Source organism: Amblyomma mixtum, chromosome 3 (assembly GCF_055824585.1).
Source record: "Amblyomma mixtum isolate Tamu chromosome 3, ASM5582458v1, whole genome shotgun sequence".
Lineage (NCBI taxonomy): Eukaryota > Metazoa > Arthropoda > Arachnida > Ixodida > Ixodidae > Amblyomma > Amblyomma mixtum.
Window position 1 is genome coordinate 286,817,468 of NC_143014.1, and position 72,089 is coordinate 286,889,556.

Consider the following 72,089-nt stretch of genomic DNA (forward strand, 5'->3'; position numbering starts at 1 on the left):
AATCAGCAATGGTCGCAGAGGCGAAGGTTGCACAGTCTTTCAGTGCAAAAGCGCTACTTCAAGGGGTCAAACCCAACCAAGAATCTTGTGGCGTCTCTGACCTTGAGGGCGCTGAAATGAAACAAACATTGCCACGATTGGGTTTCGAACCCGCGGCGGTGCGAACACATCAGCTTCGCTGGGCACTGCACGAGAGCACAATGCTATCACTGCAGCCGATCACGACTCAAGTTAAACTGCAACACACTGTTGCGTTGTGCATTCCACATTGTCGTCTTCATCAACTTCCATCTGCGGCGCGAACAGATCAGATCAGCTTAATCTCGATCAGAGCTTAACCTCAGTCTAAGGTCTTTGCCAGACGTGCCGACGACCCAGCAAAACAAAACCATGAGCCAGCTAGGCTAAACACATGCTTTCGCACGGCTACTCGTTTTAACTACGTTAAAACTCTAACTTTTTTCTTTTCAGTTTCGTCCCCTTTTGTTCATTGTTGACCTGGAGGCTTAGACCTAGGCCAATTCATTTATATTTACTTTTGATGCATAAAATGTATCTTTGGAGCAAAAGCTCTCCTTACAAAGTAAACGAAGCACATGACCCTCAGCAGTAAGAGGATGAAGAATGGCGCCTGCAAGGACTACCGATCAAAGGTAAAGTAGAGCTAAGGCAGAGAACTGAACTTGTTGGCGCGACATGTGCTGATGAATGCAGCGAAAAAAAAAGGAAACGAGACAAGACGAAGGACGCACAGATGTGCGCGTTGCGTCCCGCCATCCTGTTTCTTTTTTTTTTTGCCCGCTGTGTATCAGAGTGAGAGGACTAGTAATCATTTTACATATACCTTGCTCTTGTCATCCGTGCGGCGCATATATCAAGCGCTAGGAGGTAAGCGAATTCCGCAGATCATATACCCAGCAATGGACAAATAATTTTTTCCAACGGGAAGCTTTTATGAACGCAGTTTTTTCACACCCTAAGATTACTCCATAACAATCAATATATCCGCAGATACTCTCTCGGGGTGCTAGATAGCTTTCTGGTAGTTACACCTCGCATTCGGGAGGCGCCAAATTCGAACCCCAGTGCCGCCACGTTTTGTAATGGGCTTCTAATGGGTACAATGTTTCCCCTGCCTGGTGCTCGGCTCTTCTGTGGTGAGAGATGCTTGGGAAAAGGGTCTTGGACCAAACCGTTACTGTCGAAACGCACCCTATTGGTTTTCTATGGCAGTTTCGACTACTCGGTGCGAGCGCAGGACAAACTTTAAAAGGAAGATTTTGCTAGCATCTCAAGACTGGACCATTTTCATCAGTATGTTCGTAACAGTATCTTACAATATTCCACACTTGCCTGAATATTAAAAGTGTTGTCCAAGAAAGCTGGACTTAGAGCTGGAGCTTAGAGCACATTCACTCAGAAGCGGCTATCTCCGGAATCCCTCTAGCATTTATTTACTTACCACATCTCTTTCTCACTATAAAAAGCATGTATAGGCGAATGAAATTAATTTAGACCGGCCCAGAATTCCGCCACACACAGCGAAGTTAGAATCGACGAAGTGCGTTTCTGTGGCTCATCCTCAGTGCGCTTTTGCGTTCCGTCTGGGTAGCACTGTGTCCTTCGCACCAGGACATCGAACAAGCTATCTCTTGGTCAATATCGGCGTGCCATATCCATGAGCCATCGTGTGGTGCAGTCACACAGTCAATTTAAGACCGCACTACGAGAATCTCCTGCCTTTTATTTTACTGTCTAGTTTGAAAGCCTACCCTTTACACGATTTGTAAAGAGAATGTTTAACACTTTATTACCATTTTTACAGGTAGGCGTTGATGTGATGAACTCGAAAGTCACAAGCACTTGACTTCACACACGCGATCCGCACATCGTTTGTGCACCGCTGTCACCATGCCGTAAACTTTCTTGCCCTTCTCCACCACCGCGTATCCACGTTCTTACTGTACAAGCACCTGTAGCCTTGAGCTGGCCTCCTCTTCTGATCAATTTTTCTTAATCTCTCCTCAAAAAATATTTTCCCTTGTACATCCCGTACTTGAAAGTACAATCAACCAGTATCCCACTGTAAGCCTTCGTTTACTGCCTTTCCATGAGCACCTACAGCCAATCTGACAACCGTTCTTTAGTCAATATCTGTCCTTATACCACATCTTAAGTACAGTATCACGTTCGAAATGTGGGTTCCGGAACAACTGCATGCCTCCACAGTCCTCGTATTACTTCATACCAATTTTATCTACATAGTGATGCTTCATATGGCCACGTTTCCCCTTTCGTTTCTTCTTGAGCTGTCCTCCATAGATTTGTAAATATCCTCTCCCTTCATTATTCCACATTCCCAGATTTTGGTACTTCTCTACGCGCGGAATTTCGCGTCCGTGGCTTGATGTTTTTTCCAGACCCGCGATCACGCCTTATTTCTGAACACTGAACATGGTCCAATGCTTCCTGCTTCCTTCCCGCACATTACTGCGGGAGGTTGCAGCTCTCTTTGGCTATCCGCGAAAAGTACCTAATTATCCGTGTAAGCTAAACCCGGAAGTCGTTGGGCTGTTGTTAGTCCGCGAAACTGCACGCTAAATTAAACCCAGCTCTACTCTCCTGTAGCATGGATTCCATCCTTGGTACATAAACTATGAACAACAGTGGCGACATGGGGCACCCCTGTCGGAAACGTCTTTCTATGTTCACCTCCTCCGCACTATTTAGCCCTTCCCAATAAATTTGTACTTAAGTATCGCTGTATATTGCCCTTAGTAAGTCTATTCTGCCCGGACCTAACCGTGCTTCCGTCAGGATGTTTCATAGTAAATCCTGGTTAAGATTGTCGCATGCGCCTTTTATGTCAAGGAAATCCAGCCATAGCGGTCTATTTTGCGTCAAAAATATTTGAGTACACTGCGTTGCTACAAACGGGTTGTCTTGCAAACACCTGCCCTGTCCAGAACAGTTCTGCAGTCCTCCGAGTATTTAATTTTTCTTTATTCATGCTTGGGGCTCTGATTTGATAGGCTGCATTGCAAGCCTAATACTGTGTAACCGACGTTGCCGTGATTAGTCAGTCTGATCTGATCCTGGCTTTGCTCCTTTACCTCTGCATTTTAAATTTATTCTACTGTGCAGCCAATCTGCAGGTAACTGTTTACACTGAAGACTTGCTCTACAGCTTTAAAGCAATGCTTTCACACTTTTTGGCATCAGCTGAGTAAACTACCTTATCGTAGTCTTATCGAGTCCGGCTGCTAAATTAATCTGAATCCTTTGCAGCGCTTTCTTGCCTTTTAGATTTTCCATTCATAAGTTTTCTTATGCCATTTGCAGGGCTGCAGCATCTGTTAGCTTAGAAACCGCCCTTCCATTTGCTGTCAGTTCCTCGCTATTACTGCATCGATGTACTGCTAGGCTGCGCTCTCCTGTATATAATCACCTGCTCCATACTGCACGAAATCTTGTATGATTTTGGTCTTCCAACCTAAGCAACTGATGTGATTCCAAAATTTTCTCTGGCCGTCCATTTTCTTTTTTCTAGCCTCCGTCATCCAGCGATCGCCTCCGCTTCTAATTTTCGCGCCAAAGAGCTCCTGGACATGCAACTGGTGTTCTCTTCCTGCTCCGACCCGGCACCCCTTTTGGCCGCTCTGTGCTGCATAGATAAATAGAGAGATAATTATTAGCCTCTCCTTTGTATCGGGAGGGTGACAAGTGACCCCTAGCATTAATTCCTAGCGTCCTCAATATCTTCGGATTAACTGCCAATTATCTTCCCATTTGTAAACTACTCTCTAGACAATCTACACCAATCCTCTAGTCATCTCTTGCTCCTACTTTTCGAAAGCTGAGCATGCCCTGGCTATTCCTCAACCCTAATGCTTCACAGATTCCTGCGGTGGCATCGTGCACTGAGGGTTCGAGGGTCTCACACTGCATAAGAATATTTTCTGTCGTTTCCCTGTCTAGCATGTAGCAGCATCAACCGTCATCCGTGGTGCCAAATTTTTGCCGGTAATACTTCGTCCTCAAGTACCCAGTCCTAGCATAGAAAAGTAAACCACTCCATTTGGAAATGTCAACAATTTTTCCCCTTTTAATCTTAAACGTCCTATAGAGCTCCAACATCTACTTATCCAGCATTTTCTTTTGCCGTTGAGTGTTGTCTTACTAAGTATTCTTACTTTCAGTTTCTTCTATTTGGAATTTGTAGTTCTAGACAAGCCATCTAGTTATTTTCCTCTACGCAGTATCGACACTGCATCGGTATAAGTACCTGAAATTTTTTGCCGCCCATTGCTTATCATCCATATGCCTCAACCATTCTTCATACTGCGCATTTCTTTTTGCCTCACGCGCCTCGAATGTTGGCCACCACATGTCACCTTGAACTGCTTCTTTAATAGTGTTATAGTGCCTAGAATATACTGGCTAGTGTGCGCAGCGCGCGCGTTTCGTACGGGAGGGCGAGGCCCCCGCCGCGATGCCCGCGCGGAGAGGCCGCAAGGGGCGCTGCCGGTCGGGAGAGTGCGCGAAAGCCGCCGGACTCCTGTCGTCTGCTGTCGCGCCGATACGGCAGCCTCGCGCGATTGCTCGTGTGAAATCAATGTTTGACAGACATCATCTCTTGGATTGTGAAGCTGGAAGACGCTAAACGTGAGCAAAAACACCCTGAAATGTTAAAGGCTAAGCGGCAATGCAAAGAGAGGACGTGTTTTGTTCCGTTGTGTCGAAGCGGTTATCCGTGAAGAAAAGGTATCTTTGTTCACTGCACAGGCGAACCCAGCACGGCATGCTGAATGGGAAAATAAGATGAAAACATTTCGAGAACGAATGCATCGAAAGATCTTTTCAAGATTACGGTGAACGGCGTCGTGAATGAACTCACGCCTGAAGCCCGATGCTGTCCCTAAAGTATTCGAAAATTATCCATATCATCTTGTGCCTAAAAAGACGGTGAAAAAGAAGGTGCGAAACATTTGCGACCAAGAACCGGCACCTAAATAACGGAAGCGAAATGTTGAGCTGGTGGATCCCGAGTTTTGCTTTGCAGTCGATGGTGATGATACGCGGATTGACCCTCATTGCGTTGCTCGTGGAGGCGCATCAGAGGAACTCCAGAGACGTTCCGATTCCGAGCAGACAGACATTGCTACAGGACCGGTGTGTGATAGCGAAGCGATACTGCAGTGTCCGTGCCCAAGTGATGTTCGGCACCCGTTCGATGGAATTCTGATTCCGGTGACATGGATGAAGTTGCCTGCTGCGTCAAATGGCGCTTTAACTTATGTCTGTTGCGAGACCGAAACTGGTGACTTCTCGAAACAATTCATCGAAAGAATGGTGACTTTTGTAAAAACTTTGCGTGAGCATGGTTCTGTAATTGCCACAATTTACTTCCGAGGAAGAGAAAAGGAAAAGCGCGTGCTTATATCCCGCCATGAGGCAGATTAATCTAAGAAATGGCTCTGCATGGCCTTTGTAATGGATGCGGCATGATTCCTGTTGCAGGCTAGCACACTTCATACAGAAGTATGCACTTTGCAGAGAAATGCTTGCTGACCACCGATAGAAAAGGAGAGTCTTGCATGGGCGTCCGGAGGGGGGGGCAAGGGGGGGCGGTTGCACCCCCCTGGAAAATCACTCACTCGAACCGTGAGTGATGGCCGCACGCCGGGGGCGGTGGTGCGCTCAGTCAAAAGGGTAAAAGCAGCCCCGCATGGTCACATCTGCGAAATGCCGCGTCCGGGCGTGCGTCGTTCCGCCGTTTTCAAACCACGCCATCGTTAGCTCTACTGAAGGGCGACCTGTTCCAGACATACAGCGGCACCGGCGAGCATGTGTTTCGAGCCGCCTTGAGATGGGTGTCTGTTTCTTTGATCTCTAGAGAGATAGCGACACGGAGGCAGACAGTGCACGGGGCATCTTGTTTTCGCCTATCGTTACGCCAGTCACCGATGAATTCTTAAGGAGGGAAGGACAAATCAGCCGTGTCCACCCCCGCTTTGTCGGGCTGCTCAGGGGCAAGCGGGCGATGAGTTGGCGCCGCCGCCGCTCGCTGTCTCCTCCGATCCACGGGTAGCACAGTTCGGTAGAAGCGCCGCTTTCAGAATCTCCGGCAAAGGGGATTAGCTGCTTTTGTTCACGGCGACGCACTCCCAAGGCGCCCCCACACCAGCGTTCTTTGCGTCTTCTGCGAAAACCAGCGCCTTTGGTCAACGCAGCCCGATGGCGCCTGCCTGGCTCGCCTGTCACCTCTAGCTGGGCCTCAAATCACAACAGCGCCCATGTACTGTGCGTGTCAGTGCATGGTAAAGAGACCCAGGTGGTCGACATTACCCGGAACTCTGTACTACTCCATCCCTCATAGCCTGAGTCGTTTTGGGGCTCTGAACCCCATAAAAACACAAAAACAAATTTTCCGACCGGAGTGGCGAGTGTCCCTTCCCCTCGGAAGTTGCGCGGCGTTCCTTTCACCCCCAAAGTGCGCATTCGGGGATACTGCGGCAAGTAAGCCCTCGCACGTGTGCGCGCCTCTGTGTTTGTGCTTGGGTGTTTTTAGTGGCCGGTTGTCAGCGAAGCTGAGAACAACCAAGACAGCGGACGAGAAAACGACGAGCGGCGAGCAGTGTGTGTGGGGTTGCTCGACTGTGCGGATGCGCAAGCAAGATGGAGCGAGGTGTATGAAGCTGCGAGCGTGCATTTATCTTGTAAATAAGTTTTCGTTGTATATATAGTCATCTTTTGTTTTCAACGTACGCGTTCAACAGTTTTTCCAATCAATGTGTATGATGAGTGTGCACCGAGAGCGTGTAATGAAGCACAGAAGTGAATTTATCACACGTGTAATTACGCAATTCGCCCAGAAAAATCCGAGGCGCCTACAGTTGCTGTTCAAGGAAGACTGACTGAGTGACTGTAGTTGCGTGTTTGCGAACATATTGTGCTGTGTGCTGGTCATCAATCCGGGTGAGTCGAGAACCTGTATGCAGGAAGACTAAGCACTCTTCTCCACGAAGTGATATAGCATCTTTTTGCATTTTTTATTAATTTTGGTTGTTTCTTCGTTGATAAACTCCAATGTACCTCTCCTAGCCGCGCTTTAATTTGCTGTTTGTAATTTTTCTTTCATGTGTGCATTTTGTTTAATTTTTATTTATATATAAATAAATAAATTTACTCCACAAATAGCGCCTTTTTGCTACGAACATACCCCCCCCCCCCCCCGGGGCACCAACGGGGCCCCCCCCTGCAAAAAATTCTGCGGACGCCCTTGGAGTCTTGCTTGCAGTGCAAATATTTACGGCAGCTCTCGCAGAACAACATGTACAAAAGAAAAAAGACGAAAGATCCTTGCAGTGACAAAAAAAATTCAAGAATTTTTCTCGTGCTTTGAGAAAGACAAAGAAAAGCGTGGCCAATGCTCAGCAACATGTGACTCAAATGAAGGAGCAAACAATGCACTGAGGGAAGAAACACTCGAGCCAAAAATGCAGTCACTCCCGAAGAAGCAGCGCTTAGCTGTGATAGCTTGTTTCCTGGCCGTAAGACGAAAGTCTCTGAGAGGCATGCCTTATGATGATGCCTGGATTGTGGAATGTTTGCTAATGAGGAGCCCAAAGCTCTGCGAGCACCTTCGGAAGCAGAGCATTATGATTTTGCCTGGGCGAAAATACTTGCAAAAAAACATGAAGGTTTTTTAGGCTTTAAGCGAAAAGACCAAAAGCATGGACACGTTCAGCCGTAATCGTAACAAGTTCTCTTTACTTGGAACTTTTAAAATTTATATAAATTATAGGCTGCAATGGATTCATAATAGCGTAGTGTTTTATCTGTTTCCGTACTAATATACTCAAAAGCTGTAAGTTTGATATCCTGCCGCTTTGGCAAGTATAAAATGTGCTACTCTATCACACTCAAAGTTAATTTGTGTAGGTGAAGCCTACACAGTGTCTATATGTTGCTTGCTGTCTGTGACAGTGCCTATCTGTTGCCACTGGAATTGAATACGCACTTTATCGTACTTTCTGTTGGCCAAAAAGCCTTACCCCCACTCGCACTTCCCCTTTGATTAAACATACTGCATTCATTCTATTAAACCGAATTGTGCGTTTTGTGAAACGTGTTTTTTTTTTTAGCTTGAATCCCATCAACCGCTTACGCTCCCGTGTGCTTACACTTGGTTTGGTTAGCCCTTTCCAACCCTCAGAGGCGCGACGCGTGCGACAAACCGGCTCGCCCCGACGTGCGCGCTCACCTGCCCTACACCCTCCCGCACCACAGCGCCGCTACGCGGCCGCCGCGGCAGGCATCACCGCGGGTGCCAGCGCGCCGCCCGCGCTCAGCACACTAGCCAGTATATTCTAGGCACTATAATAGTGTTTCCATGTGCCCTCAAGGCAAGCCTGCTGAATGTACTCTGCTTTATTTCAAACGCAAAATTTGCGGCAGATCTCAAGCACAGCACAGCGTTTGCGAACGTCAAGCGGCTCAAGCCTGGCACTGTCGATACCATTGCACCTTTTCGATGTAAAGCCCATTGATATTGCAAGTAGCGACACTCTCCTCCAATGCAGCGCTGTCCTCCTCGGTTTTCATCGCGCTCCGGCTGTGCGCGCTGCGCACGGCACGCTTCGAAGGCCATCGCACGCTCGCCGGCCCAATGTGTTTGCTGGCACACGTGAGCGTGCCTAAGCTTGCGCTTTTTTCACGCTCTGTTATTCAACATAAGCACTAGAAAGTAATTCGACAATCGTGATTACACCACCAGCCACATTCATCACCTCGTTCGAGAAATGAAAGCACTAAACGTGACCGCTTGCGGTATGGACAATCAAAGCGCACTCAGTCCTACTCAATATGGCAGAGCTTTTATGAGCCTAAGATTTACGTAACTGTTTTATATTCTTCAATATTTTTCGGCATACTGACGCTCCACTATATGTATATTTGACCTAGCGCTGCATTTTCACGGGAATACTGTTTGTGACGGTGTTCTTTTGCAATCGAGCATGTTAACGATTTCGGTAATTTAGGTAAAGATGTTTCACGAGTGAAGTTTTAGAAGCATGATAGTGGCTGCGAAAATGCTGGGAATTTTTTTTTAATTCGCGTTATGCGTTGTTTTAGTAAGTTTCAGACCAATAATTTTAAGCGTAGCTCGTCGGAGTAATGCACACACCCCGGCTTTATTGCCTCGTCAATACAATTTTCATGGCTGCTAGAAAAAAAAAGAATTTCATTTCCTAGTTTTTTCGCTAACCTTATTCACTACTACAGATGTGAGCATGGGCAAGGGTTTGGCTTAAAATTTTGTGGGGATTGCTGGTGCCAACAGAAGACTTGATTAAGTGGCGGAAAGATAATATTCTCTTGATGACTCACCTGTGCTAATCCCTCGAATGCATTTGAGGAGGGCTTCAGGTGCCTGTGCTATTCAATATTCAGCGCTGTAAAGCGCGATCAGAAATGATGTAGTCATTCCGTGACTGATCAAGTAAGCCTCACCGAAACGATTCATAGTACCTTATAAGCTACGTAGTTGAAGAATATAATGTTACATTGAAAATATCATTCCATGCAGTATATCATAACAATTTCGCCTGCGCCAAGTAAAAGATTACTCTAAAATTCGCCTTTTCTGTGACTCGCCCCTCAGGTGGCATTAGATCTCGGCATCTCGGCAGAGTTGCGCGCAGTCGCGAAGGTAGAACGAACTTCGTAATCGCTCTAAAAATGAACATCTCCTATCATGCCTAGACTGACGATGGTATAACACCGCTAAAGCTACCACACTAGAGCTCTGGGGTACACGGGAGAGAGACTGCCGTATGCGCTACGAAAATCAACTTACTCTTTATTTTGCGCCACATCAGAAGCACACGTATTTATTAGCAAAAAAAAATAATGACGTCTGCGATGCAAATGTTTTCCAAGGAAAACCACATCAAGTTTCAGCAATTAAAGTGGCTATAATAGGCGTAATCCGCACGCCAACAAACGCAAGTAGAACACACAGAGCAATGCCATCAAACGGACAGATTAGCTTTTGAGACGACGCACAGTGATCAGCGAATTAAGCAAGATAATCAGCTTCCAGATGATTTCGCAAGAAGTTTGAATAATGCAGAATAGTTTAGGCACCACGAAATTCACAGTACTTTGCGAAGGACGGTGTGCTTTGTCAGAACAAAGTCCAAGCCGGTGTTGTGAATCCACTTTGATGTCATTTTTTCCTCCAGAAATCGCGAACAGAACGGCGCCATTTTCACTCTGACTTGTGCACTGAAATGCACCGCAACCATGCATAACGCGGCACTAAAATTAGAGTTCTCAGCGCAGCTCGACCAGCAGCAGAGGCAGATGGCCTGCGCATGGCTCCGACGAAATACGACAACACAAGAAAGCGATTCTTTAGCACACGTTTCCCGGGTGACGGCCGGAAGGGCCAATCATCGCTCAGACAAGCGCCGAGCAGATTGTTGGGCGAGGAGGATGTACGAGAGCCCGTGGCGCAGCGGCAAAGTTCATCATTAGGGGTGTGCGAATATTCGGAAATTTCGAATATAATTCGAATATTATATTTTTAGTATTCGTATTCGATTCGAAGTCCAAGTATTCGTGTTGTTTCGAATATTCGACACGACGCGAATATTCGTATCTAGCCGAATATTCTATTGCGAGCACCGGCGTTCATTTCGGTCCGCAAGTCCTATCGAGAGAGAATAACAACATGGCGGCGCCCAGAGCAATGCGTAACGTTGGGCCATGCAGTAGCTGACTGCCCTGGTGAGCTTCTTTGTGGCTATACCTGCGAAGCTGGTATAGTCAGAGCTGTGCACGAAATACCTCTCAATACAAGCCAGTTCAGTGCCAATTGAGAGGGATTTTCTGTGGCTGGAGAAGTCGTTTCAGCTAGAAGGGAACTACTTCTGCCTGACCATGTGGAGCAGTCGGTTTTCCTTCACGACAACCTTTTTGTGTTCATCCCAGCAACGCGCTTTTGTTCTTATGGCAAGCTAGCCTTGATCAATGCTGTGCACCAGCCATCTTCTATGATATTTCCACTCTTCTAAAAACAATGTTCGAGACTTTGATACTTTTTGTGCAGCCACACACACCTTTCGTGCTCATTTCATCACCGATAGTTGAACTGGGATGTTCTTGGGTGCCCAAATAAATGTTTTGTAGTGGTTAGATATGTCTGTCCTTGATTATTCAATATTCGATTCGATATTCGGAACCAAGTATTCGTATTCGATTCGTATTCGAAAATTTTGATATTCGCACACCCCTATTCATCATAAAAACGTTGAATAGCCGCGTTTACATGAATGCGACAGTAGCGCATCGCATTTCTTAGCGAATCTCAATAATACGATGCGCCACCGTTTATATGTACCGCGTCATGTCGGTGGCGCCACTCAGTGTCAGATTCGAGAGTGAGAGCGGAAGAGGTCTCCCATCGGATGTATTCGGATGCACTCGCTTTCCGGTTGTGTTCTCGGCTTCCCGCTCAGCGGCTCAACAGGACGGCGCGTCTTTCTCTCATGCGATACTTGCGGCATGCATCCCACGGCAGCATTTCGTTTAGCCGTTGTTATTATTTTATCAGCGTGGACTAATGCTCACGTCCTGCTGTATACCATGGCCTACGTACAACATCTACAGCGGCGCCATCGGATACAGGCCGCTTGCAACGAAGCGCTCTTGCGCGCTACCGGACTTGCTGCAAGGTGGACCGCCAACGAATGGATCCTAAAACAAGGTAAGAATATAGTGCAGGTGTGGACAAGCGTATACAAAGCGCTCGAATAATGCCCGGCGGTGCGAAGAAAGCTCAGTACTGGCTTCAAAAAATGATTTCTCTAAGACCGGCAGCTCGCAGCATCGAACTAACATATTTGAGACAAAAATGGTAATAGCGCTACAGCAAGACGTACGTACCCAAGAAAGACCGAGACAGGACTGACACAGGTCATGCGCTACGTCTTGCTGTAGCGATATTACCATTTCTGTCTCAAACAATGCACCATCTAGCCCAGATTGACGTTCTTCTGAACTAACACATGCTCAAAATTTGTGTTTCATGGGTCTTGCTGCCTGCTATCTAAAGAAGTTGTTTAGGCGGCAGGGTTATGTGGCCTTGCAGCTGCCCACGGACAAAACTGAATGCACCTAAACCAAACAAAATAGTGAACACATACAGCGCACGCACAGCACTGCTGACATCGATAAAAATGAAAACAGTTACCTCTTCTTCTTCTACATTGCTGTTTTGTTGACGTTTCATAATTATGGCACACGATATTATTGTTCGAACTTTTTTTTTTTCAGATGTATTCAGCAATGAACGGAAAAGACGAACGCTTTGGATGAAAACACGGTCTGACGACTGGTGGAGCAGAATTGTGAAAACAGAGTTTACAGACGACGACTGGAAAGAAAATTTCAGAATGACACGTGCATCATTCCTCGAGCTTGTAGCATTAGTGGCCCCTTATATGTCACCCGAAGCGGACTGCGTCAGGGCGCCTGTACCGTTAGAAAAGAGAGTGGCCATCGCCCTTTATAAGCTAGCAAGTTGTTGCGAGTACAGGGTAGTGGCTAATCAGTTTGGTGTGCACAAGAGCACGGTAAAAAATTATGTGTACGCTTTGTGCCGTACGTTGGTGAAACATTACATGCAGAAATTTATAGTGTTGCCCACTGAAGAAGAAGCTGCATCCATAGCTCAAAATTTTGAAAGCAAATGTCACCTGCCACAGATATTTGGGGCCATTGACTGTACCCACATACCTATCGTAGCGCCCAAACACGGCTATCGGGATTTCGTCAACCGAAAAATGTGGACGTCCTATAATGTGCAAGGCATAGTGGATGACAAGGGCCGGTAAGTTTCATTTTGTCATTCGTTCGAAGATGCTTTTATAGTTCTTTTGAAAGCATTCCTTTAATGTACGCTGCTAATTACTTCCTGTTGCGCCTTTTGCTTGGCAGTATTATTGCTTTTGCAAGATTAAGCTCCGTTAAGCGTCTTAATTTTATCTTTGTGAAGTTTGCAAGCTTATAATGAAAGACTTATGATCATTAACATGTTCACAGTGTCCCAATTGCTGTACGTTTGCTTTGCAGATTCAGGAGCGTCACGTGCAATGTGCCTGGAAGTGGCCATGACGCTACAGTGCTGAGGATATCGAATGTGTACAGGAGAAGTGATGAGCTGCTGCCGAAAGGGGAGAAGGTTTTCCACGGACACGCAATCCCTTTTATGCTGTTGGGTGATCCCGCATATCCGTCGCTTCCGTGGATATTGAAAGGTTATACATCTTCACAAGGAAGACTCACAAAAGAGCAGGAGTCCTTTAATGTCTACCACAGCTCCGGCCGCAACGTGGTGGAGCATGCTTTTGGGAGACTGAAGGAACGATGGCGTGTGGCGCTTAAGCGTGCTGACATCAACTACAAGTTTATGCCTACTGTCGTCACAGCAGTATGCATCCTACACAATTTTTGTGAGGAGAGGGCAGAGACAGTTCCAGACATTTGGTTAGCGGATGTGAGAGACTGGGAATGCAACATATTTCCCCAACCACCAACACGTCCTCGGCAAGGCAGTTCTGCTAGTGGAGTACGAGACTTTCTTTGCGATTTACTGGCACAGAACTTCCCCCTACGTTCGTCTTCATGGTAAACAAAACAGATCTCAGTGAAATGTAAAAGCAGTGTGACTTCCGAGGATGCATACGGGAGAGCCACTGACGCTGTCTCCTTCTAAGTTCCCCTCAAGTAACTGATATTACGCTTAGAAAAGAAAATGTGTCACCCAAAATTCTGCTTGTGAGGCCATTGTGAGTGCCCGCAGAGAAGGTAGCATGACTTGCTGTACATGATAAAATAGTACTCAGCTGATACACACCACAAGCAATTTATTATACCGTTAGGCATGTGCATATGGTGTAATTAGTATTTGCAAATGCGGTTGGCTGTGGGGCCATTACAGTAGTGGGACGTAACACGAGTTTAATTCGAAACATTTACAAGGAATACGAATTTCACTATAAATTTGAATGACATTATATGCAACGTAATACTTTAAACAGTGTTTGTAACTGATTTTCAGACTTTGAACGCAAGTGCAGATAAATCACACAACACGAGAACAAAAAGTGAGTAGAGGTAAATCACGCAGTCAACGAGTGCATATCCGGTGTACAGGGTTCTCACTGCCTGCATTGACTAGGGCCGTGGCTTTGCTCGTCCTGGGGGGTTGCTGGAGTTGGGGATGCTAGAACATTAGAAATAGGCCCAAATGCTTGTACAGGGTGCTGGAAAACCTGTGCTGGCTGGCCAAACAGTTGTGCAGGTGATTGGTGAAACATTGGCTGGCCTAAAGCATGGACAGGCTGGGCCATTATTTGCGTTACTAAGGCCTGTGTGCTTGAAAATAAAGAGGCCGTAATTTGGGCCATTGTCTCCTTGAAGTTTCTGTTCTCTTCCTCAAGCAGCTTCTTTTGTTGCTCAAAAATAAGCCTCGTTTGTTCTATCATGAGCTCGCCATTTTGTTTATGTTGCTCCTTTAGGAGGTCGGCAAGCTCCGAATTCCTGCTGCGCCTTATCCGCTTTGGTGGTGGTGCAGAGCTGCTGTCACCATTCGCTGCAAGGAATCGAGAAAAAGGGCAAAGAGCACAAGTGCAACCATTAGTTCAACTCTAGAATGGACGAATTTGTTTCAAAGAATGTCATGTAGTCTGATGCTGTTGAGAGCCTCCTGCGTATCACATTTTTTTTTTTATCTTTTATTTCACCTGACGACGCATGAAATAGGCATCTCAGTTGTTATCCACCGCAATTATATGCAAATATTTGTTATTCTTGACTTCCCTAAAAGAGGTTTTGCGCAAAGTAAATTCAGAGCGCATAAAAGCTATGTACTGCAGCTATTCGCGCATATTTGCCCCTAGCACGTAGTACTTAAACGGAAAAAAGAACGTGCAAGTGTTAAATGAGAGTCAAGTTTTTACTTACACTGTGAAGTGCTTGCAGAGAATTGCGAACTGCCCTCAGGTGACATCGTATCATCATCTGCGTCGCTTGTGTCTGTAGTTGAACAGCAATAAATAAAGGCGCGTGTTCGTATGCTACGCATTGTGAATCAGATAAAGCAGTAAAATACTACCTGGTGCAATATTCTATTCAGGTAAGTAAATAAAACGGAATTACATTGGCATTTCTAAATGTGTGTAAGGAAATACGTTCTGTCTTATTCGCGGCATCGCTCAGGCGCCGTCCCTCTTACGCCAACCGATACTGCGCATTCCGTGCCCGGAGGAGGGGCCAGACCGTACGTCTGCTCTCAGCGAGCGTGGGAAATATTTGGCTTCGCCTGGGATACATGAGTACTCTACAAGGCCACGTTATGCGGCTGCCGATCGGTTTCTGCGTATACCGCGGCATGCAACGTGTATGGAGCGACTCCCAGCACAAGTTCAACGCCCTTGGCCGCGCGATGGCTTTGATACGCGCTGGCGCGGTATATCTCAAACTGAGCGAGTACTGTTTATTAAAAATACAGCAAGGCTCGTACATAGCCATCATAACTGCCTCAGCAAAATTTGCGCTGCAAAGGAGTGACATTTTAAAGTACCCAATTCTAACCGAGTTCTTTTCTTACTGCCACCGAACCTAAGCTATCGCCGAGTCCCACATTTTAAACTTTCCCCGGCAATCATATGCGAAGCCCGTAAACACACTCGCATCGCTGCATAAACTCATAAACTGCTGACATTTCATATGTGCACGTACAGCGACTACCGGTACATGCAGACGCAAAAAGCGGGCATTTCAGGACTCCACCTGCAATGCTGTCGTCATCGCCGGTTGCGTTACTATCGATGCCATATGTTTGGGCTTCAACCATCGGGCGGTGAGACAGGATGGCGCTCATCATTTCAAACCATTGCCACTTGGACGGTGCCGCACCACTAAGCTTCTGTAGCTCTCTTTCCTGCGGTAAACAAACGAGCCATTCTTAAAGCAGAACTACGAGACAAGCACAAATCGCTTATGAAACGGGTGAACGTGACTAATATCCAGAGACATACCTTGGTATACTTCGCTTTAAGATTTTTCCAATGAGTGCGAAGCTGCTGCCAGGTCCAGTGGTAGCCCAAATCTACCATTTTCTGTTGTATGAGTTGAAAATGTGCTTGATTGCGCTGCCGCCTTGAATCAAGGAGACGACCAATGTCGATCTCGCTGATGATTGCGAGAAATGACGATGTTTCCTCGCGAGAGAAGAGTACACGTGCAGCGCACGGCGCGTTGTTTCCGTCCGCCGACATCCTGCGTGCCGTCTGTACACCGTCTGCGCGCGGGCCGGATCTCACCGGAAGTGAAATTTGGCGCGCCTTCCCATCATTCACAATACGATGCGCCGCTCTGTTTACATGCACCGCGCAAGTCGACTGGTCTCTTTCGATCTACCCCCGACTGGCGGATTGATGCGATGCGCTTTCCTGGCGCGTTATGCCGGTTTACATGAGTGCGATACGCCAGAAAGTTAATACGATGCGCTCTTGTCGCATTCATGTAAACGCGGCTAATGACTATGGCTACATTCGAAATCAAAGAGCTTTCTTTCGATGCACATAGTAGGGCCATCTAGCGAAGCACTACTGAATCTTGAAAGTGAGTGGACAGCCGCCAGGCGGCGAGACCGAATTTCAGCGCCAGCTTTCAAAATTAGCCCGGTAGGAGCTGGTAAGAAAGAGGTCTGTGAAATTTTTTCCATGTCATGTTTGCAAAATTCTTTACTTATTGCAGGTTGCTACAACAAATGTAAGTGAGATTAATTAAAGCGCAAATTACTTATCATATAATTATCGGCTCGTGATCCTAAGGAAGAACCTAATCCGACCATGGCGGCGGCATTTCGATGGAAGCAAAGTTCCGAAAGTCTCGATGTCCGCTAATCTTAAAAAATCCCGGATGGTCTAAATGAACGCGGAGCCATCCAATACGGCGTTCCTCACAGACAACTTGCAGCATCAAGACGTTAAATGCCGCATGCAGGTTACCACTACCACGGCAGTGGTAAGAAGACACCCAAATTGTTCACAGGCTTGCTTTTAGTCTTGGAAATTCTGAAGCTTGGCTTTGACAGCTCTAAACCAAGGCAACAATAAATGTAATATCAGGGTGCTCCGGTGGCCCGAGATCTTCTATCTACGATTGTGAAGCTGTCCGCATTTTTTGGCCCCTAACACGCGTAAAAGCAGACAACGTAGTTTCATTCTTCCAGAATCTAATAAAGTCGGCGACCGATCCCTATCCAGTGCACTGGCAGCTACAATTATTCTGCATTTTGTTGTTGTAGTTGCATCGCTAACTAGCGCCTGAACCGGCGCACAGCGGGTATCATGTGGATATCCGAAACATTGGCACCAATGCTGTATTTTGGCAGCGCACTTCTCCCGGTGTCATAACCAGTACGATCGTTCCCTTTCATTTTCCGCACTAATAGGACACAGCTAGGTAGTGAGAAACTATAGAGGGTACGGACTGGGGCATACCAAAATTATCCCTTTGGTACTTATTGGAGATCGATGCGCAAAGTGCATTCCGTCTAAAAAGTGTTTTTAAAATGTTTCTCCTCGTCGGAGCTTGTACCGAAGGTAGTACTGCTTGAGCGAGGGAACATTTCGGCGATATAGTGCATCATTTTTTTTTTCGTGAAAGGGCGAAGCGAAAAAAAAACAGCACATAAGGGAGAGAGACGAGGCATGCGCAACTTGCAATTGTTCATTTGCAGCGGACGCGAGTGAAAATGTAGCTAAATGAGGCCGAGGGTGGAAAGAAGACTACGTACCGTCGTCAGCTCGCTTAACACGAACGCTCGATTGCGCTTCCTGCACTGATATTAGAGCCCCTGAGCGCTGGAGGCTGAGCCCTAGACCATGCTGCACGGTGCGCTTGCGGCGGTTAAAGACAGCTCGTGCCCTGCTTCCACCCTAATATCTTCTGAGACCAAGCGGCCAATCCCCAGCGGCGCTAATGTCAGTGGAATACACGTGTTCGAGCGTTCGTGTTAAGCGTGCTGGCAGCGGTACATGCGCGTGGGAAGAATGCAAAAAAAAAAAAATCAGAAAGGGCAGCCAAACACGTGTATCAGAAATGCAATTTAACTTTTATAACGGATAATAGAGTCGGTGATGTATACTCCCGGCGTCATTTGATGTGGAATGCCTTGACCGGCTCACGCGCTGTCGTGTCTTTGCTCCTGTTCATGGCAGTTTCACTTCGCTTATTTTCTTTTCTTCTTCACCGTAAGCTTTACAATAATGTGGTGTGTGCGAACCCGCGCCGTTTTATGAACCATCCCCCCAGGATGTATCACTCGAACAGGAAGCCAGCGCTGGATAGATGGCGCACCGAAAACTGACCGGCAGAAAACTGACAGTTGACAGCCGTACTGTACGGACGCATGTTTAGGTGCGCTTCGGATCACGCGTGGAGACCGGGACCGGACCGACTGCGAGAGCGACTGCATAAAATAGATGAGTACTTCCCTTCAATATTTTTAAAGTAGGGTGTGTTTAGTTTCTAGGCGGTTAGGGGAAGTGCAGGATAAAGAACAGAATTTAGGTCAGTGGCCTATAATCGGCCGGGTTTTTTCTGGCCCGCAGCTACAGTTTTTCAGTGCTTATTTGAGCGTTAACTTTTTTAGAAGGATAGTTATTTCTTTCTAACTGATCGATCGGCATTTGCGGTAGGCAGAAGTTTATTTTATTGGTGCACGTGTTTTCAAGAGTTTTTTTTTTGTTTTGTTTTGAGCCTGTAGATAGCTTAGCATTTGGTGGTAGCAATAATCGAGCGCTGCTAAGATGGTTAAGCTACTGAAGGTTAAATGTAAGGAGTGTGAGGTGTCGGTGAATTTAAAAGAAACGCAGTTGAAATCGGTGGAGGAGGCCGAAGGCGCAGATTTTATGTGTAAATTCTGCGTATTAGGTGCACGCCTGGACAGGGCTGAATAGGCGAACAGCAAACTAGTGCAAGGATGGATGCTCTAGAAAGAGAGTTACAGGTAGAGAGAGCAGAGAAGCGCAAACTTCAAGAACAGCTTGGTCAGTTGGAGTAAGAAATGGCTGACACCGCCATTGGACGCCACAGTGGCGGACATTCCAGAGCCAGCCGCGTGGATGGGGCTTGCACTGGCATGGACAGCGGTAAGCAAGTAAGTCAGGCATGTTCAGACAGGAACAGCTACGCACAGGTGGCAGCTAAGAAGTGTAGAGGCGATTCAGAGAAGGGGAACGAGCTAAACCAGGGAATGAGGTCATAGTCGCTGATAAGAGGCAGCAAGATCCGGAAGTTAGGAGGGAGGGGCAGAGTACGCTAGTGCTTATTGCTGGTGACTTAAACATGAGGCGCTGCAAAAGAGCTATAGACCAGAATTTAGAGCCGCTCCCCGGCGCGGCCATTTTGCGCCGACTGGCGCGCCGGGGTGCGGGCGTTTCTTTGGGGACTGCGGGGCTGCGGCAGCTCCGCGGCCGCGCCTGCATATAGCCGCGCTTTGGGTGCTAAAAAAACATTGTCAAGGATACTTCTGCAACGTGGCTGTGTTGCAGGAAGTATTTACGTTATCAACGCGATAAAATTGACGCGTTTTAATGACATTTAGTTTGATATTCAGGTTAATTGTGCCGGCGCTTAGAGCGCGCTCGTGCTTATATCGCTTCCGTCTTGGTGCTCCGCATGCAGTTCCAATTCCCATGCACTCTTATTCCTTCCTGCCGGCAATAAAGCCCCCCCCCCCTTCCACAAACAGGGCTTTCTTGTCGCCTGCGTGGTGCGCCAGTTTATCAACAAATTACCGCTGTGAGCTCAACTGAATCGCAGCGCCAACAGAAAACAAATTTTGATGCAACCGGGTGCATAAAAAAGTACTTTCGCCTAATTTGTCAAAGCTTGAATAGGTATGAGCAGCTAATCCAGCTTTCACTAATTCTGAGGTCCGAAGTCGCGTTATTTTATTCAGGAGCTCTCGCCGCATGTGAGAGCGTTGCGTAGCCGTTTGGCTAAGTGTGAAAGAGTGTAATGAAATCGCGCATATTTTCCTATGATTAAGGTAGATACCAACAGCAGAAAGATACTATAGATAAACCTTTACCCCCCAGATCCCTCTGACGTGCGTGCGGAAAAAGCAGCTGAAATTGGTAGCTGTCGTGCTTACAATCCTGTGCATGAAATGTGTTTAATACGATCAAGAGCAAGCTCAGCGCAAGGATGCCGAACACGTACTGGTGATCGAAAACACGCGCTCCGTCGGGACAACCTTCAGTCTGCAGCTCGCCTATCCGTTACTACTCCACTGAGTAAATCAATAGATCTACATTCTGATGCATAAAATTATCATAGATGATAGCGCACGTAAAAGGCGACAACAATCGACACGACAGCGCAGAAATCTGCTTAGAAGTGCCGGTTTCCATTCCGTACACTACCTGGTCGACTACCCTCGGATGTCACGTTAACGAGTAACTGCGCGCAAGATAACCGCAGTACTGTCTGGAAGAGGGAAAATGTGAGTAGTGACGCACAGCGCACACCCTCATACGTTAGCTGATGAAGCACAACAACGGCAGATGCAAACACGTAAACATGCGTTGTACGCGCGGCACCGGCGCGACCCACAGTCCCTCGGGCCGCGCGCGCCGCCAGATGGCGACTGGTGTCGAGAGTAGAAATTTAAAGGGACACTGAGGAGAAATTGAAGTTGGCTTGTATCGACAGAATACCAGCTCCTGATTACAAAAACGCCACTCAACTGACAACAAATCTCTTGTAACGTAGAAGAGGAAGAACCAAAATACAGGTATCGCCGCCACAGGCCAAACTCGGAAGTACAAGCGTGATGACGTCATAGGACAAAACAGTGTTGCTAGAACCAATAGTTCTAGCAAAACTAGAACACGAGAAGCCACGAAACACTGAGGCGCAGCCAATGCATGCGCAAATCTCCTTGACGTCGCCAGATGGCGCCACGTACCCGGCAGCTACGCGCGCGCCAGCAGCATTGGGATCAATCAGCGCCTGCTCACCGGCGGTAGGCGGGCTCCCGGTATTCCGCTAACGGTAACAAGGTACACGGTATGCTAAAGGTGTCTATTTGCTAGAACTTCGTTGACGACTTCGAGAACGGGATCCATCGTAACGCTGGCAAAACGCCGGTGCAAACGTAAACGAAGCGACGGTAGCGACGGCCGCAATAGCCGATAGATGCCTTCAACGTGCGGCCGGCGGTAGCTTTCTTTTCGGCTGCTGCCAAGCCGCACTGCTGGCCGCCAGAAATAACGGAGTCTGCGTTACGTCATGTTCACGTCATGTTTCACGTCACTTAGTCCTGTGTCGTCATAAGAGAATCCCAAGTTTGAATCAGAGCGGCGGGAACACTTTTCAACTTCGAATCCAAATTTCTTAGAAATAAATGCATCTTTCACTGCCGGCCAAGTGGCAACAAAGCCATGAAGTGCCGAACTATCGGCACTGTCCCTTTAAAGAAGAAATGTAAAGAAATTTAACGAAGAAGATGACACATGTGCAGTGTGTGGTACATCTGTGGAAACAATTGAGCACCTCATACTCAGATGTGATGGTATCCATCCGGATGTCGATGCAGGCACAGTCACTCTTCCTAAGGCCCTAGGGTTTAAAGATAACAATGGTCATGTAAAATCTGCAGTGGAAGTTAGCAAAAAGCGATTGGAGGATTGGTGGCTGAAAAGCAGAGATGTGGCACAAGGTTAGAATTAGAAGGTAAAGAAGATGGCGAATATTAATGAGAATTGACAACACAGTTGAACAAAAATAAAGAAAGAAAAGCTGAGCATGGTGGCAATTGCCAACACCCCGTTTCAAAGGGGGCGCTCCTATCCATCCATCCATTCATCCATCCATCCATCCATCCATCCATCCATCCATCCATCCAGGAGCGCGGGGGATAGACGGGTAGCAGTCGGGGTGTTTCCAGGAAGGACAATGGGCGATGTTCTGAGCAGCGCCTCCTCTATACTTTCTGTGCCTGGGAGAACGAGAGGCGAACAATGGGAGCCCGCCGTCGAGGCTAGTACGGCCTTTTGCCGCCACGCGCCGCCACCGGAGTAGGATCACTGCCGCGCCGTCGCTCATAGGAACGCAGACCGTTCGCAGCTGTTCTGTCGTTGAGTTTTTGACTGCATTCATGTTGTTTCAAGTACAATCAAAACTTTTTTTTAAAGGGAGCTCAGAAGCACTTGTCGCTAAGGGTAACCGGACCATTTTAGTCGTGTCTTTCGCTGCTACTGCTTTGCAATGCGCTCGCGCGTCTTCTGCTGCGCTGATATGACAGCGCGCGCCTGCTTAAATCCACTGCGTGGAAAATTGTTCTGTCACCTTTAAGTTCGCTTGTCTGAGGGTCGTTATTTGAAAGCAGTGCTTGGCAGCAGCTAATACTGAAAGCTTGGGCTCTGAAATAACTCCGTCGCGTGCTGTTGTTTACTCATGTAAGTAGCAAGTAAAGCGGTACCTGATCTCGCGTTTCCTTCGTAAAATTTTTGAGTTACCATTGTCGCCACCGAAGCCAGAGTTGGCGCCTGAAAATGTGGAGTTTTGACAACTGGTTTCATCATTTGATCTGCCTCGCACTTCCTGCAAGACTGCATGGTGTCTCGAGTCGCATCGTTGATGCTCAACTTGAACGCGTATGGTAGGCGCGAAAAATGCGCCCTGCTGTCAGTGCCACCAGCTATGTAACGTGAGACGCTGCATCATCTGCCTGCACATAACGCTGCGCAAATATAGAGGTTCATATATTCAATATCAGTGCGTTGTGAGTCAGCACTTACTCAAACTCGAAAAAAAAAAGTATTTATTGTGGAGGCTAACTTCTACACAGCAGTAAAACGTACGCCATCCTCAGAGCCTCGCGTACTTTCGCGAAAGGGGCTTTTCTGTGAAATGTTTAACTACGTCATGCTTGTCACTGACATTGAATGCGTAGTTGCAGAGAAGCGGCCTCAGGAAACTAACCGATATAAGGTTCATGAGCACGTCGACGCCATCGCTCTTGCACTTCAGCAACATTGAAGCACAAAGGGCTGGGACAGCGTGCTCTACTAATGTAGTGATAGGCTTTTTCAAGGTCTGATCGTCCTGCAGGGCGCGGTCAGCAAAAGCTCTTAATGTGTCGAGAAAGAAAAGTTGATCTGACGGGTAGAGCAGCCCACCTCGGTCTTGGCTGCGGGTGAACTGAAGGAGTGGCTGGTTGCTAACCGGCTTCGTACACAAAGTAAGGCAGTTCTCGCAATCCATATGCTCGCCAACAACTCGTGCAATGTAACCACCCACATAAGCGGTAGCCGAGATCTGAAACGACGGCAGGTGCTGTGGCAAAATTGTGGTAGTAAGCCTCAGAAGCACCAATCTTGCTCTCGACAGCTTCGGCGCTGCTTGCACAGTCGACGTCAGAGGAGGCTTTGGAGCTGAAGTAGAAGTTGGTTGCGCAGAAGAAAGGACGTCAGCGCGTAGTCTTGGCATCAAAGCACATTGCTTGTGGGCAATATTGGATGCTGAATTAGACGCAGCGATCCCGGTCTTCAGTAGCTTTTCGAGACCTGACAATGCAGCCCGAACATCCAACATGTCGTTACACCCGGATGACATTTGCAAACTACCAAACAGGGATTCAATAGGATCGCTGCTGAATTTTCGGGTGGGGACGAAAAAGAAGTCTTCAGTCTGCATGCTGACTGAAGAGTTCTTTTTCGTCCCCACCCGAAAATTCAGCGACAAACCTATTGCAGATATTTGACACACGCCACTGTAGAATAAATAGGTAGAGATCAGAATTGCCTGATAGGTTTCGTCTGTGAGAAATTCACGGGTATGCCCAGATCTTTTTTTTTAGCCCTTCTAAATACATAGGGAAAGTGACTTCAAGCCATTCAAGCCGCGGATCAGCACTGTCGTCGAACTGGCGAGGATCCGGAAAATGTTGGTGTATGTGCTGCGTCGTGTTGCTGATGCCGTGAAGCACGAACCACCAATAAACGTTCTTCATGAACGTAATGGTTGGCCCTGCAGCTGAAAATGACACGGCAGAAGTGCGCCCAGCCTGGTGCTTGAAAAAGAAACAAGAATGGTACTTCGCGCGGCCGATCGGCAGTAGCCGAGCTTCTCGTAACCTCGAGGAGCGCGGGCATCGAGGCACCCGCCACGCGCGACGTATTCTACTCACACAGCGCCTCCTTGCGGCAGCCGCGAGCGGCGGCGGAGCCGGCGCCCGACGGCCTGAGGAGAGCGTTCGCCCAGGCACAGAAAGTATAGAGGAGGCGCTGTTCTGAGAGAGACAAAAAGTAAACTTTCCGAGAATGTTGCAAGGCGTAACTTGGTAGTGGTAGCGGCGGGGCTAAATGATATCCTGAATGGTGACGCCGCACAAGTAGTGAAAAGATTAGCTGAGGAAGTTGACGGTATAGGGGCGATATCACAGCAAGCGCAGATCGTTGTGCGTACAGTGCCGGAGGTACAAGGAAGGAATGGAGAGGTTGCTAACGACGTTGTGAATCTTAATCGAGAGATAAGGCAGTTAAGCCTCGAGAAAGGCTTTGAGGAGGTAGACATAAACAAGGAAGTGCACAGAGCAGGCTTGGGCAGAGGCTTTAGACGAGATGGCATCCATTTCAGTGGAAGGGTAGGAGAAGAGATAGGCTGGCGCCTGGGAGGCCGAGCGGTAGCTTTTTTAGGGGGTCGACGGTGGCTCAGGGCGTAGGGGTAGGTAGAAGCGAAGTAGTAAATACAACAATGGCGGCTGAGCCCAACAAAATGGCTACTAGGAGGCCCAGAAAGAAAACTACGAAAAAGAAATTGAACGCCAGGATCAGTTACATAAACATGCAAGGGGGTAGAAAGAGCGAAATGGCTAGAAATAGAACAGCAGTTAAAGGACGAAGGAGTAGGTAGAAGTAGGAAGAAGTAGGACGCTCTATGCGAGACACATCTGAGGGATCTAGAAGATCCACCTTTAATCGATGGCTATGTCTGGGAAGGGTGCAACAGAACAACAACGGAGAAAAAGGGAAGAGTAGGTATGCTGATGCATCAAGGAACAAACTGTCAAAGAATAAAATCAACTTGCAAAGAACCTCTCTGGGCAGATACAATTGCTGGTAAAAGGACATGGCTAGGGGTAGTCTATTTAGGGACCGGGCACAAATGCCGGCAAGAAAACAAGGATCTACCCAAGCAGCACATGACATCGGTCCAATGTAGGATCTGAGTTGGCAAACGACAGCCCTGTGAAGGCCCCGCGTTGCCTCTGTTCTCCCAGCCTTGGCTCAGCCATTTTTAGAAGTTGGCAGTATTGGACCACTTTCTCAGACGTTCTCCCAGCCTTGGCTCAGCCATTTTTAGAAGTTGGCAGTATTGGACCAGTTTCTCAGACGTTTTCCCCGCCTTGGCTCAGCCATTTTTAGAAGTTGGTAGTATTGGACCAATTTCTCGGACGTTTCACCCGCCTTGGCTCAGCCATTTTTAGAAGTTGGCAGTATTGGACCAATTTCTCGAATGTTTCCCCTGCATTGACTTTGCCATATTTAGAAGCTGGCCAATCCCTGCAATAGGCAACGCAACTTTGAAGTGCCGACTGCTATGGATCATCATGCAGTTGCTATTGTGACTTCTTAGTTTTCTCAATTGCGGCGTTAGGCGCGATATATATATATATATATATATAGCTCGCACATTGTTAATTGTTTATAAGCATATATATATAGTTCGGGGCGCAGATAATGATATCTTCGTAAAAACCCGCATAACCTCCTGTGAGATTTTTTAAATCTCAGTTTTTTAAACTAAAATATGCAAAGTTGCATGCATGCATGCGATTATTTCTCCCTTCAAGGTGTGGTCTTCGTTCTGTGTAAATGTAAAAAGTCCAGTCGTGCAATGAAAGAATGCGAGTCGGAGAAACATATATATGCAGCACCGATTTATCAGGCCTGAATTTCAAAAACTATAAATAGCATTTTATAAAAATAACTTCTCGATTCTAACGTTAAATCCGCTGTACCTTGATGTGCTTGGGCGTCGCAGTTAATGCGGTATACCTGCAGAACAGCACCAAAACATATATGCATGGCGCAACGTGTCGAGCACTCCATTAAAGCAGGAATGGGTAAACAGTAACGTGCGTTTGCTCCATGATAGGACAGCGCTGACCATGCGCTTATATAAGAGATACATATAGCTTAAGAAAAAAAAAACGTTACATCGTCTGCGGGAACTCGAATTGGAAGAATGCGAAGGCACTGCGCCTCCACGGTACTCGTTCTCTCCCTTTGCCTCGTATGCAGCCCATATGAGTTATATGTGTCAGTATATGTGCCTCATATGAACACATATAGGCTTCATACGAGTTCATATGTGCCTCGTTTGACTCATATGGGCACCATATGAGCCATATGTGTCGACAAATGCGCCTCGTATCAGCACATATACTTCATACGAGTTCATGTGTGTCACAAATTAATGTGTCTCGTATGAACGCGTATAGGCTGCGTACGAGCTCATACGCGTCACAAATGTCACAGATGAACACATCTGCTGCATATATAGTAGTTCACGCGCTACGGAAAGGTGACTTGTATGGACTTATTACATATGTGGCATACCTTAACTGACACGCGACACTCGTGTGTACACAAGAGCTCCGATATGTGCTTGGACAAACGTTCAGCCAGAAGGCAAATGTTGCCTTCTGGGCTTAGTTGAGCTAATAACGCCAGGTATTTTCATGCAAGAGCTCCGACTGTAGTTAACAATATGTGCGCAATGAGAGTACTACGATCGATGGTGCAGGCGCTGTGAAAATTAAAATACATACAAATATCAGATCTTTCAGTGCTTATCACAGAGCACATCAAGATCCACAATATCAGTGGAAGTGAAATCGGCTGTAGTTAAGCTCCTTATACCTTAAAAATAAACATTTGTCCTCGCACCTAACCGTCGAATTCTATAGTAGTGGGAAGCATAGGATAAGTCTTGTCATCGAAATGTAAAGCAGTTTTTGCCGTGCCAGCAGTGGTGTAGTGGGTAGTGTAGTGAGCTGAAGATCTGTAGGTCAGTGGTTCGAATCCGGAACGACGCGTAGTTTTTTTTTCGCGTCCGAATTTTTTTTTTACTTTCTTTAGTTTACTAACTTCAATGGAAGCTATTTTATTGTTAATTGCCTTATAATTCCACCCCAGCCCTTCCCGTTCCTTTCCCAATAATTGTAAACGTGTCATATGACACATGTGTCATATGACACATACGAGATATTCCATAATCTCGTATGAATCAGACACATATGACACATATATACGAGATTTTTCGATAGGGACGTATTAATCGCTATCGGTTAATCGTCTTCATATTGATTACGGTTATAGATTTCAATCACGCGTCTTCAGCGCGCACTTCGCTTCTGCGTCGCGTGGTTGCTTCGGACGGTAGCAAGAGTTGGGGGGTGCGTACGTCGACTGATGTTTCAGAGTGCGATCGTTTCCTGCCGCCTTGATCCAAGCTTGAAGACGTAGATGCGACCGGCCGTTGTGAAATACCGAGATCTTGCAAGATCTCACGGTATTCTTTTTCAACGATACGGTACTTGCGTTGCTTTGCATTCATGGCGAAATGCAGAAGCTTTGCGGTGAAAGACGAGGACCGCAACAGCCGCACAAAGGGACAGCAGACGGGCAGTACGACCAACACCTCCACACCACAAAAGAAAAACAAGCGCGAGCACTCGAGGTACAGTGAATTCCAGCCACTGTACTCGCGGCATGACTCGCGGGCAGGGTTGCCGTTGGGAACATTTTAAAAGGAGCCAAAACTTGAGCTGAAAGTAGTCAAAAGTAGCCATGCCATTCCATCTTTGTTTTGCTCATTAATAAATTGAAGTGTAAAAAAATTGATAAAAATTATTCTTGGCGGTGTTGTCAACACTAAGCTTCAAAGAAATTTTCCGAAACTAAACGTGTATTTATCCACCGCTTTACGCATAAACGTAGGCATCCGCTCTCGTTCCCACGTGCGTTCCAAGCCAATCCCAATCCATAGCTGGTGGTCATTTCGTTTGGACGTTTGGCAGTGGCAGCGCGCGCTTGTGAATTTTTATTTCTTCAAGCTTTTTCAAGTTTGGTGGCGGCACGCGTGAGTCACCGAGGGGAACCAGAAGGCACTGCTTGCGTAAGTATACATTCTGTCCTTTTTTCCCTTTCATGTTAGTTGTCAGCTAATATTTACTTGTGAACTTGTCAAGAGTGACGACAGTGAGCACGCCTCGTGTGTCGCCCCTTTAGCTAACTTGTCTGTAGGCCTCTGTCAGCAGTTGTCTTTTGATTAACTCAGCGGCGCATTGCAAGGTGTAACTGCGTGTAAGGGTTGGGGTAATATGAAGTAACACACAAGTACACGAAGGGAAGCGCTTCTAAATGTCGCGTGTGTTTGTGTGTTCCTTCATCAGGGTGAACGCACTATCCCGGCAAATCTTGTTGGCGCATTGCTTCTGAGAGGGTTTGTTTCTCACGGCACATCGTACATTTATGTACGTGTATAGATATTATGATCATGATCGCAATGACAGTCGTCACGTGGTTACGGCGCTCGGCTGCTGACTCGAAATACGCGGGTTCGATCCCGGCTGCGGCGGTCGAATTTCGATGGAAACGAAATTCTGGAGGCCCGTGTACTGTGCGCGATATCGGTGCACTCTAAAGAACCCCAGGTGGTCGAAATTTCCGGAGCCGTTCTCTGCGGCGCCCCCCATGACCAACCAGTTGCCACGTGCGATGCAGTTGAGTGTTTTTCATCGCCAATTTTTGCTTTTGTGAGGCTAATCGCTTGGTTCAGGCATGCATGTCAGACGTCATAGAGTCGCAGCCTGCATGCCTTGTGCTTGATTGACAAATGCTTCCATGGCAGTGTTGACATTGTTGCGTTGCGAGTCTCCGTGCGATGAGAGAAATGTGACAAGAACAGGATGAATGAACACAATTCTTCTATACTGCCAGAAGTAATGCTGCTCCTGCCAGTGATCGGTTACAGAAAAAAAATTGAGAGTACTTTTTATTTATGTGTGTCCCTTCCCGCTACTCAGAGCCTTGTATTACAAAGTCTAGATCAGTGTGACTCTACATATAGCGAGTGCTAGTTTCGAGCTCGCTAATTGAACGCGCTTGTTTTCTCTCTTCCTCATTTGGTCAATCTTGCGTTTTACTGGTTTCTTTTTTCATCACTATGCTCCTGGTAGACTGCACTCAGTTTGATGGTCAATGCAGTGAAGTTGCACGCCACTATTGCTGGATGTTATTTGGTTCACATGACAGCAGGCACAGAAATATTGTTTAAATAAGTCCCAAATTGCAGGCGCTCGTGACACTTGTAACTCTCAACTCATGAAAGTTCAGAAGTGCGTTGCGAAGTAGAACGAGATGGTTGTAAGAGTACCTGTCAGTTGTCATGGTAGTGTGAAGTTTTCGGCACCCAAACAGGCAAGTGCCAGTATAGTATGGCACAGACAGTGTCTGGTAAAAATCCTTGTTTCCCCATTAATCTTTTGTCGTGTTTCCTCTGTGCAGCATGTCAAAACCATTCGCTGTGGTGAAGTTTCCTCTTGAGGATGACTGCCTTGCAGTCATTCCTGTCGGATGGCTCACAGAGACAAAATTAAGAGTGCTACTGGCCTGTGGCCAGGAGCTCGGAGGTGACGCGGCTCGCAAAAGCTGAGGCCAAGCCAGCTCTCGGAGGGGAGTGGATGCGTTGCCCAGTGGTCGTCGTTACCACTTGCCGTAAGTAGTCTTATTGCAGACATAATGATGGTAGCTTCATCAGCGATTGTAAAGGCCTCTTTGCTAGATTCTCTGAGTCTGCACCTCTGCATGGCTAAATTACGACTAAGAAGTCATGTTGATAGCCACCGCTTAGCCAGCTGTCAAAAAGAGGAGCAGAATGAACTGTTAGCTATTGCACTTGTAAGCTGATGAACTACTTCTGAAACTCATTAGTGCTTTGTTTTTGAAGACCTGTAGTTCCCAGAATTAGTGCTGAACTCAGTATGCTTAATAATATTTAGTACAGAAAGGTTTAGTATGGTAATTTTTTTTTTGCATTATGAAACATTGTTTTGGCACACAAAAAGCACAGACGAGGAAAGAGCACACAATACAAGTGCCAGACATCAATTGATGCTTTGCGTTGTGTGCTCTTTCCTCATCCATGTTTGTTGTGCACTGAGACAGTGTTTCATAATGCAAATTCAGAACCAACTCATCCAGCTGTTTACATTTAGTTCAGTTTGAATTGTAAGCCTGCCGCAGTGGCTGAGTGGTCCATGCTGCTGAGCCGAGGGCCCAGGTTACATCCTGTCTGTGGTGAAATGGAGCAGTGCAGAATGCGCTTGTGCTCTGTAATATCAGTGCATGTTAAACAACCCCATGTGGTCTAAATTAATCTGGAGTCTTCCGCAATGTCATTCTTCATAGCTTAAAGCTGTTAAATCCTAGAAATCAGAATCACACTTTTAATTGTAAATAAAACAATGCCTCTGCCACATGAGTGTTTCACAGGCTTTCAAACTGATGGTCTGTTGGCCTGAGTGCTGCTATACAGGCAGCTGAACGGGCATCAAGTCAGCAAAGCAGCCCAGAACAGCGTTTACATGCAGTAGTGCTGTGCACTCTCAAATGGCAGTGTTGTGGTTAGGTGCTGAGGAATGAAGCCACAGCAGTATTATTAGTGAAATTGGAAAAAAAATCCCGGTGCACTTGAAGGGGCTATGACAGGGTCATTCGACATATTGGTAAATTGGTTTTTGAGGAAAGGCAGTTTTGCGCTTCTGGGAATAATATGAAAGTCTGATTCCACTCCTGGAAGTATTAGTACGTGGGGCGCTTTATTTTAAAAAAAATGCGATAGAAATCGTGATCGGGAAGCTGTTCCCACTGCGAGTGGCCACCATATTGAACTGCTCATGTGATGTCACAATAGATGGCAGAGCGTTATCTGCAATGCAGGCTACACTGTCAAAGGACATGTCTCCTTCCTTTTGTGCATAAATGAAGTAGTGGTCCTACCTCATGCGGGAGTGTCATGAACGTGTTACTCTGCTAAAATGATAAACTTAATGTATGTTTCTATTGGCATAGTTAAGGCATGGTTGCACTCGGTGGGCTGGGCGGTATAGGCCTTAGCTGATTGATGCACCAATCTTTCACATTATACCGGTGACGATACCAGCGCAACCAGTGATCGCCTAAAGCCTGCGACCGATGAAACCAACCGGCCGATGGTCACTCGATCTGTCTTCGGCAGACCAGAGGCTGAGTCGGCGCTGCTTGTGGGCAACAAATTTGGAGCCTTTATTTAATGCAAATGGTCACCAAGCATGCTTCTGGATTAAACAATTTAAAATTAAGTACTAGTCATATCGAATAAAGCATGTACATGTAATTAGCGGGAAGCGGAGATCCTCTAATATCCCAATGTTGGAAGTCACATCCTTGACGCTTCTTGCAGCACTGTTACACTGTGTGAACAAATAAAGCTACGACTGGTGAGAAACAGTAGAGAACATTTTTGGTAATGTGAACTTACCTTGCGTCTCATCCTGTACAAATGAGCAATATACAGCCACTTGTACACTAGCTTTGTAAACAAACATGCTGGGGTGTACATACTTGCAATTTACGAATCGGTGCATTCCTGCAGGAATCTTGAAGCACTCATTAATTGTATACACGAGTGATTTGCTTAACAAGCACTGAGAAAAGCGAGTGGAACCTCGGGATCCTGTCACTGCCGCACAATCAGCTGTGGGTGAAGTGAAATGGAGACAGCAGTGGCTGTTGGTCAGTGTGGGCAGTGAAGCTTTTGGATCACTTCGGGATCTACCGTGGCAGGACTGGGGTGGCAGCGCCGCGTGCTTTCGTGTGCCGGCCATCATTTCCAATGCTCTGGTAATGGTCACACTGACCATGGTTTTACAAAAGGGCTTTACCAGCCGAAAAAAATTAGTGTGTTTGACTAACATGTGCGCACACACATGCAGCTTCTCGAGCATCGGCACAGAAACAGCCTTATTTGGGATCGTAGGAGGTTTTGAGTTATTATTGCAGGTCAGTTGCCTTATCTTGAAAGGCACTGCCGTTTTAGGTGATTTGCTGTCGCAGTTTGTAGTGCTCTGGGAATACTAATACCGCTGGTGTTTCAGTCTTCTGCAATGCCGAGTATGAAAGTAATGCACTTTAAACCAGACTGACACAATCTTTAAATCATTGTAGAAGCTAAAGTTTGGTACTTGCATTAAAATTTGGGAGGGTAATCTTTGTTCACGTTTTTCTACTGTGAACATATCATGCATGAGAGCATGCTTTGGTGCCGCTCGAAACAATGCTAACAACCTTGTACAATGCTCGAGGGCCCTTGAAATCTCGCTAAAGAGTTCCACACTGCTTTGACTCGATAGACTATATACTCAATGGCCATTAAAACTTCCTTTGTAGCAGCGCTCAGCGTGAGGTGATAGACTATCAGTTTGAGAGCCTTCGAAATGCCCGTCTGACAGGGATGTAAGATGCCTGCGTCATTGCCACACTGCACCTTGGCCTTATATATGCTGTTTGCTACCTGGAAATTACAAATGCCAGAAAGCAAGCATATTTAAACTACGTGCATAATGGCGTGACTTGCAGTGTGACCTGGTTGTCCTGAAATGTGCCAAATAATTGGTTGGAATATAAAACACAGTAAACTGCGATATAAAATGAGCTGGAGCATTTCCTTGTCTATTCTAACAATCAGGCTGCTCTAAGATGTTCATCCTGAAATACCAGCATGATACACTCACATTATTTTTTTTTGTGTGTGTAGTGTGGTGTCAATGGATCCCAGCAATGTGAGAAATGTTGCTTTATTTCATATGAAGTAGAATTTTCATGTAGATTGCTCAAGAGTTTGGTTTTTGATTTGTAATTTTTCATTTTCATTTATTGGTTTTGTTTGGCCAGTACAGAGACTGCAAACAAGGGAGAGCAAGCTAAAGGCGCCTAGTAGCGCCTGACAGAGGCCTGCCCTCCCCATGTAAAAAACAAAAAAACAAAGTGGCACTTGGCAATGGTACAAAGTTTCCATAAGTAACAGAAACAAGAAAAACAGCGGATATATTGACAACGAAACAGAGATCAGGCATGCATAGAGCTAAGCACAACAAAACTAAGATCAAAACATAACAGACAAAAACTGATTAGGTAAAAACACACCACAACTAGCTATAACAAAAATATTCATGAACAGTTTTCCTAAATCTGACCTCGGACATATTTTGTAGTGACAGTTCTGTTAAATATGGATAGGCGTTTAATGTATGAGGAATTATGTGAGTTAGTTTTTGGAACCCATAGTTTGTACGGGATTTTGATGCATGGTATTGAGGGTGCCTAAGACTGTATGCTGTTTGGGCAATTAAATATGTGCTCTCGAAAGTCTGCCAGTTTCCTTTCATAAGGTTTCTGATATAAACAGCAAGCTTCTTGTGGTAAGTGGCTGTGATGGTTAGCAGTCTATGGTTGAGGAAGGAAGGACCTGTGCTCTCACTGTAATGTAAGTTATCAATCGCTCGTACAGCTCTTTTTTGTAAAGTAAGTACTTTCACAAGATTGGTTGAGGTAGTCGTTCCCCAGATCAACAAACAATATTGTACATGCGAAAAGACTAGAGAGAAATAAATTTGTAGTTTGAATTTTCGAGGCAGTATTGTGCGAAATTTATTTAGGATACCAACAGAGCGAGCCATTTTAGTGCTAACGTAGTTTACATGATCTGTCCAGAGTAAATGTTCTTCAAAAATGACTCCAAGGAACATTGTAGAGCTGACACGAGTTATAGGAGCTTGCTCGAAGTGAATTTGGAAGTTGTTCGGAACTTCCTTATTTTTGGCTCTAAACAGTATGTACTTTGTTTTCCTGACATTAAGTTCTAACCTATTTGATTTTAACCAAACAGACAATTGGGATAACCAACTATTGGAGGCTGCTTGCAAAATATTACTATCTTGCCCTGAAAAAAATACGTTAGTATCGTCTGCATAGATTATAATGTTGTCTGCTGGACGAAGGTTGACGATATCATTAATATATAATAAGAACAACGTTGGTCCTAGAACGGAGCCCTGTGGCACACCAGACACAATCTGACCGATCCCAGATGAAATACCGTTAATGATAGTTGTTTGAGATCGGTTGTCAAGGTAGCTAGCAAATAACGTTAAAGGAACGCCGCGTATTCCATAACACCGCATTTTTTCAAGCAATATCTTATGGTTAACCGAGTCAAACGCTTTCCTCATATCAAGGAATATGCCAACTGTTAGCAGTTTATTTTCTATGTTTTCAATTAGCTTTTCTTTGATTAAGGCGGCCTCAGTTGTTTTGTTTTTTTGAAATCCGTACTGTTGCTTGGAGATGACATGGTTTTTGTCGAGATATTGAGAATGTTTGCAGGATCCTACAAGAGCGCCGAAAAAAAGGTGCGGCGCTACGAGTTCACTTCAGCCCTAGAAAGCTCGGCAGTTTCTGGTAATTGAAATTCTCATATTTCTTTATTGATGAGAAATTATTTTGCATACTCAACAAGACGTTCATGTGCAATTATTTTTTAGGAAATAAGGGCCACAACGATGTTGTACAGCTGCCGTCACCGCGTACGACATGAATTCTCATTTGTTAAGCCGCCGCGGTGGCTCAGTGGTTACGGCGCTCGGCTGCTGACCCGAAAGACGCGGGTTCGATCCCGGCCAAGGCGGTCGAATTTTGATGGAGGCGAAATTCTAGAGGCCCGTGTACTGTGCGATGTCAGTGCACGTTGAAGAACCCCAGGTGGTCGAAATTTCCGGAGCCCTTCACTACGGCGTCCCTCATAGCCTGAGTCGTCTTTGGATGTTAACCGCCTTAAAACTAAAACACCATTTCTCATTTCTATTTAATGTAAGGTCGACATTGTGTTAGTTTTGATTGGGGATTTATGGTAGTATGCTTGCAAAATCTGGGAAAAAAAACTCCACCGTAGCTAATTGCACTTGCAGAGAAATAGAACGTGTTCAGACTTGGCATCAGCTTTTTACATTTGCCATGCTCTCAGATCGGCAGTGAATCTGCCAGTAACCATTTCGTGCAAACTCTCTTACCCACTCTGTTACCCACGAGTTAACAGTACTGCGAACAGATTTCTATTCACATGACATATATTCCGCTCTCTGTTTTTGGTTTCGCCATGACAGTTTCTTTTATGTCCTTAAATGTACCGTATTTTCCGGTGTATAAGACGCGCCCGCCATATATGCAGGCTGTAATTGAAAAAGTTGCTATATAAGACGCACCCTTATATAAGACGCACCCCAGTTTACCCAGTTGGGCTAGTGAGGATCAATTAAACACGCTTGCGCGACCATCATGAAATTCACCGTACTTGTGAGAAATTCTTAAGCAACGCTAAGTGGTCGAAAAAGGCAACACTCACACCATTCCTGCCCACGTTTTAGAAAAAAGAAAGAAAAACGAAAAAACTCTCCCATATGTCCATAAGAACATTTTATTTCTACTTAAAACCTTGGAAGTCTTCACCTTCGGATGCGCTATCAAAAAGTTCGCCCATTTCTGGTGGCAACGCGACTGAAATATTCTGTTCGCACTACGTACATGGAGCAAACAAAATTGGAAAGGGTGGCTAAAATAAGAACGCCGGCTTGTCCTGGCTTGTCTTGACAATGGTGAGAAGCGTGATTGTTGTCATCTTTTGGCATTTCACATTACTTTTGCTTGGGGCCTCCGAAACGGTGGTGTGTTTGTGATCCCGGAAGTCGTCATCCCCGTCGTTTCATGATAAAGTTCACCTAAAAAAAGTTGCGCACGGTGGTCCCTGTATTGAAGTATTAACCGTGTTACAACCGCATCATTGGTAGTGATATTTTTTTGGTAAAAAAAGCTTGAAAATGAACCTGAGTAATTTCTGAACTCTCTAAAAAAAAACGAAAAATTTGCATATAAGACGCACCCTTGTATAGGACGCACCAGCAAGATTTTTGAAAAAAAGCCGCGTCTTATACACCGGAAAATACGGTACCAATGCACCATGCTGGTGCATGAGAAATGTAATTATTGAAGTACTATAGACACATATTTAAAAAATTGAAAACTGATTTTTCAGGAAAGAAAGTGGTGCAGTAATTCTCTCGCATTTCGGTGGACATTCATAAGGGAAGGGATAAAGGAGGGAGTGTGAGAAGAAAGGAAGAAAGAGGTGCCGCAGCGCCCTGGGGTAATTTCAGCCGACTGGGGATCTTTAACATGTACTGACATCGCACAGCACACGGGCGCCTTTTGCATTTTGCCTCCATCGAAACGCGCCGCCGCAGTCGGATCACAACGTTCTTTTATGTGTCATAGGTATCTGCATGATGTGACATTGTTTGTCACGTCAACTACTTGTCATGGAGGTGTCGGTTTTGGTGGGTTTTGAATTATGAAGTCTTTGTACAGTCTGTGATTGAAACCAAATTAAAATATCTTTTCGGCCAAAGGAAGTGTTACTATTGCCTGGGGGGCATCTCTATATAACCAGGAATTTGTTTCTGAACTTCGTAATTTTGTGTCTATTGTGTTTTAAGATCACCTGTATGCAAAACAGCCTGGCCATGCAACTGTTCTGTCCCTTCTCCAAAAATATCCTGAAGTAGCATTTCTGCATTCAATTAGGATAGAAATGTGACATTGTAGTTGTACACAGTAGTGTGTTCTGTACTTCCTGGATTGCCATCAATGACACATGTTCATCTTCAGCCCCACTGAATCACGCTGGGGAGAGCGTGAGCGAAAACAGTGCGCCACCCAGCGAGCTGGAGGAGTCGACAGCTGGGACTGTTGATGGTGAGATTTTCACTTTGTTTACTTTTGTGCAAAAAGAGAAATGCAAGCCAAACATGGGGACACAGTGAGAGGAGAGGACAAATGCTGCTTGTCCCGTCTTTTCACTGTGTTCCTTTCTTTTAATTACACTCCTATTTTGTCTAGTATCAAGTGACACGACAAGATGTAGAAGCTAGATCTGCTTTGTCTTATAGAAAAACAGAGCAAATTTTAAATTTCTCATTGTACCTGCTGCTGCCGAGCAGCAGTCAACAGGCCCAGAAAGATCTAGAGAATATACTTATTCAGGAAGATATTTGCATGGAGTTCTCGTCAGTGGCTCTTGCAATGGTGCTAGGAGCACATTTCTAGTTTCAAACTATGTGCTTTGAAAGGGGTCACTCTGAAAATCATCACATGTATTTCTCAAAAACGATTGTATTGAACTGAAGTGGTACTGGAATTTACAACCTAGTACTTCCATTGCTTTCTCTTGTGATTCATAGTGGACTGGTTGTTGTGTGCCCTTCCCAAGAGCTGTATGTTGTGCTTTTGTTGGGTTCTTTTGGATCCTGGCATTTCTGTTGCCTCTCTCTGCCTACATCACCACCAGGAAGCCACTCCTACAAATTGCACTCTACACAGTAGTCCCATGTTCTGTGCATTTGTTTCCTTACCAGCATAATTTGGTCGCTTCCAGAGGCACACAGGTCAGCAAGGCCCATATTGTAATTTTTCATTGTCTTTCAAAGTATTTTAAAAGTTTATTGGTTGGAAGTGAGTGCAGTGCCTTGGACGCAGCGAAATGTGCTGAAAAAAATTAATTGCAATATCACAAAGCTCCCATAAAGGGTGCTGAAGGAGATAAGCAGCCAATAATAGTGGCATGCTCTGAAGGAGGACCTCTTGCTTAGGAAAGAACTGAACAGCCTAACTGCCTTGTGGAGCACATCAGCTGGCTCCTAGTCTTGTCTTGCCTGCAGCAAAATGGATGCGTGGTAAGAGATAAATGTGACCTTGTTTTATTTCTCAACGGTTTGGCACCTCCTGTGCCTAGCAAGAAACGTTTGGTCCACCTCTTTGTTGCATTTCGCTTGTCAGCTAAGGGCTATAATTCCATAAGGGCTATCTTTGTTGCAGTTTTAATGCATTGATCCCTGCCAGCACTTGCAGTTAGAACAGATGTCTACCTCCAGCATATTGGCCAATGTGGGTGTTGCCGTAAGCAATACTTTCCAAATGGTGCAATGCTATATTAAGGGCACAGGCCTGCTCTCCTTTCTGGCTTCTATTAGCACATGCTTCTCATGACACTGGAAGAATCCATTTGCGACTAACTGCTGCCATCTCTGCCATGGTGCAATAGCAGTGGAAATGCCCATGAACCAATGTAAAAATTGGCGAAGCTCATAGACTGAGAAGTCCTTTACACAACAAGGCTGCATGTTCTGTGCTAGCTATCACACATAGAGCAGCTCCATTTCACCTAGGTGTTTGTCAGTGCATGGTGACATTTATGGCATTTAAATTAGGCTAGCAAGGAATAGAACATGAATTAGAAGTGTCTTGGAGGATAAAATTGGTGGAAGTTTAGGAGCATAGTACAGAGTGTGTTGCTGCCTACTGTTAGCCTCATATTGTTCTTTATTGTACCTCAGTGCGCAAATGATATTATTGCGCCCAGGTTAACCCTGCTCTCACTGAAATTGTTGATTGCTTCAGTTTCAGCTACCCTGCTGAAGCTGATGCGCCTGGTGCTGGAGGTCCGACAGCAGCAGTGCGACTTAATGCAGTGGTTACAAAGGCTGGAGGATCACGTGCTGCTGCGGTCAGACCGGCAGCTGGAGCAGAGGACTCGGCCAGTGTCCCCCTCGCCACCGCCTCCCACCCTTGCACTGCCCGCATTCTCCCCCGAGCAGTTGGACACTGCGGAAGCTGCCGTCCAGGACGACAGCGTGGCTGCTGGACTGGTGATTTAATGTTTCTGATAATTTGTGTCTGGAAAAAATGAATGCCTACTAACGAATTGCATGCATAATGTAATTCCGAGGTTTGTGAAGAAATCTTGAGCTCCAAGAGTATTTGCATGCCGTGCTCTGTGAATAACATGCTCTTCATAGATATAATTCCTACTGTTGTGCTGGAGTGTGCTGTCACAGTGTGTTTTGTTAATGTAAATGTCTTGTTCATGAAAGTTGCTTGCTGATATACACACTGGCTGTTTCAGTGAACATTTTCAGGAATTCCTAAGAATAGGGAGTTCAAAATAGAAGAAATATTTGCAGGTACACACGCACAGTTATGCAGTAAATTATGTCCACCACTGCTGAGAGATCGTTCCTCCAAAAAAAAAATTGTTTTCCCATATCGAACTTGCGCTTCTTTAGGAATTTTTGAGAGTGTTCACTGGAACGCCCTGTCGATTCCTTGTGTGGTGAGATTTACTGTTGGAAGCAAAAGTGGTACGCAATGCCCAGCCGGTAGCAGAGCTTGCAAAAACTGCATCACGTGTCGGGACAGCTGTTAGGGGACTCTCTTTATCTGCTCTTTGGCTCCTATCAATTTGTTGGGCTCAGTAGCAGTGCTGAACATGTGGTGCTCGCAATATTGCTTACGGCAAGTGCCAGTTGTCACATCATGTTTCAGCCACGCAATGCAAAGAAAATGCCACCTGCGAGACTGCTGTCGCATCAGAGCGTTTAGGCGAGAAGGAGCGCTAAACAGCAAACAAAGCTACTGATGCTGGTTCTGTGCGAAGCATTGCACCTGTCACATCTTGTAGTAGCTTGGTATTTGGCGGTGCAGTCACAGGCTTTTTTGGGGCAGTTGCTCTCAGATGGTGTCACTCAATGTCATTCGATGTAGTTTTCCAGAGCTCTGCCGGTGGCCGGTCGTTGCATAACAGACTTGGTTCCAACAAATTTTTTTTCTCAGTCAAATATTTCTGTGATTACATTATTGTTTTACATCGATCAACAGCAAAAAAAAATCCCCTATGCTTTTGTTGCCTGTGGCTGCCTTTCTTCGTATGTGTCTCATAACGAGCCCCTCATTTTCCTTACATTTGTCATTTATTGTTGTGCTGTTTTAATTTAGTTCAGCAGTGGACTTTGTAGCTAACATTAAGGATGTTGTAAGGTCTGTTTTACAGGAAGCTGAGCTTTCGGTTAATATACTGTTGCATGAACTGCTGTGAACACAGCTGGAAGTTGGTCCTCTCTCAGCGCGTCTTTAATTTCGGCTAGGTTTCCCAAATAATGGGGCAGCTTTAACCCACCTCTTCCCTGTCTTTTGCTCACATTATGCACATTTCATTACTTAATCTGCTGCCAAAAACAAGCAACATCGTTTAATTAAATGTGGTTGCTAAGCACGCAGCTTTACTCAGGTGCTTGGGGATTTAAATAAGCGCCCTTTGTATAGCATTAATTAGACTGCTCAATTTCAGGGTAGTGAGCCCCGCCATGGTGGCTCAGTGGTTAGGGCACTCGACTGCTGAACCCAAAGACTCAGGTTCAAACCCAGCCGTGATGGCCAGTTTTCCATGGAGGCGAAAAGCAAGGCGCCCGTGTGCAGTGTGATGTCAGTGGCGCATGTTAAAGACCCCACGTGGTCGAAACTTCCGGAGCCCTCCACTATGGTGTCCCTCATCATAGCCTGAGTCACTTTGGAACTTTAAGTTCTACAAACCAAATCAATTTTAGCGTAACGGCTGTGCAGAGAAAACACATCCAGCACATAGATATCTGCAAAAAGCATTATAGTTATAATATAATAATGTCCAAGATGCAAAGCATAATGGGTAGGAGTTGGCCACCTTTGCTTAATCGCTAAAGTTTCCCTGCTCTTAGTAAACTGGGAAAAAAAAGAATGTCCATATTGGTGGTGTTGCTTTCTGCTGGTAGCAACTAGTCAAGCTATTGTATCATACAGAAATTATGCATTATGATTGTAGGTACTCGCATGGGCTGTTGACAGGTAGTCACACAATTGTCTTAGCTATTCGATTCTGCTAAACTAAATGAAATTATAATTGATGTTTGTGCCTAATAGCTTGTGCACCTGTGGTGTTTCTTTTCAGCGAAAGCAGCTGGTCCGCCTGGGGGGCAAGGGCCTGAGGGAGGTGGGCTCCAACATAATGACCGCCATCATGGGGTTGGCTGTACAGAGGATGTACAGCCTCCATGGCCGCAAGGGCAAGTGGTCATTTATTGCCCTGAAGTTATGCAAGGTGGCAACAAGTATGTTGTTGCAGTAGCTTTTAATTGAATTTTAAAAGATGAGTGGAAGAACATGCACCAGGTTCTGCTGCGCTTTGTTTTCTTTTCTTCTTTTCAGTTGATACTTTACCAGTTTTCTTTTTCATTACAGGTGAATATTTTGTTACTGTTTTTATGGGGTAGTCATCTGCAGTTTTCTTCCATGTGCATCTGAAGATATATGAGTCAGCAGATGCCTTTCAAAGAAAGCCCTCCCATCAGTCACATCCATCTCTTGTCATGGATCGTAGTCGTGCCTTGTATCTGCCAGCCATTTGTGCTCCCATATGTTAGTAGTGCAAAGTGGTCGACCGTGATGTCGCAGCAGCTTTATACAGTTGGTTAGAAGAGCTTTCAGGTGGATTTTCTCCTCAAGTTGTATTTGGATACTGTAGTCCTTTCATTCTGGCACGCACTTTGAGTTAACATGTACTTGTGGCCTTTCCTGTTTTCTCTGTTGCTGAAATAATCTTGATTTCTGTGAACGAGCAAACTTTTTCTGCTGGCCTAAAATGAACGCTTATCTTATGCAGATGCCATCTGTGAGAAGACGGGGGCGGATGTGGTGGAAGCGCAGGGGTTTATTAGGAAGTGGTTGCCAGGTTCGGTGGACCGTGGCGGCGGACGCAAAAGGCGTTTTGCCGAAGCGTTTCTGCCAAGTACCGCTGCCGGCCTGGCAACCACTGCGAGCCCCTGTGCTTCAGCCCCCAGCAGTGCCCTCCCTTCCCCAAGCGGCCCCCACCTCCCAGAAATCCTCCTCCTGCACGGCCCTGGCTCCTTCCCAAGGTCCCGCCTCCTGCGCGGCCCTCGCTGCCTCGCAGGACTCGCGCAACCGCGCGTCCCCAGCCACGGTGCCTAATTATTTAATAAATTGTTTCTCAGTTGGATTCTTTCGTTGCCTCATTTTGTTGTGCATGTGTATAGAAGAGATGATTGCAGCTTTGCAATGCCAAAACCCATGGCTTTCCCAATGCAAACATTAACTGGAATGTGAATATTCGCTGAACTGGAAATGCAATGGTGGCATAAACTTCGGGCAAGCGTTAGCAGAAAGGCTGAACAGTGGCCTAATTGTGGTATGTCAAGCCGGTGTTGGTAGAGCGGCTGAAAGTGGGTACAATAGCGGCATGAATGTCGGTTCAGTGTTGGTAGAGCGGCTGAACAGTGGTCTGATAGTGGCATGAATGTCGGTTCAGTGTTGGTAGAGCGGCTGAACAGTGGTCTGAGAGTGGCATGAATGTCGGTTCAGTGTTGGTAGAGCGGCTGAACAGTGGTCTGAGAGTGGCATGAATGTCGGTTCAGTGTTGGTAGAGCGGCTGAACAGTGGTCTGATAGTGGCATGAATGTCGGTTCAGTGTTGGTCCGAACATCAGGCCAAGGTTGGAAAAAGTAACTTTTTGCCCCAATGCCGACGTCGGTACGACTTTCGAGCCGGTTTTGACCAGCATTATGCCAGCGTCGGTCCATTGTTGGTGTGCTGCTTGGGTAGTTAAGTGCCTCAATGACGATATAAAGCAGTTTGGAGACGGTGCCGATATTATTCTGCTTGGAGATATGAATGGCCACATCGAGGATCTGGATGGATACACAGAGTGTAATGGGAAGTTAATGCTAGACTTCTGTGAGCGACACAACCTAGTTACTGTCAATAGAGAAACTAAATGTGAGGGACAAATCATGTGGGAATCCCGTAACAGGCAGACAACTATTACTCTCTAATGTCGCAGGGGATCTCTAGCAATAGAAGAAGAGGGGAAGTACAGCCTAGGAAGTGATCATAAACTTATTAGTCTACAGTTGGGAGCCGTAGCCAAAAGAGAAATTCAGCGAAGTCAAAAAGACAACGCAAAATTAAATGACGAACAAATAGCGCGAATAGCAGCCGACTTAGAGGAAGAAATCGAGAAACGCCCCATGGGAAACTGGGATTATAATCAGTTAAAACTACTCATCACTACAAAAATTAAACGGGTGAAATTAGAAAACCGCTGGAGAGGAAAGAGGAAGCCACGAAGCTGGTGGAATATGGAAATTAAGAAGGCCATCCAACAACGACGGGCGGCTTCAGGGAACACAAAGAAGCAAAGAGGGGGCAGTTATCTGAAGAGGAAATAGGCGAGAAATGGGAATCTTATCGACAAAAGAAACAGCAAGTTCAGGTCCTCGTCCAGGCTAAAATAAAGCAGTCCTCTGAACAATGGCTGGCTGATGTTCGCGATGCAAATAAAAGGGGGGCCAAGAATATTCTGGAACCATATAAGCTTGTTAGGAAAAACAAATCAAAGAAAGCGGGAGCAGATTAAAGATGCCGAGGGAAAATGTTTAGAGGGAGACGATGCTGTGAACTACATTACGTCAGTTATAGCTGCGTCATTTAGCAACGGCAATAGGATAATCTCCCCAAGGGAGGGAGCAACACAGGACAGCACAATAGAGAACAGCTTAGAACTGACTAGTCTTAACTGGAAAAAGGCGGAAGCAAATATTCCTAAAACCACATCCACAGGGATAGACGAAATTCCAATTAAGCTGATTAATGCACTTGGCCCAAGAAGCAAGGAAACGCTGATAAAACCATTGGAGACAGTCATAACAAATAAGCAAATTCCGCACAACTGGAGACAGAGTAAAATTAATTTGATTTATAAAGGGAAAGGAGATAAGATGAACGTAAAACCCTTCTGTCCGATTACGATAACATCTGTTATATACAGGCTGACAATGCATGCGGTGAAATTAAAAATGAAGTCATGGGTAGAAGGTAATAGCATACTCGGAGAACTTCAGAATGGGTTCAGAAGGGGTAGGCGATTAGATGATAGCCTGTTCGTGCTTACCCAATGCATAGAAATAGCTAAGGCTGAAAACAGACCTTTGTATTTAGCCTTTCTGGACATAAGCGGTGCATACGATAACGTGAGCAGGGAACTCCTGTTGAATATATTAAAAGATGTAGGTATCGGTCATAAGGTAATTGATTTTTTACAGGAAATCTACCGAGATAATAAAGTCGAAATTACATGGGAAGAGATAAAAAGTACCACCACTGTGGGGGTGCACAAAGGATTAAGGCAAGGTTGTCCTCTATCACCGCTGCTGTTCATGCTTTACGTGATAAATATGGAAAGAAGGCTAGAAGAAAGTAATCTGGGTTATAATCTGTCGTACAGATTAGGCGTAAATGTAGTTGAGCAGCGGCTCCCGGGTTTAATGTATGCGGACGATATTGTACTGTTAGCAGATAGCCAGAAAGATTTACAAACTTTGGTTAATTGTTGTGGAGACGAAGGAGACGCTCTAGGTTTCAGTTTTAGCGCAAATAAGTAAGATGTGATGATTTTCAACGGTACAACTGATCAGGTGCTCACATTACAAGGCCGCGAAATACCCAAAGTGGCCGAATACAAATACCTCGGGATATGGCTAAACGAAGGGCAGTTATACACGGGAAAGCATGAACAGTCTCTTAGGACAAAAGGACGAAGAGACGCCGGGATAATGAAACATAGAGCATTATGGGGGTACAACATATATGAAGCACTGAGGGGTATTGGGAAATAAATAATGGTGCCGGGCTTACTTTCCGGAAGGTGGTTCTGTGCGTAAGGGCAGAATTTCAGTCGAGATCAAACTTAAATCAGAGAGCTGTTGGAAGATTAGCACTAGGTGCCGACGGCAAAATTACAAACGAGGCAGTACAGGGGGATATGGGCTGGGCATCGTTCGAAGCACGGGAAGCTCAGGGTAAAATACTGTATGAAGAACGCCTGAGGAAATTGGACAATAACAGGTGGGCAGCTAAGGTATTTAAATATTTTTACAGAAAGAGCGTTGACTCACAATGGCGGGAAAGAACTAGAAAACTAACCAGTAAGTATGCCGGTCATATGGACAGAGAAAGAAAGAGCATTAAACGACAGGTTAAAAATGCGGAAGTTAAAAATTGGATTAATTCAATGGAAAAGAAGCATAGTGTAGAACTATATCGATACTGGAAAAGGCAGATCAGGAAATAATTTTTCTATGATAACTCAAGAGGCAGTGCCCTACTTTTTGAAGCTAGATCAGGGTGTCTTAGAACGCGCAGCTACAAAAAAATTTAACGAAGAAGATAACACATGTGCAGTGTGTGGTAGATCTTTGGAAACAATTGAACACCTCATACTCAAATGTGATGGTATCCATCCGGATGTCGATGCAGGCACAGTCACTCTTCCTGAGGCCCTAGGGTTTAAAGATAACAACGGTCATGTAAATGAATCTGCAGTGGAAGTTAGCAAAAAGCGATTGGAGGATTGGTGGCTTAAAAGCAGAGATGTGACATAAGGTTAGAAGTGTAGGAAACCCTCGTGAAAGAAAATGGCGAATCTTAATGAGACATAACAACGCAGTTGAACAAAAATAATGTAAGAAAAGCTCAGCTTGGTCGCAATTGCCACGACCCCGTTTCAAAGGGGCACTCCCATCCATCCATCCATCCATCCGTCCGTCCATCCGTCCATCCGTCCATCCGTCCATCCATCCATCCATCCATCCATCCATCCATCCGTCCATCCGTCCGTCCGTCCGTCCGTCCGTCCGTCCGTCCGTCCGTCCGTCCGTCCATCCGTCCGTCCGTCCGTCCGTCCGTCCGTCCGTCCGTCCGTCCGTCCATCCATCCATCCATCCATCCATCCATCCGTCCGTCCGTCCAGCCTAGGGGGAGCCTTCATGTGCTATTTTTTTAGGGTGGAGCACATGGTGGAAAAAAAAATGGCTGAGGCTTAAAGGAACCCTGAAAAGCTCTTTGCCAAGGTTAGCAAGAACCCACGAGAGATCGGTATTCCATCACTTGTCGCCGCACCGCAAAAATTGTTAAGCGAACTCCATCAACACCGAAGATATCGCCGATTAAAAATGATGTTCCTCCTCTCCCCCACATACCACCCTCAACTCATACACGCGGGGCTCGCTCCGAAAAAAGAAAAGACAGGCCGATGCTCCGCCCATGCATACGTCAAGCAAAGGCGCTCTGCTTGTTTACTTCCGGTGGTCGTAGACACATGTGCGAAAGTGAGTGCGATTCACTGCGGTGCGCTGTTGCGAACGGCGTCGCAACGTCCGATCGCAGCTCGTCGCCTGCGTGCAACTTGCTAGATGTCAACGACGAGCCGCGCGCGGCAGACGCAACGACGGGAAGCGGGAGCCAAAGCGAGCACGGAGAGCGGCAGCGTCGTGATGACGTACAGCGCGCTCCTCAGGGCGCTCGGGGCCGAGCCACGCCGGGCCGGCCTGCCAGCCTTGATGCCGGCCGCCGGCGAGTGAAAAACGCGCTAGTATTGCTTGTTCACGTTTATAGCAAGCCCTGGGATAGATGCATGTCAAAAATGCATCACTTCTGACGGTCGTTGGCCAATACCGAGCTGATCGTAAAAGTGATGAATGCGATACTAGCAAATTTCATCCCATAGCTGCTTTGGCGCTGCTGCGGCGCTTCGCCTGCCGCCTGCTAGCTCCGTTGCTGAAGGCGTCGTGGAAATCGAATATATATTCTATTATGGGACGAGTTCGCAGTAAAGCGATGTGAAGAGTAGGCCTTTTGATATAGCGCAAGCGACTTCCGAAGCGCCGTCAGCGTTGCGAAACCATTAGGCCTAGCGACGACTAGGGCAGCCTGGGACCAGCGCGCAGTTCGTCGCCCGGCGTTGCCGCAGTCGGTGTCGTTGCCGAAAGATCCACTTTTGAACAGACATGTTGTCGTTGCTCGAATCTAGGAAGCATTATATCTGGTAGAATGGCTGTTTTGTATTTCCTGTGCGAATTGTCAAGTACGCCGAGCATGCTGGCCGGCCGACCGGCCTGGATCAGGTCTGCCGGCGTCATAAAAAATTAGCTAAAGAGTGTTCTTGACGTAAATAATAAACCCTAGGCCAAAAAATGTGAAAAATGTGTCATTTTTGAGGATCGCTGACCAATACTGAGCTGCTGGTAAAGGTAACAACTGTGATACGAGCAAATTTCTGGCCACAACCGCCTTGCAGCTGCCGCTGCATGGCCTGACGTTGGGGGTCCGGCTCGCCTGGCGCCCGCTCGCTTCGCGGCTGAAGGCGTCGCGGAAAGTGACCATACTATTACTTTATTGTGAGATGATGCTGTTGACTATAAAGCGATGTGTAGAGTAAGCCTTTTATTATAGCTCAGCGACTTCCGAAGCGCCGGCCGCTGCGACTTCGACGCGAAACGAGCTATAGGCCTAGCGACGACCACGACAGCCAGGCAGCAGCAGAGCTCGTCGCTCGGAGAGCCCGCGAGCGCTGCCGTTGCCGAAAGCTCCCAACATAAGCAGGCATGCTTTGTCGCTGCTCGAGTATAGCTGGCAGTTTTTCTGATGACGATCGGTGCGGCGCGCCGTCCAAGTTTTCGCACATGTCTCCTGATTGCTGCTCGAACAGCATGGATCCGGAGCTCGAAGCGCGGCTGCGTGCAGCCACCGCTGAGATGGGCTTCGAGCCTTTCAGTACACGCCATACCGAGACCCACAGGGCGACGACAGCAGCGATATATATAATTCTAGTACACTATAGCAGCGATTCGTCGGCGCAGCTAGGAAACTCGCAAAGGCGGGCGCCAAGATTTGACGAGAACACATGCTTTTGCGAGCAGACGGATTTCCTTCTTTACCGGAAGTACCACATTAATTTCAAGAAATGCGCTGGATTCTTACTTCTGTATACGTATGTTTTAAAAAATAATAAGCAATCAATAAAATAGTATTTCAAGGAGCATCAGAGCTCAGTTTCAAATGAAATATTGCAAAAATTGCGCGTGACGTCAGTGGGCAGAGCCAATGATAAGGGTCGCCCAGTCCATGGCCGAGGCTGCCCAGTTTACGTCATGTGGTAGGGGCGGGTAAAAACGCGCGGTGAGATGTCGCCCTAATCGGCTGTGAGCGGCAAGTTTGAAAAATTGTTTGTAAATTATTGGTTCCACGCGCAGCTTTCTGAATCAGACTAGAATACTCGCAGAGACCACCTCTACAGAGTTGTTGCAATGAAATATGATTGAAGAAACCATTTCAGGGTCCCTTTAACTTGGTTAAGCCTGGACAATGCGAAGCATCATCGTGTCGCGTAATTTGGAGGCGCACAACCACAGCGACGGCGCGAGGTGGGCCCCCGTTTCTCCACTGTCGTGACGTCATCGTGTCACGTGGTGTGACGTCATGTATCACGTGATTTGGAGGCGCACAATCACAGCGACGGCGCGAGGTGGGCCCCCGTTTCTCCACTGTCGTGACGTCATCGTGTCACTTGGTGTGACGTCATGTATCACGTGATTTGGAGGCGCACAACCACAGCGACGGCGCGAGGTGGGCCCCCGTTTCTCTACTGTCGTGACGTCATAGTGTCACGTGGTGTGACGTCATGTATCACGTGATTTGGAGGCGCATAACCACGGTGAAGGGCTGAAGTGGTAGCTAAAGTAGTATGCTTCGCATAAAAACTAGGAGAGAGTGCGCTCAGCCTCTGCAAGCCATCCTCCTCTGACGCCGCTGCCGAGGGCCCTTTTGCACACTGACTCTTGGGAAATAGGCCCTCCATTGTTACCAGACTGCCAACCAGCGGTGCTTTTTAGTGAACGTTCGTGCTCCGATGTAGCGCAGAAGCGCAGCGCCTGTGTTGTGCGGCCGCGACCTCGTCACTGTTAAACTGTGGTTCATAAAGAGAATGAAGAGGAATTCCTTTCGTCGTTATACATACATACGGAGCGTTTATTTCAGCGCATGCTGTAAGCGCAGAACTCGAGAGTAGGCGAAGAAAACGAGCCTCTAAAAAAGGGCGCAGTGGCTTCCAGAGCGCTCACGGCGGACGGACGTGTTTACCGAGCGCTCCGCCGCGCTGCGCAAGATTCTATTTCTCGGGCCGGCCGACTTCGAACAGGGGCCCGCCGTTCTCCGCTATTCTCGAGGCAGAAGTCGCGCCGAATACGTTCGCGCAAATACGCGGTTCGGACATGAAATGCAGCAGTGAAGTATTTCTCTCTCTCGCCGTCGAGAGAGAGTGCCGGCGGCTTTACGTCTGCCCCTGCGCGGGGTCTCCCGGCCACTGCGCGCAAACACTTACAAAAAGAAGTAAACTGTATGTACTACATAGCCACGCGCACGTAGCGTCCTGTCTCGGACTAATCGCGCGCGCGGCACACTGCACTAGCGGCCGGGGTGGGGCGCCCGGCCGCGTATACCGTCCGGCCGCGTATACCGTCCGAGGTAGCACCCACGGAGCGTTCGTGTCACGCGTGCGCTACATGGCGAAGAGCAAAGCGGGAAGTCAAGTCAGCCTGCTCGATGAATGCACAGAGGCTCACCATTGTTCTGTCACGGATGCGCGCACTGCAGCGCGGCCACAGGAGCGCTTCGTGACTGTCCGGGATGATTCCGAGCGCCCTGTAGGCCGCGAGCATCTCGCGACGCGGCACTGCAAAAGCGGCACAGCGAAGGAGCATGTGCTCCAATATCTCCACTAGGCCGAAGTCGGCGCACGCGTCGCTCGGGGATGGTGGCCGCTGCGACGAGCGAGCACTTTGTGCTCACCACGGAATCGTCAGTGAACACAAGCAGATGGTCGCGCAGTTGCTCGTAGAGCGAGAGAGCGAAACCGAAATCCGGCTAAGAGCTACCGCTGCCTTGTCACGTGAGAGCCTTTTTCCCATGATGCTTTCCACTATATTTTTTATGACTAGGCTGCAAGATTGTGACGTCATGCTCCCTCCTAGTTTTTTTTTCTTCCTCCATGGTGAGCACTGATCTCCACTAGGTGGCTGGATGCCGAATTCCCGCTTTCCGAAACGAGCGCGAGTGAAGTCACCAGAAATTGGACGGCTTGTCCCGGAAGTCGGGTTTCTGCTGTGTATTTCAATGCAAAAAGTCGCGTCTTTCGCTCTTTCGTTCTCAGTTTTTTCGCGTTGTTCTCGTGTAATGTCTGCTGTTATATGAAAAGAACAAGCAAGCTGAACGCGAGAAATATGAGCATTGTGTGCAGAGCCCTGTAATTTCAGAGAAAACGAAGAAAACAGGCATGCAGGTCTCACCTTGCCGCGGCAAAGGAGTACATGCATTAAACACTGTGTTCTTGTCTGGTTCTTGCCTTCCGAGCGTGAAGGAGAAGTAGTGGAATGACGATGAGGCTAGGTCATCTTAAAACCGAATTTTCGTGTAGCAAAGAAAAGGCACAGCGCGAGAGGAACGACTGACGAGAAAGACGAACGCTGCAGCGTGCGTGAGAAGGGCTGTTCGAAGTTCACTGCACCAAGCATCACGAATAAAAGCCATTCAGGCTTAATTTGCTACACTACGAAACATTATACATGACACGCTCCGTACTGTGCCCGGCAGTACTTAAGCACTTCAATTCTTCTTTCTCGGGCGCGTGCCCACATTGTGAGGAGGAGTGTTCGGACACCTACCACATGGTGTGGGCATGCCCTTCCAATCCTGCCTACCCACCCCACCTCTACCCCACTCGAGAGGACTGGGAAGCTGCCCTGCGCGGCTGCTCCGAACTCCATGCCCAACAGGCATTGGTAGCTAGAGCCCGGGCCGCTGCGGAAGCTACAGGGATCCCGGACTAGGATCCCTCCTAGTGTTTGTAAGGGGCGGGCCCTTAAGGCTCGCCCCATCGACCTGTCACTGTAAATAGGAATCAAAGTTTTCCTCCTCCTCCTCCTCGGTTGAAAAAGCAGTACCATACCTTTTGGAGGCGCTAATGTGAGCCAACCGAACACCGTCGACACCTCACCGGATAGTAGCCTAGCCCTCGCTCCGGTTCGGTCTAAACATAATTCGGTAAAATGGTCACAGCAAAGTCGGCTGCCTGGTGAAGATTTCCACCTATTCTTTCTTAAATTTATCCCCATTGATAGCATAATTTGGGCTTGAGCGCAGGAACTTGCAACACAGTAAAGAGCAGAGTTTGCGCGGGACGACACACAGCTGAGCAGACGAGGCTTCATACTTGCTGTGTGTAGCGACGTCCTGTCGTCTGCTAGAGTCGTCCCATTGAGATGCAATGGACCCCTATTTTTGAAACGGTTGGTTTATTGGTTTATGGGGTTTAGCGTCCCAAAGCGATTAAGGCTATGAGAGACGCCGTAGTGGAGGGCTCCGGAAATTTCGACCACCTGGGGTTCTTTAACGTGCACTGACATCGCACAGTACACGGGCCTCTAGAATTTCTCCTCCAAATTTCTCCTCCAATCTTTCCCGAAGATATTGCTGGTCTCCTCGCTCAGTTGACGGCGCAACAGGTTGGTAGTGTCGTGGAAAAAGGCGAGAATGGCGAAAAGACGAAATTCTAAGGGGAAAAACAAAACTGAAACTGAAAAATCGTGCTGAGGTCAGATTTCGTGCAGTGCCAAAGGCTGACTTCCGGCACAAGGCCGCTTACTTCCGGTGGTTTCACTTTCGGGCGCTCGATGCGCCATAGAGTTTCTCATTATTACCTAGAGGGAAAGCTAGCAGCCCGCGTCTATAGGAGTTTGCATGGAGATCCCTCGAGACATGGAGGAAGGAAAACTTTTCTTCCTCCAGTCCTCGCATGAGTCCTCGAGACCACTTCAGCCACCATGGGCGCTCAAAGCATCATGGGGCGGTGAGCTACTGACTGCAGAACTTACTCTTTTGGCCAAAAAATAATGCAACGTTCGATATCCTGTCTGTAAATTGCAACAAACGAGCAGAAAAGCACTGAAGTGCAAAGTTCGCCCAAAATAAGGGATGGCAAGCTCTCCTATTGGCAAAGTAATGAAAACTACAAAAACTAATATTTCGTAATTAACAGGCACACTTTAAAAAGTAAATAGGTTTTCGAAAAAAATGTTGTTGCTTAAACACTTTAATAGGTTTTTTAATGGCATTTCAGAAAAGTGAAACCTTTTATTGGCGTCGTGTGTCGTCGCGTTTTTACTACTATGGGTTTTGCACACTGCGTTCGCGCGAAAGTTGTCTGCGCACACACGAACAGCATCGAACAGCGTTTTCGGAATGAATAATCTTAGTAATGCCACTCCATGCTCCTAAAAAATTACGACTGTTCTGCAACAAGTAGCCAGGTAGCTCACCGCCCCATTGGCCCATGATGCCACCAGCGTCCATGGTGGCTGAAGTGCAGCGCCGCCAGCTTTCTCTCTAGGTAATAGTAAGAAATTCTATGCGATGCGCCGTCCAGCCCTTGTGGAGATCAGTATTCAGTGGGGTTATGGTATTGAGCATGGAGTGGTATTGAGCCACGAATACCGCGCAAAATACTTGCGATGAAACTTTTCTCCTTCGGTGTTTTCGATATTCTGTGCTGTGTGATGTGGAGCAAAGGCTAGCAAGTGCCAGGGTCGTCGTAACGCCTCGGTTACCGCCGTGTTTCATCGCATGGGTGGCTGACGACTTCGCGCTCGGCAAGGTTGTTTCATGCATTTTATCGTAAACATCATGCGGTATCCGTTTAACAAAGGTGACCGATTAGCGTTGACGTGAGTGATGTGAGTGTGGTAACGCCGATGTGGTTGGTGCGATGAAGCTTTACTGCTTCGGTGTGTTCGATCTTCTGTGCTGTGGATGTGAAGCAAACAGGCTAGCAAGCGCCGGGGTCGTCGTATCGCCTCGCTTACCGCCGTGTTTCATCGCATGGGTGGCTGACGACTTCGCGCTCGGTAACGTTGTTTCATGCATTTTATAATAAACATCGTGCGGTATCATGCGGATTATGCAGTTCGTCTTGCAAGACTACAGGTGAACACAAGCGATCGTCAAACCAGATACAAATAAATGTGGTCCGTGCCCACCCCTAGGACATCCTATGATGAACCATCTTTATCTTACATGTTACCCTCACTGCTAAATTACTAAACCGAGTGGGGATCATCCTGGGGATCATGGGGTTTGATCCTACCTGTAACCAAAACGATATTGTCAAACGCTTTTGCCAACTTGTTTTTTTGCAGGACTAAAATAAGAATTCTATTTTGTTCGCGACAGCTTCTGTTTATAGTGCTAATTACTTGCACTAGCATTTTTGTTTGTTTCTTTCGTCTTTGCCACTTTCAGTGTGTATTGTTGCATGCTCTTTGATACTTGTCTATTTTGTAACTTTGATGTATGACTGGCCGTCATCTTGCTGTTTGCTGACTAGTAAGGGGTCGGGACCTCGTCCAGCTCTCCAAGCTTTTAGTCCCGTGCTCCTCCTTCTCAAAGGAAATAAAGGTGATTGATTGATTGATCTGTATAACAGGGGTGGCTGATTAACGTTGATGTGAGTGCGGTAACGCTGGTGTATGTCGGTGCGATGAAGCTTTTCTCCTTTGGTGTGTTTGATCTTCTGTGCTGTGTGATGTGAAGCGAACAGGCTAGCAAGCGCCAGGGTCGTCGTATCGCCTCGATTACCACCGTGTTTCATCGCATAGGCGGCTGGCTAATTCGTGCTTGGCAAGGTTGTTTCATGCACTTTATCATAAACATCATGCGGTATCCATATAACAGGGGTGACTCATTAACTGTTTCGCTACCGCGGAAAAATGGACGACTTGGAGTGTACTGAAAGAAAATTTTTTTTCTCAAGAACTAACACACCCAGTGCATATTGCAATGCATGAAATTGTAGCTTATTAGTTACACTTCTGAATGAAACAAACAGAAGAGTTGTGTGTGCAAAAGTAAATGAACATTTATTTGTGAAATTTGCTAAAAACAGAAAAAGTATATAGCAAAAACAAAAATTATAGGCTGCACTAAGTCAGAACTTGATTAGAGGAAAACTGGAATATGCAAACTGTTGCACATGTTTATAGCTGTCATTATTCACAGTTTCAGCTATGAGAAAAAATTACTGCCCTTTCCATGGCCTGTCAAGCTAGGGGTCATGACTGTGGTGCTACTTATTAATTTATTTATTTTATTTATTTATTTATTTACATATACTGCAGCCCCGATGGGGCTATTGCAGGAGTGGGGGGAAGAAAAAAAAAGGCAGAGAGGGACAACATATTCAGAAGTGAACACCATTAAAATACAGAACAGAAATGCAACAGACTAATCACAGATTTGCAACAACATTGAAAAATAGGTTTGGTTCCAGGGAGCGTATATCACCGGGTAAAGAATTCCATCGTTCGATAACACGAGGAAAAAAAACTAAATTTGAACATATCAGTGCGCGCGTGAATGGGTGTTACATTCAATGGGCGGTAGCTCCTTGTAGATGAAGATGCTGAAAAATGCAAATACTCAGACAGTGAAGCAAAGCGGGATGAATTAACAATACCATGAAAATATTTTAAACACTCATTGTCGCGGCGGGTACAAAGGAGGGAAAGGCCTATGGCAGGAAGAGTGGATGAAGGTGAAAAATGTCTGTCATACCGTCGGCAAATAAACCGTACTGCTTTCCTTGTGAAGAGCAATCAGGGGTGAAGATGTGAAGCAGAGGTAGACTGACAGGTGCTTCACATAAGGTTTTATCTTTGTTCTTCCTTGTTCTATGATAGCCAAGCTTGCAGTTTCTTCTTTTTTTCATTTTTTTCGGTTGGTGTTGAATGGATTCTATGGGAGGATTGGGGGCGTGGACTTCTTTTCCCTCATCATACCCGAAGATTTCTTGAATGAGCTGCTCCCTGAAAGCCAGCTGATAAAATTTGGCATTCTAGGCAAGCTCTAAAACATCAGGATCGATGAAATAAGTTCTATCGATGTGGTTCAAAAGCCAGGACACTTTCCAAGTCTTGCCAATAGATGCTGCCGCCACTGAATCATCCGGGTCCGTTACGTGCAAAAAAAAAAACAAAAAAAGCGAAAAACCAATTTTGAGAAATGATTTTTGATGGCAGAGGGCCAGAATAGATTATTCTGGTATTTCAGTAGAGATATAGTCGTAGCAGGTCAACAATTCCAATGTATATGAGCATCTCCAACAGATTCACGTCTTCCCATGAGCTGTCACGCCGAGCGTATGTTTGCTTGCTCAAAATCTTCATCCACGCATACTTATTAGTGTTTCCACACATGGTCTCCATCATTTCCGCCGTGAAGAGCATAAAAAAAATGTGGAGAGGTCGAGCGAATCTCCGAGTGCCGCTCCGTAGCGATTTGCTGATATGGACACCTAGCTTTCGTCTTGGTTGAAAAACGCGATGCGACCTTGAGCATTTGGCAAACTGTCTTCGCCATACGTTGTGAAGACCCTGAAGCACAAAAATAAACTACTGTCTTCAATTACAAACCGTATGCACCGCAGAAAACACACAGCGAACGAAAACAACTTACATGCAAGTACGCGCTGATGTTCCATTCGCCCGAGACGAAGTCTCGCTGTCGAAACCGAAATCCATCGTTTGTACATTGTTGCCCGCCTAATAGCTGCTGCTTTCGTCGCAAAAAACGAAACCTAAACCGGCTGACGTGCTCGATGTCAGCTTTCGAGGAGCGCGCGGCGAAGCGGACGCCATTTTCTACGGCTGACGCTGCTGCGGCCATTCAAAGTTTTATTTTTCACGGCGCCCCCTCATGTCAAAACACTGAAACCAAGGCTGCATTCAAAAGAGCAGTTGTTGAGCTCGTTAACTAGATGGCGGAGCACGTCCAATACGCTCCAAAATGAGCTTTTTTGCGCGGGTGATTTGAATCGATCATATGCGAACGATGGCCTATGGCGTGTTAGTGAAAGAGTTAACGTTGATGTGAGTGAGGTGATGTGATGTAAGTTAGGTAACGCCGGCGTGTGTCGGTTCTGCCCATTCGCTCGTAGCAGTACAAGTTTACTGAATGATACAGCAGTACAACACTGTTTGGACATATCATCATCGTCAATGCTGCAACATGCAATGATGTATTTAGCCAAGCATGTAGTTAAATTTTCTCAACTGCATTTTGCCTTGCCTTTTTACAATATTATTTTTCCGCAGCGCAAGGGACAAAGCATGTAGCTAAATTTGCTCAACTGCATTTTGCCTTGCCTTTTGTACAATATTATTTTTCCGCAGCGCAAGGGACAAAGGACGAGACAAGTTCAGACGCGGCGCTGAACTTACAACTGGTTTTATTGAGGCAATTTTCATTTCTTAAATACAGTGACAACTAATCTCAAATGAAAAAACGTAGTGTCACTGCAGCCCTTGCTCAGGAACTGTCATTCTTGCCATTTTTTGCAACTGGTTTGGTTTTATGGGGTTTAACATCCCAAAGCGACTCAGGCTATGAGAGATGCCGTAGTCTCTCATAGCCTGAGTCGCTTTGGGACGTTAAACCCCATAAAACCAAACCAGTTGCAAAAAAATGTCGAGAATGACGGTTCCTGAGCAAGGGCTGCAGTGACACAAGGCCATCTGCGCACGTTTTTCTTTTGTCATGAAGAAAACGCAGTTGTTTTGCAGACAGAGCTATTGTGGCAACGCTTACACATTCATCTTCGCATTCATCGGAACTTCTTATGATGGTGAGGCAAGTTTCCAGTCTAGCAGTGGCTCCTGAAGTGGACCGATGTGTTTCAGATGGCGTGGACATTTTGAGAATGTGTAAACCTACCAGGTGTAAAATTCCAATCAGATTCACTGTTTCCTTTTTGAAGAACAACTTGCTGGCCCTATTGCAGGCTGATAAAGAAGGAGGTTTTGCAGTGATGCCAAAAGAGCTCTACTTATCGAAAGCAGAAAATGCTGTTAGCTCAACTTTTCGGAAGAGAAGCGTTGCACTAAGTAAAGTGAAGGCCCAAGCACAGAAACTGTGTGCAGAAATGCATTTGGAAAGCCTAGCCAAATTTATAAAGAAAAGCGAGGGGTCATGCGTGAAAATATTTTTCACAGCAAGAGCACACAAGCTGGATTGGCGTCTTCGAGCAGTAGTCACCAAGGATGGCACATGGCAAAAATCTGTCACGTTATTCTTGCAAGACAAGCTGAAACTCTTGTCCATTGACGACCCTTTTCATGTGAAGAGTTCTAACCAAGTAATCAACTTCTTGCAAGAAAACTCAGGGAAAGGCTTCTCAGCCTGCTGTATCGATATAAAGGATTTATATTATTATCTTCCGCAAAAGAAATTGCTGGGATGCATTGAAAAATGCATTGATTCCTTTGGTTCAGTAGCTTACCAGAATTCTGCAGGCATCAGCAATGGCAACTTCTTGGAACTCCTCACTTTTTACCTTAACGCGACGTTTTCCACCTGAAATGAATCTGTTTACCTTTGGAGAAATGGTGTTTGCATTGGTCCATGCATAGCTCCAATACTGACATTTATCTTGCGCACCATGACAGGCTCCTTGACAGTCAACTAGACGAAAGCGTGGCTCGTGTTTTTAGATTTGTCGATGATTTTTTAATGTTGATGATGTGCAAATGTGGACGCAGAGGCCTTAGTCTCGAATGTTTTATCAGTTTTTCACACCTGTCCTGACCCACTTGTTTTGACACATGAAATGCCTTCTGAAGGAAAGGTACGTTTTTTAGATATTGCCATGTGCCTCAGCGATAGCCATGTGTGGTGGCGATATGAGCCACGTAGCCAGAAGCCTCTCACGCCTTTTGCTTCTGCTCATTCTAAGCTTGTAAAGCGCGGCATCGCAAAGTTGTGTTTTATAAATGCCCTAGAAAAATCACGCCATCATATGGTGCAAGACAGCTATCAGAATCAGGTGGTGTGCTTAAAGGCAGCAGGCTACCCTTCCGACATTCTGATTGCTGTTTCTGAGAACCTATTAAGAGAGATCATAAATTCAGGCCACAATGATGCAACCAGAAGGCACAAGGAAAAAAACAAAGTGTGTGGTTGTTCCTTATATACACTGCATTTCACATAATCTCAAAAGGGTGGGTTCGCGTGCCAATGTTAATGTTGTTTTTTCCGCACCCGACAAGCTCTCAAGACTCTGCCACATTGTAAACAACAGCAATGCAAGGAAGGTAGGCTGTGACAAGAAGCACCAGAAAGGTTTTGTACTATGTAGCGACAGTGCTGTGTTCAGGTTTCCACTATCATGTGGCAAGCGCTACACGGGACAGACCGGTCGTTGCCTCAACGACTGGCTGCGGGAACATAGCAACAACGTGAGCAGCGCATCCTGTCACCTTGGCATTTATTGCAGAGACTGCACAGAAGAAAGAAAAATAACAAGAAAGTATCGTGTTATCCAATTTTCAGTCAGTGCTGCGTGCTGTCAGGTAATAGAACAAAAATCACCCGTGAAATCATTGAAGCCCATGAACTCCACAGATTCAAAGATGATTGCGTAAGCGTTGCCTCAATAGCTCTGTCTGCAAAGGAACTGCGTTTTCTTGATGAGAATAGAAAAACTTGCGCAGATGGTCTTGTGTCGCTGAAGCCCTTGCTCAGGAACTGTCATTCTCTACATTTTTTGTATCTGTTTTTTTTTCATTTGAGATTGGTTGCCACTGCATTTAAGAAGTGAAAATCACCTCAATAAAACCAGTTGTAAGTTCAGCGCCGTGTCTGTGAACTTGTCTCGGCCTTTGTCCCTTGCGCTGCGGAAAAATAATGTCACACCAACTTGCCCAAGCTTCTACAGTATTTGTAAAATGCACACTACATACAGATGATTCTTGACAGAAAAAAGGTTCCGATAGATCACAACATACTGATAAGTTTTTGTAGGCCTATTATGTTCAATACTACTTCCATTTGGGAGTTTCAGGAAATGCTTAGACATAAACTTGGCATATGAAAACAGAAAATGCATGTTGTAGCCAAAAATAAACAGGCATGCTAAAATTTTATTCACGCTAAATGCAAATGCTTTGGCACTGAGGTGTGAACAGCAGCCCTCCGCTTCAGGTCATGAGGCATTGCATGTCGACTAGGTTAGTATTTGCAAAGAGTGAACAAGAGGAACGAGCAGAGTAAAACCAGAGTCCTTCAATAGCTAGTAGCTTGCGCTGGTGCACTCTCCCTCAACAGCAAAAAAAAAGCTAACAAGAGAGACATCCACTCAAATAAGCTAGGTGGTGTAAACATTACAACAGTGTTCTACTCTGTGTTCTCATTACAACACTCGTGCGAAAACACTGTCATGCTGTATGAAATTCGCTTATGAGAGGTTCACACCACCACACATTTTGCTTGAATGCCCCTCAATGCATCGTGCCTTTTGCTGCCGCAGGTGCATTTTGATGCATGAACAAACATACTTCTCTAGGAACAGCTTCTGAATTTTTTCTTTGTGGTGGCTGCGTACCTTGAAGCAGGTGTCCACTTTCTCTGCAAGAAATGCTGATATAGTTCTGAAAGGAGCTTTGAGATCAAGAATGGCATCTGCTGTGACAAGTCCCTTGAAGTGCTTCTCATATTGCACAAGAGCCGTCACAGCACTGCTCGGCCTGATAAGGTTGCGGGCACCCTTTACATATTCGTTCAACTCAGTGTGTTGTGGTTTCCATCGTTGGCCACCAATCCGGCCTTGCACTCCTCACAGTCTTCTATGACCTTGATTATATCCCTCAGCAGAAAGCCTCCAAAGTATGTCAGGATGTCGCACTCCACTGAGGTAATATCCTCAAGAAACAAGTTCTCCAGGCGTTCTTCCTCTTAAACAACCTTATTTTTCAACGTTCGGCCAAGGAGGTCAGCAAGAAATAGTCTGTCATCAGTGTCATAGTTTGTTGTCTTTGGAGTGTAAAGAAACTGTCCGACACAAATTAGTTTCAACGCACATTTGACATATATGCACTGGGGCAGGTGTCTTCATCCGCAAGATAGAGAAGATATTTTCCAGGCAGTCCTGCATTAAGCGGCTTGTCAGGATATAGCGGTATCCACGTTGACTCAAGAGGTCCTCACACAGGCTCAGCACTACTGAAGTAGAAATCAGGAGGCCAGCTTGGGATGGCTTCCAGTGTGCAGTTTCCCCCATCTTCATGAGTCGCACTATGTCCTGCGCAAGGTTAAGCAGTGCTGTGGCCTCTTCATACTTATTGAGGTCAACCTTGCTCAGAGCAAGAACAGGATGATGAGACAACATGAGGCTGAACCATCTCCAAAGAAGATCAAAAAACCATGCTGTTGTTTCAGCCCTAAGTGGAAGCTTTTTTTGCTTCACCAAGTATCTGATACCAGTGGGAGCTTCTTGAAAAAGTTTTACTGCTATGCTCACTTTCATTTTTGTAAAATGACCAGTGCTGACATAGATAGCTGACAGGCCACTTGCTATTTTGAGGTCATTTTTGCAGTCATGATCAATAGCTGCCTCTGCATGACTGATGTCAACCTTGTTTCCAAGGAGACCTTGCTGCTTCACTGTGCTATCGCCTAGATAGAAGCATTTTGATCTCAGCAGCTGAGCCCAAAAATTCTTGATTAGGTGTGCTGGGTCAGCCATAAACTACAGCATTCTGCCTCCAAGATGAGGGTGTGGAATGCTGCAAACTATCTCCGAATTTCTGTGACTTGAAAGCCCTAGGAGACGCCACACAGCCCGGTTTGCTGCCCGCATGTCACTCGTTACAAGGAGCATTCTTAGTGAAATGCTCTGAAGCATTTCAATTAGGCCACCTACCATGAATACCAAAGCATGGTTGGCCACATTCTCTGGACAGTCGGGAAGTGTGGTGCTGCCAAACAAATAATCCAATGAACGATCATGTTCATAGCCTTGGGACATTTCCATTTCATCAAGAAAAAGGACGCAGTCCTTTTCATTGTCCTCCATTGTCTCTACCTTACATTTCAGAACATCAAATACCTCATGCAGAATCCCTGGGCAAAATTGAATGTTCTGCAATCTGCGGATAAGGGTCCTGTTTGATGGAAGAGGGTAGGAGAGTGATCTCAGGAGCTCATAGCCAGTTGTGCCACAAGCATGCTTAATCTGTAGGGCCGTTTTCACCGTTTTTTCAGACCAAATGCATCCCTTACTTGTTTTCCTCATAAGTGCGCCTTTCTGGTCTTCATTCAGAAACTTTGCTCTGTACAAGGAGTCTATTTTCTGTTCCTTTGCTTTCACTTGTCTTTCAAGACTTTGAATTAGAGCTTTTGCCTGGCTTTGCATTGTTTGCAGTCTCTTGTACTTGCACTCCAGGTCATTGTAATTTTTTTGAAGCTGAGCTGCACGAGAGTGTTCGGACTCGTACTTGCATTCCAGGTTATTGTACTTTTTTGAAGCTGAGCTGCACGAGAGTGTTCGGACTCTACTTTCGTGTCTGGCCCATTGCCGGGAAATGTGAACTTCTCTGAAGAAGATATCATAATGTAATGGCAGGACTTTGCGGTAGCTAGAGATGGCAGCTCCAAAGGTGATATATCGATGGCATGGCCAGGCATTTGTATGTCCTCACAGCAGAAAGGTAAACCTGATTGGCATTCACCAGTGTCAAGGCTGCCAGAAGTTATGATGCCGCCAGGTGGAAAACCAGGTTCTACAGAAAGCTGAGTAGGCATTGTATCACTTTGGTCAATCTCCATGTCGTCGCTGTTACTAGCATTGCTGTCGGCACTGCTGCTGACAATGACACACGTGGGTAAGCAAACACTCAGCTCCGTATTTACCAAAGTTGGTGGATACTTGTCTGCAACGCATGAGGTGGTGTTCGTGGACTGATTGCTCAGTGTAGGACACATGCTATCAGATTTTGTTGATGACTGTGTCACGCTGTCATCTAAGCAGTTGGCAAGCTCAAAGCCTACCACACAGCCGTTCTTGACCTTGTCTTGAGGTGATGGTCCCGTTGCCACTGCAGAAGTCGTTGCTGGGAAAAGGTGCTTTGGTGGTTTCCATTGGCTTGGCAGAGCTGTAAAACATAATGCAAATTACCAATCAAGAATGGGTGTTTATGTGTTCTACTGGAAACCATTTGTTTCAATTTTATGTATTAGTACATAAAAGTAACAGCCACTGAGCAAGATCAAACTTTTCCTGTCATAAATGAAATAGCATTCTTTAATACTGCCAGCACTTGTTATGTTTCTGTAATAAATCTTATTGCAGCAGCTTACTTTGTGCCTTTGTAGTCGATTTTATTCTTTGGTAACGATATTTCAAGTTCAACTCCTGCCCACACTGAACATTGTTTTTCTCAATTTTTACGTCAACAAGGATGAAGTTTCCCGCACAATGACACTTTATCAGCATGCTAGTACTTACGACGAAAGGCAAACAATGTGGGGACAGCATTTCTTTTAAGCTTCTTCCACATGTTTTCCCTGTTTTGCTCAAAGCTGGAATCTTCGAAGTGAGCCTGCAAAATAGGAAATTCGTTACATCACTCATTGCTGCCCATGCTGCATTTTATGCGTTATGCATTTTGAAGCGGGGAAGGCATTCACACGAGCCTACATCTGAGGAAAATGCTCCCCTGCATCGTCAGCTCTAGACACTAAAAGGTCTTGAGACTGCATGCCTGTGTCTCACTCACATAAGCCCATAAGATTCACAGTGCATTGCAGGAAGTAGACCTAGCCGCTAATTTCATCTAAATGTCTCGGTGCGCTCAGGCCTGAACTCCTCGCTCGATGGGAAAAGGTTTTAAATGACGCATCCCTTTCATTCATAGCTATTTTAAAAGAACATTGTCAAGAGCAGTTAAATTCCCTCGATGATCAACTTAGTAAGATAGAACTAAATTCGGGCGAAAGCCAGGCACTAGCAGATTTTGTAGCCAGAAAGGAACGCAAGCTGCACGATAAACAACAGCATAAACAAATTAGAGATAAATTTCCGCTAGATACGAATACATCTGGACAGTTTAACAACCGCCCTCCAATTTCGATACAGACAAAAGATACGCATTTTCCGCCGCAGGACACTGACAGCAACATTGTCGATATTTCCAAATCCCTAAGTGATAGCGACAAACGGATTCTGAAGCATGGCCTTACATTTTGTCCAACTAACAATAATTTTAACGAGTATGAACTTCACAGAGACCTCACAGAATTTGCGCGAAGATTGCGAATTAAGGAATTCTTTGCCGAAAAAGCAAACACCCCAATTACTAACCTAGCTCTTTCCTGTAACACGTAGTCAACACGTGCTCACCCTACTGCAGTAACCAGCCTTAATCCCATCCCTCTCAAAGCCGAAAGCACGTGGACGCCGGAAGCGCAGCAGAGTCCCGAATTAGACTTGTACATTAAATCTGTCTCGAAAGAAATTATAGACCAAACAAAGCAAGCTCGAAAACGCAGAAACGTTACCCCAACGGAACAGGCTACTCTGAACCACTTAGCTTCTAGAACCGATATAGTCATTAAACCTGCAGACAAAGGAGGTAGCATAGTTATCCTGCCAGCCGAAAAATACAAAAAAGAAGCTTTTAGGCAACTTAACAAACCTTGTCATTATAAGCAATTAGATTCAGATCCCACTTCAGAGTTCTGCAAATTGATTCTGAACAAACTGGCAAACTTACTATCAAGAGAACTAATCACGCAGTCCGATTACCACTTCTTAAATCCGCTAAACAAACAGGCAGGACGCTTTTACCTACTTCCCAAAATCCATAAGGTTTCCGCAGAAGACTTGTTTACCGCAGATATCCCCGGCAGACCTATCGTTTCAAACAATAACACGCCCACAGAGAACTTATCAATTTTCCTGAACAACTATCTTGCAGATATTCCCACCCACCTCCCTTCCTTTGTCGAGGATACACCGCACTTTCTCCGCATAATAGGGTCTCTGAATGACGCTTCCATTATCCCAGCAGATAGCATACTTGTCACACTTGACGTCGCCGCTTTGTACACAAATATTCCCATAAATGAAGGAATCGGCGCGCTCTCCAAAATTCTAACTCAAAGTCCTCACCCGCACGAAACTGAAGTGTACCTCACGCTACTTGAATTGGTACTAACACTCAACTACTTTGAATTCGATTCTTCTACCTTCAAGTATTTGGAACAAGCATGGGCACTCCCTTCGCACCCACCTACGCGAACATTTTTATGGGGCTACTAGAATCTAAACTTCTAAATTCATTTCTAAAAAAACCACTCATATACCTGCGGTACATAGACGATATTTTCATGATATGGGAGCATGGGGCTGAGACCCTGAAGGCATTCGTCACACATTTCAATTCATTCCACTCCAGCATTAAATTCACCTTCAACTCCTCGAAAACGCAAGTCAATTTCCTTGACACCACTGTCCATTTAGAAAATAGCAAGCTCAAAACCACACTTTACAGGAAGCCTACTGACCGACAACAATACTTAGATTTCACTAGCCATCATCCAAGACACTGCAAACAAGGTATATTCGTAGGACAGGCAACGAGACTAAGAAGAATATGTAGCGACGACGATGACTACCTGAAACACCTCCACTCGCTAAAAAACACACTAATCACCAGAAACCATCCACAGACAACCCTTAATAATGCGTTCCAACGAGCAACCACTTTGAAACGAGATGTAGTTCTTAAAAAACGAACAAAAGCTAACAGTCAACGACCTCCTGCACTTATAACAAAATACTCAAACGCGCTTCCAAACATAAACAATATCCTGCGGAAATACCACCCCATTTTAACTGGTAACGACCGTCTCAAGAAAATATTTCCCGACGCACCAAGGGTAACATACAGATGCAACACAAACCTGAGGGACATCCTGGTGCATGCTAGGCTCGGTAAGAAACCACCACCGACAGTAACTTCATGCTCTCGACCTAGATGCAAGACATGCAAACATTTACAAAGGGACACTACGGTTAAAAGTACGGCAAGCGATTTCAGTTTCGATATAAAGACCAGTTTTGACTGCACATCATCCAATATTATCTACATGCTCCAGTGCTCCTACTGCCAGAAACAATATATCGGAGAAACCGGACAAACAATGAGTGCCAGATTAAACGGGCACTGGGCTGACACAACACGGAATGAACAGAAGGCAGTGTCGACCCATTTTAATCAACGCCATCACAAATTCGACGAACTCAAATTGTTCATTCTTCAGTCAGGCTTCAAATCGACTAGGGACAGAAAATACAGAGAAGCATTCCTAATCCACAAATTTAAAACACTGCAACCAACAGGGATCAACATGTACAGAGGAAACCTGGAATCTCTCAGGTACATTCCAGGGTCAGCATAACTTTAAATTAACAAATGTCTTGCACGTGGTCAGACTATTTCCTAGAACCTCACATAAGTATACTGTCGCTCCTTGCACCCTTCCCACGTCATATCTTCCACCCCATTTCCGGCCTTGTCACCCTCTCTCTTTGTTCACCCTTTTTTTTTTTCCTCTTCTTTTTCTCCTAATCCCCTGCTACCAGTTCTCGGAAACCATGACACTCCTGTTACCCCCTCCGCCCCCACTTTTTGGCTTTCTCTGAACACGAGCCATCCCCCCCCCCCTGCCTTGTCCTTTCTTGGAAATGCCCTCCTTCCTTCCTCCTTCCAGTGCCAGCCTATTTTCTTTTTTTTTTCTTGTTCTCATTTCCCTGTACCACGCTGGCTAATCCTTTTATCTGAGTTTTGCAGGTTCACCCAGCGCCTCCCCCCCTTCCCCCGTCGCAGCCCCTTCAAAGCCTTTTGTTCATTACACACCCCCCGGATATAAGTTGTTCCACTATTGCAGCCTAACGAATCATGATTCACCTCCCTCCCCTTCCTGACACGCATCCCCTGCCACACCACTTTCCTTCCCCACCCCCGGGGCCTTCCTCCTCGGAGCGAAGGCCCTATTTAATCCCTGCCGATGATGAACGCTTTGCCCAGACGAAGACAAGTCCCCTTGTCGAAACGTTGGCTCTAGCAACCTGAGGTTTTCCCCTCCCTTGTTCATTTTGTGATCGCCAAGGACCATCTACCGCACCCTCTCTCTACCATGGACTTCACCATATATTGAAAGTGCATGCCTTGTGTGCGTGCCAGATTCCATATCATGATACATTATTTCTCAGCATGGGAGGGTGGCGATATGTTTGACAGCTTGCAACCGTGCAATATTTTGTATACCCAGTTTCACACCCTGCCTCTGCGAAAACATATCTTCTGAAGCTATTATACGAATGTGGGATGGTCTGGAGAGGTAAATAATTATGAATGTCACATGGCACCAACTAGAACTCTGCTCACAACATTCTAATGATCACTTCTTTTTCATTCGAGGTGGGAACCTGCTGAATCAACCGTCTTTTCAAATATTCCTGCATTGCTTTTGCTTTATAGAAATGCAAAAAAGTGTCACAAAGCAGCTCAGAAATTTAGAGCTTTGACTGAACGACCGCTCGTAAATTTAGCTGTTGCATGCGTGCAAAAAACGCGGTCGCACTTGGCCAAATCCCAATAATGATGTACAGTCCTGAGTAAAATTTAGCACGACTGACAACCAGGACGGCGGTGAAGAAAAGAATTCTTTGGAGCCGATGACTGTCTGCTGAACCTCCCCCAAGACTAAGGATTGGTTAAGGTGTGCCATTTTCATTTTTGACATTCTTGTGAACGGAGCATGTTGATTAGGGATTGCCTCGCACCAGTAATTGATCTTTCGTGCTAATCTTTTTTACTCGCGACTGTACTGCAGCATTACTGGCTTTTGTACTGCTACTTTTTTCGCGCATGTTTATCTACGGAGCTGCTACATTACTACTCACTGTGCACACACAGGACGACGCACCCGGCAACCATCCACCTCGCTTGATCTGGGCCAGCCACCATTTTCTGCGGGAAGGGCTCCTTGGAAAGCGGAACATTCGCATGCCTTTCTGGCTGCTGTTGGTACACAGTGGCACACAACAGCCAGTTATAATGTCTGCCAAGGCGCGCTCGCGCAACAGTTGGTGCAAGGCCGAGCTGAGGTAAATCCGTGCGCTGTGAAGCATTGTCGCTTTCCGCCATCAATCCATTTGTTTTCACGACATGGGTATCGCACAAAGCCGATGGTAGAGCTAAATGAAGAAAACGCAAGCGACTGTTGCGTGCGGGTGCTGCGACAGGTGCAGCCGACGACGACGATATGAGCTCTGCGGACCAGATGGGCGAACGTGTGAAACAAAATGGCGACACGTGCGATGTTCGCAACAGCAACAGTTGCGCGATGTTCGCAACAGTTTTTGATGGTGGCATCGACCCCCGCAAAGGCTGGCCCCACCCTAAAAAAAAGAACATGAAGGCTCCCTATGACTGCCAGCGCTGCATAGGAAGGGGACAATACGACTTCCGGTAGCACTGCTCACGTTTTCATCGCTTCTGCCACTGCTGTTTGGGCTGCGATTGGAGTTTGCACGTGAAATCGATGTGAATTATTGCACTCATAACAGCGGTAGTTGTGCAGTAGAGCTTCGAAACGATCGCCGAAATAAACGACTATATTCGTCGAAGCGTTTTGAAAAAGGGAGAAAAGTTATGTGCTGCAACCGTTTATGACGTTGAAGAGCAATGTCTTGCCGATAATGCAGGTTCGGAGGTGACAGCAAAGTGCCACCCACAGGCACACCAAGCAGCATACAATGTCAGCATTCAGGTAAGCTCAAATTTCAGATTTTTCACAGAAAACAGCTGCTATCTTCGCTATGCAACATTACGCAAAGCACTGCCTCGATATGGGGTGCAGTTGTCAACGCGACATCCCTCTCACAGCTTTTGTGTCACGCCGTGCTTTTGTATGTTTGTGCATGCTGAACTGAAATGGAAAGGCAAGTTAAAATGACACGAAGGTTAAAAAAAATGCAACATTAGTTTGGGTCTTTTCTCCCAACTCTTTCGCGCATTCATTTTTTTCTACTGTGTTGCATGGCAGTCTGTTTTTTTATCATTTTACTACAGCTGCATTTCTCCTGTGAGCAGTAAACATTGCTTTAAATGTCTGAGTTCATTTGGAGCCATGTTTCTCGCGGTTTTACTGAACGTCTGCTCAATCTGCTTTTTCTGAACCTCCGATTGGAGCGTCTAATATTAAGTGCAGAGTGCACCTGCAAAGCTGCCTCGGCGGCTCCTGCACACATGCAGCTGCTGTTGCTGTGTGGATATGTACTGCTGCTGACACACCATCATCCATCGATTTTCCCCAAGAAGGGGGACGGCGCACGTCGAAGCAAGATACTTCAAAAAGGGAAACCATCCAGGAACTATTTGAGGTAAGTGGGAAAAGCTGTGTACTCATGTTTTGATGTGGACTTGCACGCTAGTAAATGGCACACTGAATGTTGTTTGCTTTTTCACGGAATGATGTTGTACTGTAGTGAATTTGATATGCATTTTATTTGACAGTATAAGCAGTGAGTGCTTGTTCATGATGTTTGTTTGTGCAGATAATAATGTTTGTTCGAGCAAATAACTTGGAAGACTTGCATTTAACAACAACAGTTATGTTTTTCGGAATACAAATCCCTATATATCGGTGGGAAGCATCCCAGAGAAGAGCCAGCGACGTACATATGCTATCGACCATTTTGCAGATCTAAACTGCTCAATGAACTCAACCCTTCGAATTCAGGTGCAAGAGGCTGAACGTGAGGTGCGTAATGCAGTGGAGGACAAGGTTTTTCAGGGAGCACTGAATGCCAAGTTAGTGTCAGTAAAAAAAAAGCTGAACTGGAATTACAGGTTGCCTATATAAGCTGCACAACCAAGCGCCACACTGACGCCCATTGAAAACCAGTTCTTTTTGGGTAGAGTGACCTGTTCCCAGTCGCAGGTTGAATTACTGGCTGCACAAACATTAACTCGGGGACAGTATGCATGGTTTGTAACAAGGCACTTTGGCCTCTGTTCTCGCTATGTCACTGAATGAGCATGCGGTCAACTACTCTGAGCAGTCAGGCTAGGGATCCTGGCGGCTTTACCTTACCTTAGTGTGAATGCTGTCCACGTGTAAACATTTTCTCTATTTTCTCTGTATAGTCTTGATGCGAAAGCATTTCTTCTTTCACGAGTGGCGTGTACAGGACCAGCCATGAGGGCGTGTCGGCAGAGCGTGTCATCAGAGCGTGTCCGCATGAACTGGCAGTCATCCATTGGTTTGGTTTTGGGTGGGTTTAACGTCTTAAAGTTACTTAGAAAGGATTATCAACAAATTCATAGTTGAAAAAGGACGGGCAAGTTAGTAGACGTAAAGCCTGCCTTACGGAAGTTAATCTTCAGTTTGTTAATGGTTTCTGGGGGTTTAACGTCCCAAACCAACTTAGATTATGAGGGGCGCCGTAGTGAAGGGCTCCGGAAATTTAGACCGCCTGGAGTTCTTTAATGTGCACTGACATCGTACAGTACACGGGCCTCTAGGATTTCGCTTCTATCGAAATTTAGCCGCCACGGCCAGGATCGAACCTGCAACTTTCGGGTCAGCAGCCTAGCGCCTAACCACTGAGCCACCACGGCAGGCGAGGTAGGTAGGTAGGTAGGTAGGTAAATTTTAATTATTAAAATCGGGGATGTTTCTTGAGGCTTGTGGGTGGGGTCCTTAATCCAGAGCTCCACTGGCATCAGCTGTCAGACAATAGTGGAATGACTTCATAAAATATTATATTTGAAAGGTGGATCACTGTCACAGCCTTTGATACAATCATGGTGTCCTGTATGGCTGATAACACAGCACACTCTACTCAGTAATGGGAGGCGATGCTGACCAGCGATCGTGTCGAGGGCTGAAACTCTGGGATGTTAAACTCGTGCAGCCTAAAGCCATTAGAAACAAAACGTAAAAAGCAGACATTAAAAATACTGTAGCAAATCATCCACAGGGAAATTAACATTAATAAAGAAAGATATCTGCAGCATCCAAGTAGATTGAGCCAACACCTTAATCACCACAAAGCGATTCGGCCATACTTGACCCGAACTAACGTCTCGCTGCGCATTCTTTCCAGATGCTATTGAGCACTGGAATAGACTGCCGGCTCATGTTGCTGAGTCTGCAGGTGTATTGACATTCATGAATGCACTTGGTAACACTGTCTAGGCATGGGATTCCTGTGGATGTGCGTGTAACTGACTGTCAAATATTTCTTTCTGTATAGCAGGTGGCTGTACGTTGGTGTGAATTGTGTTGCGTTGTTATGCTCTCTTGTATTGTAAGTTTGAAGAGGCTTGTTCATTGTGTACATAAGCCTTTTTTTCTTCTTCATTTTTCCTCCCTGTAATGACTCTCAAATGAGGGTTGACCGTATTCATAAATAAATAAAGTAAATAAAAGGCTGCAGTGGTGATCCAGCTTTCAAATGGATTATTTTATGTAGTCGTTCTACTATTGTTTAATGAATTTGGCTATCACATCAACAGTAGGACACGCAGGAATTATTAGTGGATTATTTTGCTACATTTAGAATAAATTTCAGTTTGCATGCCAGTTTGCAGGGTCAGGACTCCTTTATCCGCCCCCGCGATTTACACCACCGGCTCTAAGTAGATGTGTTCCCTTACCAATTCCAGTGCCTCACTACCTATCGCAAACTGCCGTTCTCTTTCACCTGCTGACTTTAGTTTTCTGTATATTAATTTTTTGGCCCACTGTTCTCTGCCTGTCCAAATAATTGATCATGCTTTGCAATTTGTTGCTCGAGTCACCTGGGTTTGCAATTTGTCGCAAGGCAATATCATCACTCATCAGTGATTGACAGATTACTAAGGCATTTTCTTCATAGTCCCAAGGTTCGACGGAACACCATCTGGTCGGTGAATTTTCGTTTGTAAATAATGCTTCAGATTGTGAACAAGGGCCCCGTATGGGACCCAAAACATCATTTTTCATCTTTTGACTTGGTCAGTGACCCATTTTTCGTTTGTAAATAAGGCATTTTAACTCTTATTACCATCTGTTCCCAATCGAGGTCGCTTAATACCTCCTGTAAACACACAGTGAATAGCATTCAAGAGACCATGTCTGTCTGACACCCTTCCTTACTGCAGTTTTCTTACTTTCTTGACGGAGGACTATGGTAGTTGTGCAGAAGCTATAGGTATATTTCAGTATTTTCATATATGCCTCTTCTACCCCGTGATTAATGCCTGAATGATTGCTGAGGTTTCTACTGAACCAAGTGCTTTCTCATAATCTACAAAAAAATTTACTTACTATTTATTTATTTGTTATATTAATATCATATATATATATATATATATATATATATATATATATATATATATATATATATATATATATATGAAACTTGTCATGTTACATGAGGTTTAATATCCCGTATCGACATGGGCTATTGGGGCTCTGCAGTGGAGTGCTTCAGAATAATTCTGACTACCCTGGGGTTCTTCAATGTGCACTGACGTTGCACAGTGCACAAGCGCCTTCCATTTCATTAATTTGAAGCGAGGTCGCCGTGGCTCGAACTGAGCCTGCGTCATCTGGCTCGGCAGCCGAGTGCCCAAACCAGAGCAGCCACGTTGGCGGAAGTATGTAAAACATAACAACAGCATACAGCTGCAGCAAAAATTTCAGCTTTCTGTCACATCTTTCAAACAAATAATGCATAAAATGGCAGAAATGCAGCAGGCCTCAAAAAAAACAATACTTGCGTAAACAACTGAGTTGAATAAAATGTCTTATTATATATTCATGGCAGTTCAACAAGCAGACATTCTAGAATAAGCACTTTAATGCCAGCATGTGCCTCTGAGCTATAGGTGAGTTGCTTGGCCTGTAAATTATGGCCAAATAAAGGTCTACTACTACTACTACTACTACTACTACTACTACTACTACTACTACTACTACTACTACTACTACTGCTACTAGGTGAGCTTTGTGGCAAGACACTGAGCACATGGAAATAGTCATTATTGCTTGCTGCAGCTTGTATAGACAAGCGTCAGGCCGTGACGTCATGGAGATGCGGCGGCGCTGGAGTCAGCAGTGACTTTCGTTGTGTAGGCAAAAGCCGGTACCGTATGCCTTGGGTATGGCATGCTTGAGAGTTTT

At 46.0% G+C, this 72,089-nt stretch overlaps 1 protein-coding gene across 1 annotated transcript; it reads left to right on the top strand.

Annotated features, from left to right (window-relative positions):
• Window positions 1-27,918: 27,918 nt before the first annotated feature.
• Window positions 27,919-42,983, top strand: LOC149355084 (uncharacterized). Its single transcript, XM_089576062.1, has 8 exons — window positions 27,919-28,278; window positions 29,670-29,879; window positions 32,959-34,661; window positions 36,921-37,007; window positions 38,709-38,956; window positions 41,068-41,182; window positions 41,779-41,904; window positions 42,973-42,983. Exons 3-8 carry the CDS (start codon window positions 34,553-34,555, stop codon window positions 42,981-42,983), a joined length of 696 nt encoding a protein of 231 aa, XP_089432188.1. The 5' UTR covers window positions 27,919-28,278; window positions 29,670-29,879; window positions 32,959-34,552.
• The last annotated feature ends 29,106 nt before the right edge of the window (window positions 42,984-72,089 follow it).

What these genes read in the sequence shown, in the direction of transcription:
- LOC149355084 (XM_089576062.1), top strand. Translation starts at nt 34,553, where the DNA reads ATGGTTTTTGTCGAGATATTGAGAATGTTTGCAGGATCCTACAAGAGC. An exon ending in ACAGCGTGGCTGCTGGACTG is followed by an intron (nt 38,957 to 41,067) that starts GTGATTTAATGT and finishes GTTTCTTTTCAG; the next exon opens with CGAAAGCAGCTGGTCCGCCT. An exon ending in CAGCCTCCATGGCCGCAAGG is followed by an intron (nt 41,183 to 41,778) that starts GCAAGTGGTCAT and finishes TATCTTATGCAG; the next exon opens with ATGCCATCTGTGAGAAGACG.